The 72,089-nt window shown below is 46.2% G+C and overlaps 1 protein-coding gene across 2 annotated transcripts; it reads right to left on the bottom strand.

Annotated features, from left to right (window-relative positions):
- Positions 1-7,350: 7,350 nt before the first annotated feature.
- TICAM2 (TIR domain containing adaptor molecule 2) lies at positions 7,351-52,603 on the bottom strand. 2 transcript variants are annotated; one of them, XM_073553079.1, is made up of 2 exons: positions 52,488-52,603; positions 7,351-8,638 (listed from the first exon to the last, which is right to left on the bottom strand). In XM_073553079.1, exon 2 carries the CDS (start codon positions 8,610-8,612, stop codon positions 7,965-7,967), a length of 648 nt encoding a protein of 215 aa, XP_073409180.1. In that variant the 5' UTR covers positions 8,613-8,638; positions 52,488-52,603; the 3' UTR covers positions 7,351-7,964. The 2 variants fall into 2 exon arrangements, with proteins under 2 accessions (XP_073409180.1, XP_073409112.1); XM_073553011.1 differs by lacking the exon at positions 52,488-52,603 and adding an exon at positions 35,666-35,800.
- Positions 52,604-72,089: the final 19,486 nt, after the last annotated feature.

The raw sequence follows: 72,089 nt of genomic DNA on the forward strand, positions 1-72,089 counted from the left end.
TGCTGAGATTGATCTGTCTGGACATTAAGTCTTGAGCGACTGCTCTGTCTACTAGGAGCCAGTGCTTAGAGCCTCTGGTGTCGGTCCCGATGCCTTTCTGAGCTGGATTCATGTACTGGTTCATATGGTTCTGTAGCTTGGTGGCTATGATGCCTGAAAGGAGTTTCCATGTTGTTGTAAGGCAGGTTATTGAGCGGTAGTTGGATGGAACTCTTCCTTTGTGAGGATCCTTCATGATCAGCACTGTTCTTCCTTGTGATAGCCAGGCTGGGTGGTGGCCTGCTTCTAGCAGTTGGGTCATCGTCGACGTTGCCATGTGTTCATGTACTGCTGTTAATTTCTTTAGCCAGTAGATGTGGATCATGTCTGGTCCAGGTGCTGTCCAGCTCTTCATATTCTTGACCCGCTGTTGGATGTCTAATGAACTGATCTATGCTACTGCCTCAGCAATCATGGAAATATACAGTATATATATATATATATATATACAGTGGGGAAAAAAAGTATTTAGTCAGTCAGCAATAGTGCAAGTTCCACCACTTAAAAAGATGAGAGGCGTCTGTAATTTACATCATAGGTAGACCTCAACTATGGGAGACAAACTGAGAAAAAAAATTCCAGAAAATCACATTGTCTGTTTTTTTTTCATTTTATTTGCATATTATGGTGGAAAATAAGTATTTGGTCAGAAACAAAATTTCATCTCAATACTTTGTGATATATCCTTTGTTGGCAATGACAGAGGTCAAACGTTTTCTGTAAGTCTTCACAAGGTTGCCACACACTGTTGTTGGTATGTTGGCCCATTCCTCCATGCAGATCTCCTCTAGAGCAGTGATGTTTTTGGCTTTTCACTTGGCAACACGGACTTTCAACTCCCTCCAAAGGTTTTCTATAGGGTTGAGATCTGGAGACTGGCTAGGCCACTCCAGGACCTTGAAATGCTTCTCACGAAGCCACTCCTTCGTTGCCCTGGCGGTGTGCTTTGGATCATTGTCATGTTGAAAGACCCAGCCACGTTTCATCTTCAATGCCCTTGCTGATGGAAGGAGGTTTGCACTCAAAATCTCACGATACATGGCCCCATTCATTCTTTCATGTACCCGGATCAGTCGTCCTGGCCCCTTTGCAGAGAAACAGCCCCAAAGCATGATGTTTCCACCACCATGCTTTACAGTAGGTATGGTGTTTGATGGATGCAACTCAGTATTCTTTTTCCTCCAAACACGACAAGTTGTGTTTCTACCAAACAGTTCCAGTTTGGTTTCATCAGACCATAGGACATTCTCCCAAAACTCCTCTGGATCATCCAAATGCTCTCTAGCAAACTTCAGACGGGCCCGGACATGTACAGGCTTAAGCAGTGGGACACGTCTGGCACTGCAGGATCTGAGTCCATGGTGGCGTAGTGTGTTACTTATGGTAGGCCTTGTTACATTGGTCCCAGCTCTCTGCAGTTCATTCACTAGGTCCCCCCGCGTGGTTCTGGGATTTTTGCTCACCGTTCTTGTGATCATTCTGACCCCACAGGGTGGGATTTTGCGTGGAGCACCAGATCGAGGGAGATTATCAGTGGTCTTGTATGTCTTCCATTTTCTAATTATTGCTCCCACAGTTGATTTCTTCACTCCAAGCTGGTTGGCTATTGCAGATTCAGTCTTCCCAGCCTGGTGCAGGGCTACAATTTTGTTTCTGGTGTCCTTTGACAGCTCTTTGGTCTTCACCATAGTGGAGTTTGGAGTCAGACTGTTTGAGGGTGTGCACAGGTGTCTTTTTATACTGATAACAAGTTTAAACAGGTGCCATTACTACAGGTAATGAGTAGAGGAAAGAGGAGACTCTTAAAGAAGAAGTTACAGGTCTGTGAGAGCCAGAAATCTTGATTGCTTGTTTCTGACCAAATACTTATTTTCCACCATAATATGCAAATAAAATGAAAAAAAAACAGACAATGTGATTTTCTGGATTTTTTTTTCTCAGTTTGTCTCCCATAGTTGAGGTCTACCTATGATGTAAATTACAGACGCCTCTCATCTTTTTAAGTGGTGGAACTTGCACTATTGCTGACTGACTAAATACTTTTTTTCCCACTGTATACTGTATATATATATATCATAGCTCCCAAGCATCCTGGATAGGGCAGGACAGTCCCGTTATTGACTGCCTGTCCCACTGTCCCGAGCGGGACTCTTTTTTTCCCGCACTGCACTGAGCCGCCACGCCCCCCCAAGCACCGACCCCATACTCACCCTCCCAGAGACCCCCCGCAGCGCCCCCCACAGCAAGCGATGACTTGCTAGGCTGTTGCTTCTGTGTGCACAGGACCTGTGATGAGGTCACAGGAGGGGAGGAGTCAGGGGTCACATGATCAGGGGATCGGTGTGTGCAGGACTCTGCTGTGCTGGTTGTCATGATGCTGGTGAGGGGAAGTTTCTGTGTTTCTGTGTGGGGTCAGGAGGGGTTTACAGGGTGGATGTAGTAGACCCGTATGTGTGTATGGGGTATGCAGAGCGGAGTCATGTGTGTACAGGGTGTACGGAGCGGAGCAGTCTGTGTACGAGGTGTACGGAGCGGAGCCATGTGTGTATGGAACGCAGCCATGTGTGTGTACAAGGTATACGGAGCGGAGCCTTGTGTGTACGAGGTGTACAGAGTGGAGCCACGTGTGCATGGAGCAAATACATGTGTGTGTGCGGGGTATACGGAGCAGAGCCATGTGTGTATGAGGTGTACGGGGCGGAGCCGTGTGTGTGTATGAGGTGTATGGAGCGGAGCCGCGTGTGTACGAGGTGTATAGAGCAGAGCGTGTGTGTATGAGGTGTACGGAGCGGAGCCACGTGTGTATGGAGCGGAGCCATGTGTGTGTACGAGGTATACGGAGCGCAGCCGTGTGTGTGTATGAGGTGTACGGAGCCGTGTGTACGAGGTGTACGGAGCGGAGTCACCTGTGTACGGAGCAGAGCCACGTGTGTATGAGGTGTATGGAGCGGAGCCATGTGTGTACGAGGTGTATGGAGCAGAGCTGTGTGTGTACGAGGTGTATGGAGCAGAGCTGTGTGTGTGTACGAGGTGTATGGAGCTGAACTGTGCATGTACGAGGTGTACGGAGCGGAGCCGTGTGTGTACGAGGTGTACAGAGTGGAGATGTGTGTGTACGAGGAGTTCGGAGAGGAGCCACGTGTGTATGAGGTGTGCAGAGCGGAGATGTGTACAGATCGGAGCTGTGTGTGTGTGTACGATGTGTGCGGAGCGGAGCCGTGTGTGTACAAGGTGTATGGAACGGAGCCACATGTGTATGGAGCGGAGCCATGTTTGTGTACGAGGTATACGTGTGTACAAGGTTTACAGAGTGGGGCCATGTGTGTACAAGGTGCACAGAGTGTGGCCGCATGTCTACAAGGTTTACGGAGTGGAGCCATGTGTGTACTGAGTGGAGCCGTGTGTGTACAAGGTGTAAGGAGCGGAGCCGTGTGTGTACGAGGCATACAAAGCGGAACGTATGTGTATAAGGTGTGCGGAGCCATGCATGTACAAGGTGTATGGCGGGAAGCATTCATACCTCCCAACCATCCCGGATCCAGCGGGACAGTCCCAATTTTGAGAGAGTCTGTCCCGGCTGGGAGCTTACTTTTCCTGTGGACACAGGAGTACACAGTGGAGCCCCAAGGAGCACTTTAAAATTCGCATGTGACATTCCACCGGAAGTGACGTGCTAGAAGCTGACTGGAAATGAGGTAATTTCGGGAGGAGATTGTGACGGAACCATGGAGGCACTTCAGGGAATGCTTCAGATCCATCACCGTGTCCTCCTCCAACAGCGCGGACCTCGGGATTGCCTTGGAATTGGGGATGCCGGCCATGTGAGCGGATCATAATATGTCCTGCATCGGGAGGCTCAGGTGGGCATTACAATGGGAGCCAGGCTTCTATAGTATCTTTATAGAATCTTTCTTTCTTTCATTCTCTATTTGTTTCTTTCTCTCTCTCTGTTCATTCTTTCTTTCTTTCTCTCGCTCTCTAATCTTTCTTTTTTCTCTCTCTCTATGTTCTTTCTTTCCTCTCTTTCTTTCTCTCTCTTCTTTCTTTCTTTCCCCTCTTCCTTTCTTTCTCGCTGTGTTCTTTCTTTATTTCTCTCTTTCTTTCTCTCTCTGTTCTTTCTTTCTCTCTCTCTGTTCTTTCTTTCTCTCTCTTCTTTCTTTCCCATCTTTCTTTCTTTCCCAACTTTCTTTCTCTTTCTGTTTTCTTCTCCTCTTTCTTTCTTTCTCTCTCTGTTCTTTATTTCTTTCCCCTCTTTCTTTCTCTCTCCCTCTCTGTTCTTTCTTTCCCCGCTTTGTTTTCTTCTCTCTCTCTCTCTGTTCTTTTTTTTCTGTCCACTCTTTCTTTCTCTCTGTTCTTTTTCCCTCTTTCTTTCTCTCTCTGTTCTTTTTCCCTCTTTCATTCTTTCCCCTCTTTCTCTCTTATTTCTTTCTCTCTGTTCTTTCTTAATTTCCCATCGTTCTTTCTCTCTGTTCTTTCTTTCTTTCTCTCTGTTCTTTCTTTCACTCTGTTCTTTCTTTCTCTTTCTTTCTCTCTCTAATCTTTCTTTCTTTCTTGATCTCTGTTCTTTCTTTCCCCTCTTTCATTCTTTCTCTCTGTTCTCTTTCTTTCCCCTCTTTCTCTCTCTGTTCTCTCTCTCTCTCTGTTCTTTCTTTCCCATCTTTCTTTCTCTCTATCTCTTTGTTCTTTCTTTCTTTTTTTAAGTTTGCCCCTGGTGGTGGTTAGCGTCATTGAACGCTTGTTTCTTTAGTTAAGTGCACATGATTATAATGCAGGTGTGATTGCTGGCTCTGCAATAAAAGAGTCACAGGTGTTGCAGTCAGTGTTGGTGATAGTGTTCATTTCAACCATCCTTGGTGGAGGAAGGAGCTGGAGAGCATTCCTTGCAGCACTGTCTTAGCCCTGGTGTGGAAGGAGTCATAGGGGATTTCCTTGCAGCTCTGACAGAGCTTGGTGGCAGCGATTCAGGAGAGCTGCATGCTGGTGGTGGACTCTGTTGCCAGGAGCAAGTGCCACAGAGTAAAGCTAAGTTGTGTTTCCGTTTGTGATTTTCCTTAGTGAGTATTAATACAGCAGTGGGGCCAGTGCCTGCGTCACCCAGCTCCCTAGCAAGGGATAGGTGTAGGGTGTGCTAGGGCGACAGGTTCGTGATCGGCGCCCGGTGCGGAACCGGCATAGGGAACGTTAGGAGCGTTAGGGACACTTACGCAGGGAAGTGCAGGTCTCCACGTCCCCTGTCCCTATCACAGGGCCCACCGTTGTAACTGTTTCCCTACCCCTTGTCTTGTTGTTTTAGTTAACGGCCTGCGAGCCGTGTCACACAGGACAGTATCACGTGTCGCGTCTTGTTACCGGCCTGCTGGTCGCGTCACACAGGATGGGTCCACGTGACATTATCACCATCCATACATTTTTTCTGCTGAGCCATGGACCCAGTTCAGCCCTGTGCCCAATTGCTGCAGACCCTTACTAATGAGATTTGGGGGCTGCGCGGAGCGTTGGTGCGGCAGCTGCGACTGTTGGTGGGCTCTGGGGGCTTGGTTCAGGAACAGGCTCAGCCAGAACCTAAGATATCCCTCCCTGACAGATTTTCTGGAGGGAGAGATCAATTCTTGGCGTTTCAACAAGCCTGTAAATTATATTTCAGGCTGCGCCCTTGTTCATCAGGGAGTGAAGAGCAATGGGTGGGATTCATTATGTCCCTTCTTAAAGGGGATCCCCAATCCTGGGCCTTCTCCCTACCAGACGATTCTCCATCTATAGAGTCCGTGGACGAGTTCTTTGCGGCTTTGGAGCTTGTGTATGGGGATCCTGATGGCATCGCCCTGGCGGAATCCCGAATCCGTAGGTGTAAACAGGGAGCCCGGGTCGCTGAGGAGTACTGCTCAGAGTTTAGGAGTTTGGCCACTAATACTCAGTGGAATGACCCTGCACTTAGGAGTCAATTTGTGCAGGGTTTGTCTCCAAAGTTGCAGGATACTCTGGTGCAGTACGCCGCCCCCAGGTCGCTGGAGGCCGCCATGTCCCTTGCCATCCGGGTGGATAGACGCCTTAGGGAAAGACATATACAAAAAGTGCCCCCTGATGTCCTCGCTACCTTTATATAAGTCACTAGTGCGACCACACTTAGAATACTGTGTACAGTTCTGGTCTCCGGTGTATAAGAAAGACATAGCTGAACTGGAGCGGGTGCAGAGAAGTGCGACCAAGGTTATTAGGAAACTGGGGGGGTCTGCAATACCAAGATAGGTTATTACACTTGGGGTTATTTAGTTTTGAAAATCGAAGGCTTAGGAGTGATCTTATTACAATGTATAAATATATGCAGGGACAATACAAAGGCCTTTCTGGCCTTTCTAATGATCTTTTTATTCTTAGACCTGTGACGGGGACAAGGGGCATCCTCTATGTCTGGAGGAAAGAAGGTTTAAGCATAATCACAGACGCGGATTCTTTACTGTAAGAGCAGTGAGACTATGGAACTCTCTGCCATATCTTATTGTAATGAGTGACTCTCTACTAAAATTTAAGAAGGGTCTGGATGCCTTTATTGAAAAATATAATGTTACAGGTTATATATACTAGATTCCTTGATAGGGCGTTGATCCAAGGAACTAGTCTGATTGCCTTAAGTGGAGTCGGGAAGGAATTTTTTTCCCCAATGTGAAGCTTAGTGTTGCCGCATGGGTTTTTTTTAGCCTTCCTCTGGATCAATATGTTAGGCTATGGGTCGAACTAGATGGACTTAAAGTCTGACTTCAACCTTAAATACTATGGTACTATGTTACCAAGTTATATAATTTTAATTTTTTGAGACCAACCCTTTATTACAAGACTGCTTTAAGTGCCATGTCTCTAAACAAAAGTTTAGTTTAAAAGGGTTGTCCAACTTTTGGGACAATTTTTTTTTTTTACTTAAATGTGACATAAAATAATTTTTGTAGTTGGGTTTCGTTAAAACCGTTATATGCTTTTCTTCTATATCATCTTTGTTGCACTGTCTATTGCTGCAGTATTAAAGTAGAATGTGCAGGAAACAAAGAGCCTGGAATTGCCAGTGCAACATTTGTAATAAATCCCAATTGCAAAAATTATTTTTAATTTAAGTAAAACAAAAATGTCCTCAACAGTGGACAATCGCTTTAATTCCTGATCTTCCTTTTTATATATGACAAAATTATTAATTTTTCCACATGAGGGAAGGACCACCTCTTCTTTGGGGTTAACCAGCTATTGTCCAATCCCAGATATAGTTTATTTTTAACTGAATGATCTGTTTTCTATTGTATCCATTAACTTATAAATGGATCTGCGAAGTTTCCATTTTTTACTCAATATAATAGTGCACAAAGCAAGAAAAACCTGACAAAAGTATGAACAAAACCTCATTACAGCTTGTTGATGCAAATACTCAGTTTCTTGACACTGAGGCTCATTCAGATTTCCGTTTTTCTTGTACGAGTTCTATCCGTTTTTTTCACAGATAGAACTCGTACCTAATAGAGTCCATGGCGCTGTCCACATGTTCTGCATTTTTGCTGACTGAGTGGACCATAAAAAATCATTGAAAATGGTCTGATTTTAATCTGGGTCTCCGATCTATATCACTGGTGCAAGTCTATGTGGTCAGTGAAAAAAATTTGACTGCATTTGGATGCCATCTCTTGCGTTGTCCATTTTTCTTGCTATATTTGTTATGAGAATGTTATGAAATTTCCATCAGTATTTTTTTTTATTTAAGAAAAATTGATGAACCAAATTCTGGTGGTAAAAAACTGACACTGACAAAACTTTGATGACATTTTAAAAATATCTCAACTGGTGAACTAATGCAAGACCATCATTTGGGTCTCCAGAAGCACTTAGACTAACTTGTAGAAGACCGTGGTAATAATCCCATCATATAGAACCATTGAGTCCGACACTATTTATTGGCTTGGATGTTCCATATCTTCCTTCTCAGCCTTCCATATGTCATACTGTTTCTTGTACAGGCTATCCCGGAAGGTTTTCTCTACTTGCTTTGGGAATTCAGGGTTCCCTTCTTCTAATGCATTAATGAGTTTCAGCGCAAATGGTGTCTTCTCTCTTGGAAGGTAATTGTCTCTTGGCCTCACAGGAATCACAGAGTTATATTTATGGTGCATGTGAATAGAATTGATTAACGTGGCATGAGACTGAAATTCACACCAGGTTTCTCTCAGGAAGTTTACAGTTAGCAATAAAATAGTCCAAGCGGATCCGTTCACTGCATTGTCAAGGTTTGTGAGGATTTGTTGTCCTGCAGGCATTTCTGAAAATATGATTCCCGGCCTGATGTTATATTTGTCTTGTAGGATGTTCTTCAGTCGTATTGCCTCCGATTCATCAGTCTCTGCATGTAAGATGACAAACTTATAAAAGATAACCCCATCTATTGCATTATTGATGGAGTTAGTGGAGGCTGACATCTCCTGTGGACGGCTCTTACTAAATGAATGTGAGGGATGATACTCTTCTGGGATATTTTGCTTTTCCTCATTCTCAATATCTGGTCTCCGATTCCCACAGTTACTTTTTCCTGCCGTGGCGTTCATTTTTGGTGTCAATATCAAGTGTAATTCTGAATGAAAAACAGAATAATTTACAGTATTGGCAAATGGTTTTAGTATTAAATAGATAGCAACAACTTTGTATATAATAGTGCTGATTTTGAAAATGTTTGTATTTAATGTATTTAACAGGGGTTTCCAGTTTCAGAAAAATCCTGTCCCCGAGGTGCAGTTTGTTTGTGCTTGTGTTACTCTCCCCAGTAACTGTTTCCAGTGTGTGATATGGTCTGCAGGGCTGATGTTATGTCATCTGTGCTGCAGACAATCACCGAAGTCAGCGGCTGGTGCTGTCTATTCCGGCAGAGCCGCTGAGCTCACCTATTGGCTGCAGCTCTGGCAATGTGACGTGAGTGCAGCAGAACATTGGTGGAGACCCAGCGCTGGACCTAGGAAGGTCAACTAGCACAATTTATTTTTTAAACAAACTATGCAACAGGCTTTTTGAAACTGGAAAACTCCTTCAAAGGGAACCTGTCACCAGTTAACCAAATAACCACCACCTCTCAGCCCCATATGACAGCATTCCAGTCCGATAGGCGTCGCTGGTCTTGGTCAGGTGCCTCCTCTCTTCTTCTGACGTCGTCCTCCTTCTGTGCTTCGTGAGGATGATACATCCGGACCGGACAGCTCCGTAGGTTAGCATAATAAAAGTATTATTTTTTGTCTTGCAGGGCGTATTGTAGTTATATGCCCAGCATTTTAGAATTCCAACACATGGGGCTGAAGGGTGGCGGCCTTAGGTAATAACGTAAAAAATGTATCATTTATAGCTCATGGACATATAATGGTAATGTTTATGAAAAAACAACAGATTCATTTTTCTGATCCTGCAAACCCTTTTTATTGGTTATCCAACTAGTGAAAAGTTGTTTATTTTTCATCTAGAATGTTCTAAAATAAGAAAAGAAAAAGTTCTCACTGCATTTAACCCGCTTGCTCCGATTCTGCCTTTTAAATCTCCTGCTTGTCTCTATTTCTGTTTTTAGGGAACTCTATCAAGTCTTAAGGGCCCAAAGTTCTTGAGGATTGGTATCTTAAAGGGGTTGTCCACTACTTTGACAACCCGATCTTTAAATGCCAGAGTCCCCCCAAATAAAATAAAAAAAGCTTACACTCCCCTCCCACACTGGCTCTGTTCCAGCAATGATGGAGCCGGGTCTTCAGGCTCTTGTGTGACATCGGTATGTCATGTGAGCATTGCAGCCAATCAGAGGCTACTGATCGTTTGCTGTGCAACAATATTTCATAAATGTGGACTTCTGCTCTGACATGAAAGTAAAGACAGCAGCCAGCTACTGGTCTCTCGTCAGTCCTCCGCCTGTATCTATTTCTACTGCTGTAAGAGGAAGAATGAGATCAGGGGTAACTGAGAGGGACTGTCCCTTACATGTGACTGAGGTAGGCGGGGCAGAGTTAAAAAGCGTTGCGTGTGGGAAGAGAGTCAGAGTGCAGGTGGGTAACCGAGGCAGGCAGTCGGGTGCAGTGATGGCCGTGAAGGCAGAACTCCACATGAGCGCAGGCCGACGTGACGGTTTACCTGCACACAGGTCCGTTGCAATTAGTCTATGGACAGCCTGTTCCCCGCTATCCTCTGAGCTGGGATGTGACTCACGGACGAGACCAGAGACTGTAACGCTCTCACCCCACTCCAAGCAACAAGTGACTAGGCCAGAGCCCTTCAGCCAAGTTCCCCATACACCACAGTGTGAAGCCTCACACTAGCGGTTACCTGTACTGGAATAGCACAGCGTGTGGAGTTCCTGTGTACGGCAGCTTCCCGCACCCTTCAGAGACTGATCTTCTGCTCTGTGGATTGGAACCCGATTCTCTACAGACACCTCCGAGACGTCACGTGCCGGTGTTGCCGGTGCTACCATTGGAGAACCGAGACGCTGCAATCAAGAATACTACAGACTGATAAGTTTTTTCCCTTTTCCTTCTGAACTATCGTTCGTCCCTGTCCTGCCCCATTCAAACTCCCTTTCCTGTCCATTGTCCTATTATACCCCTCCGTGCCCTGCCACTCCCTGAGTGAAGTGTATTTGTTGTTAATAAAATCCTGTTAACTCTTGATCTGTCTCCTGTCCGTGGCGACATCTCAAGTTCCTGCAGGTTCTACATTGCAGCCAATAACACGTCACTGCAGTGACCCACTACAGCCAATGATTGGCTGCAAAAGTCGTATTTCCCAGCAGCAGAAAATAGAGGCTGATGGGGCTCCAGAAGCATTGGAACCAGATCAAGATGGAATCAGTGAAGCGAGGTTGGATATTTTTGTTATTTTAGAACATTCTGAGATGTGGTAAATTTAATTTCTACTGGGTGGATAACCCCTTTAAAACACAGCTCAGCCAACAATGTCTCTTTCCTTTGATCTCTTTAACCTTTTAACCCCTTAATAACTGACGATATGCTTTTTAACAGCACTGAAAATAAGTGTCAGAATTTCTCCAGGGTCTTGGCTATCGGGGGTAGCTGGGACCCCAGAGAATGTGATTCGGGACAGTTTTTACCAACCCAAGTGTTGCGATCACCGTTATAAACGGAAAAATGGCAAGCGCAAAAAAAAGTCAGATTTCAAATTTAATTTTTCTCTTCTCTGATGTGATCGCACATCAGAGGAGGGAGAAATGGGCTCCCCCGATCCCCCCAGTACCACCGGTGTCCCTGCATCCACCCGTGAATTTCCCATGCTGGTGGCGTCTTCTTCTGGGAAGAAAATGGTGGGCGCCATTACTATTGGTTAATTTTGATCATTGTGACAAACCCTATCACAGTGATCAAAGTAAAAAAAAAGTAAATGACCCCCTTTTATCACTCCCTTAGTTAGGTAAAAATAATAAAATAAAAAAATGCATTTATTTCCATTTTTCCATTAGGGTTAGGGTTGGGCTAAAGTTAGGGCTGTGGTTATGGTTGGGATTATGGTTAGGGTTGGAATTAGGGTTAGGGGTGTGTTAGGGTTAGGTTTGTGGTTAGTGTTAGGGTTGGGATTAGTTAGGGGTATGTTAGGGTTAGGGTTGTAGTTAGGGTTAGGGTTGGGATTAGGGTTAGGGGGTGTGTTGGGGTTAGGGTTGGAGTTAGAATTGGGGGGTTCCACTGTTTAGGTACATCAGGGGGTTTCCAAATTCGACATGGCGCCACAATTGATTCCAGTCAGTTTTGCAGTCAAAAAGTCAAACGGTGCTCCCTACCTTCTGAGCCCTACCATTCGCCCAAACAGTGGCTTTCCCCCATATACGGGGTATTGGCGTACTCAGGAGAAATTGCACAGCAAATTTTCTTGTCCATTTTCTCCTGATACCCTTGTGAAATTTAAAAAAATGGTACCAAAGTAAATTTTTTGTGAAAAAAGTAAAATGTTAATTTTTCATTCCACATTGCTTTAGTTCTTGTGAAGCACCTGAAGGGTTAATAAACTTCTTGAATGTGGATTTGTGCACCTTGAGGGGTGCAGTTTTTAGAATGGTGTCACTTTTGGGTATTTTCTGTTATACAGTATTGACCCAACAAAGTCACTTCAAATGTGAGGTGGTCCGTAAAAAAAATGGTTTAGTAAATTTTGTTGGAAAAATGAGAAATCGCGGGTCAACTTTTAACCCTTATAACATCCTAACTAAAAAAAATTTATTTCCAAGATTATGCTGCTGTAAAGTTGACAACTGTTTTGTGTGACACCAGTCTCTGATTTAAGGGTGCAAAATTAAAAGTTTGAAAATTGCTAAATTTTCAAAATTTTTGCCAAATTTCCATTTTTTCATAAATAAACACAAGCTATATTGAAGAAATTTTACCACTAACATGAAGTACAATATGTCATGAAAAAAATATTCTCAGAATCAGTGGGATCCGTTGAAGCGTTCTAGAGCTATAACTTCATAAAGTGACAGTGGTCAGAATTGTAAAAATTGGCTTGGTCTTTAAGTACCAAATTGGCTGTCACTAAGGATGCAGCCAATTTCGGCCTTCCACATTCACAAAGCTATAACTATGCTAACAACAGAAAAAATACAGGGAAAAACGGAATGCCTCACCATGTCAATGTGCCTGGTAGCCTTGAATTTGCCAGCAGCGATCCAAAAAATTCCGTCTGATCGTCGGATCACAATGAGAGGAAGAAAAAAAGTTGTCGGATCACACAGCTGAATAATCAAAAACAATTCTTCTTTATTTCACACCATCATAATTTTCTTAGTCATACATTCAGAAACGCATAAGAATGTTACTCTGTTTTTATCTATTTGTGGATATATCTACACGTTTTTATGATGGTGTGAAATAAAGAATTGTTTTTGAGTATTCAGCTGTGTGATCCGACAACTTTTTTCTTCCTCTCCTATAACTATTCTACTTGTACATCTATATATATAATTGCCTTAAATTGTCTGACATCCACTTCCGTCTGGATGTCCCCGAATCCCATAATCCACCGCGCCGACCGGAAGTACGCCGACCACCATATTGAAATACCCAAGTGAATTAGTATTTCAATATGGCACCCGCTGGTGGTACCAAGCCCTTCCACAGTACCACCAGCGGGACACCGCCGGAACCCCTACCGCCGCCGGACCCGCCGCCGATGGACCCCCCCACGCCGGACACGCCGCTGCCGGCCCACCCACCTCCGTCACAGCCGGCAGGAAAGACCGCGGCTTGCGGCCTGTGCCGGGCACACCTCTAGTTACCATATAAGTAGCTCTTGGTCGCTTCGTGGACAGAGTAGCTGGAAAAAAATATCAGAGTACTTCACAGGAGATAAATTTCAATTTGGATTTGTGAAATTAATATATTCATTGAATGATGATTTTGCTTGCCTAACGTACCTACCTGACCTGACTTCATTGAGATGATGAACCACGTGCATTCGCAGAGTAAGGACAAGGCAAATAATTCTTAAACAAAATGTTAAGTGTAAGAATTGATTCCCAGAAATCTTTTTGAAATGGATCGTCAAAATATACTGATATTGCTAAATTTTCTGAATTACGTTCTATTTAACAATTTTCCATACTGTTATTCATAAGTCTGCATTCACACAGAGTGACTGCGGACTTTTTGATTTAGACCAGACAACCCCTTCAACACCATCCATGAATTTATCTTAAGCAGCAGGATTTTCGGGTTTGAAATGTGATATCAACCTTAACCATGAATCTGACAAACTCCTGTGTGGTGTGTTTAGGATTGTGAAAGTATGCTAAAAAATATGGGGGGGGGGTCATATTATTTCAATAGGAGGTTGGGAGCATATGATATAAATTAAAATTTTGTCCTACTTCCATCTCTCCGTGCAGACAATTAGCCATCCTCTTCTCATCTGACCAGGAGGAGGGACAAGGGATGTGAATGAGACCCTTTATAGTATCTAATCCAGAAAAACCATAGGAGGAACAATGTCTATTGCAGTTCTGTTAAAACTTTCAGTGGCATCGCCTCTGTAAAGAAGCGATCATTGATCTAAGACATAAGAGATTTTGTTACAATTCCTCCACTCAGTGTGACATGGACGCAGTGAGTGACAGCTCAGTTGTTCAATCTAGTGCAGAGGTGTGCTGGGCTGTTGGCATTTTGATAGACCACTCATCCATCCAAACTAAAGCCCCCTTTACATTTAGCGATGCACCAGCGATCTCGACCACGATATGACCCGGTCAGGATCGCTAGTGCATCGCTAAATGGTCGCTAGTGAGCTGCCAAACAGGCAGACTCACCAGTGATGTAGTGACGCAGCAGCGGTCATTACTTATCTTTCAGACGCGGAGATGATGAGGTTCTCCCGCTCGCGTCCATGCGTCGCTCGTCGGCGCCAGCAGGAAGCCCAGCAGGAAGCAGCCAACGAGAAATGATCCTGGACGATCTCACGCGATCAGCGATAGCCAGCGGGGGGAGCCGGTCGGAGGTAAGTATCACATGTAGCGATATCGCTAGCAATATCGCTGCTGCGTCACAAAATCGGTGACGCTTTAGCGATATTGCTAGCAATATCGCTATGTGTAAAGCCCCCTTAAGATTGGGAGGTGTTGAGCTTCCTTCAGGTGCTCTCTGATCTAAGTGGTTACCCAGCTACTTAGCTAAGCTATCAGCCTCAGATCTCTGCCATTCATAGAATTTGCTCAGTGATGTTTGTTTGCCTTTTATTCTTGTGTTCTGTTTGTTGATCTATTGCTACCTGACATTGGATGTCGTTCTGACATCCAATTTCCTTGTCACTTTGCCCTGATCTGCTCTCTAGTATTTTGACCTCGGACCACAACATGCCTACACCTTTGTCTTTGACCCTTTAATATTCGACGTGCTCTCTTAGTATCTGACCCTGAAACCTATGACTACCCTGCCTCAAGCTTTGTCAATGGGTAGTGACTAGCATCACAGGTTTCTTTGTTTATCCTTTTTTATTACATGCTATTTGCTTTTATGTATGTCTTTTTGTTATTTTATTCTTTGCAACATTGAAAGCACTGTACTCATTTTGTATATTAACTAAAATGTAATAAGTTTGTTCTTTTAGCTTAAAACATACCCACAACCCCGAAGTGGGAAAGTATAGCTGGTAGTGTAACACTGTGTTTGCCACAGTGCAAGTTAAGTACCTATTAGGTGCTTGGGAAAATTAGTTGTGTCACCCCGGGAAGGCGTCTCGCTAGCCTATCAAAATGGTGAGTGGTAGCAGAAAGATGTGATGTGTGGATGTGTGAACTGGCTGAGCTCATTGTCAACATATTGCGATAGGTGAGTGGATGAGTGAGTGTAAGAAGTGGAGTCCCCTTTTACAGTCACATCTGAGTCATATGCACCGCGGGTGGGCGCCGTTCGTGACACACCCCTTTTGAAAAAGGAACGCCGAAACGCGCGTCAGGGGATACGTGGTGGGTCCCGACACAGCATCACAAGTACTCTAACATGTCTTGCATATAATGGTGGCTTATTTTTCCAATAAGGAAAAACCCTGCATTATTTAGTTTCTGCTCTTATTGAGATACAAGTCCATCTTTTGTTTGCACATAGACATTTTATGGCAAGCAGCGGTCAGGCGTCATGATGCATTTTTTATAATGCATTACATGTATTGATTTACTGATCAAGCTGCTCTCAAATATTTATAAATTTGTGCAACTTTATTAGGCGTAGGAGCATTCGTGGATATATGAGTTTTATGTTCCACCTAGCATTTTACATATAATTAATTTTGTGACCTGGCTGTTTGTGTTCACTCCCACCCTTTTTGATTGATACATGGGCACCTATATTATGTAATCTTTGAATGTTGCTTAATAAATTATATTTTTAAAAAAAATTATCTTCAAACATTCCTGGTGTCATGATCCAGGCTGGATCTGACAAGTTAAATGGATAAGTGAACTTTTTTCCTTTGGCTAGGTGCCAAAGTGATGTGATTGCCCCCAGTGGCCATTAGAATTATCCCACGCGGTGTCGTTCATTCTGAGTTGTCCCGGTGGTGGTGAGCGGTAGTGCACTTTAGTTTCTTTGGTTTAATGTGCACTTAATTACAAATCAGGTGTTAGGCTCTATAAAAGAGTGCCAGGTGTGTGCAATCATTGTTGGTCATATTGATTGTGTGTTCATTTGGCAAGTAAGCCTGGGGTGAGGAAGGAACATGAGTCCTGCGCAGCCCAGCCAGAGGGGACGAGTGGCAGCTAGGTGGTCTGCAAGAAGGGCTGGCATGGCGTGGTGGAGTCACAGTTTATGGTGTCAGCAGGAAGTGCTTGCGTGGCTTGGTGGAGTGGTGGCTATTGAGAGAGTTGCACTCAGCATGCGGGACTTGGTTGCTGAGAGCTGGACTCAAGCATGCTTGACTTTTTGGGCAGGAGCTGAACTCATCTTTGGGACTCTGTTACTGGACTTCTGCAATTGGTGGTGGACTCTGCTCCAAGGCTGCACTATGGTGAAGGATCCAGTTATGGTGATGGATCCGGGTGGAGAAAACACACGCAGGTGTGGGCTCTGTTGCTAGGAGCGTACGCAACAGAGCAAAGCTAAGTGGTGTTTCCCCTGTTTTGTCATCTTTCCTCATGTGTGTTTTAGTGCAGTGGTGGGATTAGTTTCCGCACCGACCAATTCCCTAGTGAGGGTTTAGGTCGGGGCGAGCTAGGGTTTTAAGGTTCCTGTGTGTGCCCGGTGCGGAACCGGCATAGGGAACGTTAGGAGTGCAGGGACACTGGCTCAGGGGAGCTCAGGAGGTCTCCACTTCCCTATTCCCTATCGCAGGGCCCACCGTTGTTAATGTTTCCCAGGTTTCCCTTATTGTTTAAATGGAGGCGGGGTTTCCAGACTTGTATATACTTGTAATGTCTAAATTCGCCAGATGGAGGCGGTGTATCCAGCTGCACGTGTTTATTATTTAAATTCACCCACTGGAGGCGGTGTATCCAGGGTCACGTGTGTCATATGGGTTCGCCTTGCGGTACTCGCTGCGTCCAGACACACGTGACCGTGACACCTGGTATCCGTGTATGGTATGGTGGTTTTGATGTTCGTGACACAAGCCTATTTAGAATAATTAAGGTTGTGATTCATCACACCAGTTGTGTTATGATTGAGTCACCGTAGGAGGCAAAAACAGAAATGCTAGCTAAGTCCTGAAAACCAGAGAAGTTGGCAACTATCAGATTGCAGACCCCTGAACCTATCAACACAACTAGCAGTAGCCGTGGGGGGTTCCTACGATGACCTAGACCCCTCGATCACAGCCGGAGAGATACATAGGCCTAAAGAAGGAAAGGGGAAATCTAACTGCCCCAGAGCAGACCCCAAAGCAATAGGCAGCCCCCCACATATAATGACGGTGAAGCAAGATGAAAACACTTACACAGACAGAAAGACAGGCTGAGCAAAGACGGGACCCAAAAACTACCTAGATAGGAACGGATAGGAAGGCTACTGTCTGCAATCTGCCAAAACCCTATCAGAGACAAAAGCCAACAAGCTGATATAAAAAATGGCCCTGAAGCAACTAAGCTTCAAAAACTAAATCAGCACTCAGGTACCTTCAGAAGACAGAGCTCACGGAACACTGCACACTCCAGCAGGGAGTGGCAGAATCCAAAAAGCAAGAAAAACAAAAACAAATCTTAGATGCAAAAAGGCAAAACAGAAAACTTAGCTTTAGGAGAGCAGGAATCAGACTTGTGTCCAAGAGTCCACAGAGAAATCATCCGCAGGGCAGAAAGGGCGTGGGCTGCCTTAAATCCAGTCAGCGACTCCACTCAGCCAATCGTCTTCATTAGTCCCAGGTGTCTGATAATCAGGCTCACTACCTTCCTTCACTAGAATAGGGAGTTCACCAGGCCTCAGTGACGGAGGGAAAAATGAACTCACAACAGTACCCCCCCCTTGAGGAGGGGTCACCGAACCCTCAACAACGCTACTAGGGCGATCAGGGTGAGCCCGATGAAAGGCACGCACCAATCTTTTGGCATGACTATCAGAGGCAGAGACCCAGGAATTATCCTCCTGACCATAACCCTTCCACTTAACCAAATACTGGAGTCTCCGTCTAGCCAGACGGGAATCCAGAATTTTCTCTACCTCATATTCCAAGTTACCTTCAACCAATACAGTGTCCGGAGGTGCCACCTCAGGCACAACTGGCTCAACAAACCTCTTCAACAAGGACTTATGGAACACATTATGGATCTTAAATGTGACAGGAAGAGCCAAACGAAAAGAGACCGGATTAATAATCTCCAAAATCTTGTAAGGTCCAATAAATCTAGGCTTAAACTTAGGAGAAGCCACCTTCATAGCAATATTTTTTGAAGATAACCACACCATATCACCAATCTTAAACTGGGGACCAATGGTCCTATGTCGATTGGAAAACCGCTGGGCCTTTTCCTGGGAGAGAGATAACTTATCCACCACTTGGTCCCAGATCTGGTGCATTCTCTCCACCACAGTGTCAACACCTGGGCAGGCAGAGGGCTCCACCTGCCCTGAAGAAAATCGAGGATGAAACCCAAAGTTACAAAAAAAAGGTGACATCAAAGTGGCAGAACTAGCTCTATTATTTAAAGCAAATTTGGCAAAGGGCAAAAATGAAACCCAATCATCCTGATCAGCGGAAATAAAACATCTCAAATACGACTCCAAGGTCTGGTTTGTTCTCTCTGTCTGCCCATTGGTCTGAGGGTGAAAAGCAGAGGAGAAGGACAACTGAATTCCCAACTTGGAACAGAACGTCTCCAAAATTTAGACACAAATTGAACTCCTCTGTCAGATACAATGTTCTCAGGAATCCCGTGCAAGCGAACCACCTGTTGCAAAAACAGAGGCACCAACTCAGAGGAAGATGGCAACTTAGGGAGTGGTACAAGATGAACCATCTTAGAGAACCTATCACAAATCACCCAAATAACAGTCATTCTTTGAGAGACCGGCATATCAGAGATGAAATCCATTGAAATATGGGTCCATGGCCTCCTGGGGACCGGCAAAGGCATCAACAACCCACTAGAGCGAGAACAAGATTTAGACCGGGAGCAAGTCCCACAGGACTGCACAAAATTCCTGACATCATGAGACAAGGTGGGCCACCAAAAAGAGCGACTCACCAGATCTCTAGTACCAAAAATACCTGGATGACCAGCCAATGCAGAGCAATGAACTTCAGACATCACTCTCTTCTTCCACTGGTCAGGAACATACAACTTTCCACTGGGGCAACACTCAGGTTTGTCCTCCTGGAACTCTTGCAGAGCAAGTCTCAAATCGGGCGAGATGGCAGAAAGAACTACCCCTTCGCCTAAGATGGTGGCAGGCTTGGTCACCACAGGAGAATCAGCAAAGAAACTCCTAGAGAGGGCGTCTGCCTTGACATTCTTAGTTCCAGGAAGGAAAGAGACCACAAAATCAAAACGTGTAAAAAACAAGGCCCACCTAGCCTGTCTAGGGTTCAAGCGTTTAGCCGACTCTAGGTAAATCAAATTTTTGTGGTCAGTGAGGACCACAACTTGATGTTTGGCTCCCTCCAACCAATGTCTCCACTCCTCAAATGCCCATTTCATGGCCAACAGTTCCCGATTCCCCACATCATAGTTACGTTCAGATGAAGAGAACTTACGGGAAAAGAAAGCACAGGGATTCATTTTAGATGTTACCGGATCCTTTTGGGACAACACCGCTCCTGCACCAATCTCAGAAGCATCCACCTCTACCTGGAATGGGAGTGAGACATCAGGTTGCAGCAGAACCGGGGCGGAGGTAAATCTACGCTTCAGCTCCTGAAAGGAAGCAACCGCCTCCGGAGACCAATTCAACACATCCGCACCCTTCCTGGTCAGGTCAGTCAATGGTTTGGCAATACTAGAAAATTTTGCTATAAATTTCCGATAAAAATTAGCAAAACCCAAAAACTTCTGGAGGGCCTTCAAAGAAGTGGGCTGAACCCAATCATAAATGGCCTGTACCTTGGCCGGGTCCATTTCAATAGTTGACGGAGACAAAATAAATCCCAAAAAAGAAATTCTCTGTACTCCAAAAAGGCATTTTGATCCTTTGACATACAGAGAATTCTCTCTCAAGATCCGGAACACAGTCCGAACATGTTCCACATGAGAATCCCAATCCTTGGAGAAGATCAAAATATCATCCAGATAGATAATCAAAAATTTATCGACAAAGTCTCGGAAAATATCGTTCATGAAGCACTGGAAGACAGAAGGGGCATTAGTGAGCCCAAAAGGCATCACCAGGTACTCAAAATGTCCCTCCGGAGTATTAAACGCCGTCTTCCATTCATCCCCCTGCTTAATGCGTATAAGATTATACGCCCCCCTGAGGTCAAGCTTGGTAAACCAGCAAGCACCTCTGACTCTAGAGAATAGATCCGAAATCAGGGGTAACGGATACTGATATTTAATAGTAATTTTATTGAGGGCACGATAATCAATACAAGGCCTTAAAGAACCATCCTTCTTGGCCACAAAAAAAAAACCGGCACCTAAGGGTGAAGAGGATGGTCTAATATGACCCTTCTCCAACGCCTCCTTAATATAGGACCGCATAGCCTCGTGCTCGGGTACAGATAAATTGAAGAGCCGACCCTTAGGAAATTTACACCCCGGGTTTAGTTCAATTGCACAGTCATAACTCCTATGAGGAGGCAAGGACGCAGACTCATTCTCACTAAATACATCATAGTAGTCCGCCAAATAGTCAGGAACCTCATGCGACTGAGGAGAGGTGGAAAAAACCGGAGTCTCACTAAAGGTACACCGGCAACCCCAACTCACCACAGACACAGACTTCCAATCCAAAACTGGATTATGAATCTGCAACCAGGGAAACCCCAGAACAACGGCATCATGCAGACCATGCAACACCAAAAATCTGCAATTTTCTTGGTGGTCTGGGGCGACCCGCATGACCAACTGGGTCCAAAACTGAGGTTTATTTTTAGCCAGAGGGGTAGCATCAATCCCCCTCAAAGGGATAGGCGTCTGCAGAGGTGTCAACGGAAATCCACAACGTTTAGCAAAATCCAAGTCCATTAGGTTTAGCGCTGCTCCCGAATCCACAAAAGCCTTGGCGGAAAATGTGGACAGGGAACAGATCAGAGTAATCGCCAAAAGAAACTTAGGCTGAACCCCACCAACAGAAAACGTGTGTGCAAAGCGTTTCTCACGTTTAGGACAAACAGAAATAACATGTGAGGCATCTCCACAGAAAAAACACAGCTTATTACGCCTTCTGAATTCCTGACGTTGCGCCTTAGACAAAACTCTATCACATTGCGTAGGTTCAGACGTCTGTTCAACCGGTGGCAACACCTCTCGTGTAATCCTGCGTTCACATAAACACCGATCAACCTGAATGGCTAAAGACATAGAATCGTCCAGACCAGAGGGAACAGGAAATCCCACCATAGTATCTTTAACGGCTTCTGACAAACCCTTCCGAAAGAGAGCAGCCAAGGAACTATCATTCCAGGTAGTAAGGACCGCCCACTTTCGGAACTTTTGACAGTACAACTCTGCAGATTCTCGACCCTGGTTCAATGCTAACAGGGTCTTTTCAGCCTGATCAATAGCATTAGGTTCATCGTACAGCAACCCCAAGGCTTGAAAAAATGCGTTCACATTAGTCAGAATAGGGTCATCTGGTTTCAAAGAAAACGCCCAATCCTGAGGATCGCCGCGCAGCAAAGAGATGACAATTTTAACCTGCTGCGCGGGGCTCCCTGACGAGTTAGGCTTCAAAGCAAAAAATAATTTACAATTATTTTTGAAACTCAAAAATTTAGATCGATCCCCAAAAAATACATCAGGTGTGGGGATCTTTGGTTCAACAGCATGTGAATGAGCAAGATAGGCGGAAATTCCTCGCACTTCAGCAGCGAGCTGCTCCACACGATCAGACACTTGCTTTATCTCCATTGAGAGAAAAAAATATCCCCCTACGGCCTCAGAGATATAGAGGAAAGAATATACACACACCTTTTTTTTTTTTTTTTTTTAAACACAATTCTTTCCTGCTATTGAGTACCCCAGGATCTGCGGTTTGGCGGGTGATTCTGTTATGATTGAGTCACCGTAGGAGGCAAAAACAGAAATGCTAGCTAAGTCCTGAAAACCAGAGAAGTTGGCAACTATCAGATTGCAGACCCCTGAACCTATCAACACAACTAGCAGTAGCCGTGGGGGGTTCCTACGATGACCTAGACCCCTCGATCACAGCCGGAGAGATACATAGGCCTAAAGAAGGAAAGGGGAAATCTAACTGCCCCAGAGCAGACCCCAAAGCAATAGGCAGCCCCCCACATATAATGACGGTGATGCAAGATGAAAACACTTACACAGACAGAAAGACAGGCTGAGCAAAGACGGGGCCCAAAAACTACCTAGATAGGAACGGATAGGAAGGCTGCTGTCTGCAATCTGCCAAAACCCTATCAGAGACAAAAGCCAACAAGCTGATATAAAAAATGGCCCTGAAGCAACTAAGCTTCAAAAACTAAATCAGCACTCAGGTACCTTCAGAAGACAGAGCTCACGGAACACTGCACACTCCAGCAGGGAGTGGCAGAATCCAAAAAGCAAGAAAAACAAAAACAAATCTTAGATGCAAAAAGGGAAAACAGAAAACTTAGCTTTAGGAGAGCAGGAATCAGACTTGTGTCCAAGAGTCCACAGAGAAATCACCCGCAGGGCAGAAAGGGCGTGGGCTGCCTTAAATCCAGTCAGTGACTCCACTCAGCCAATCGTCATTAGTCCCAGGTGTCTGATAATCAGGCTCACTACCTTCCTTCACTAGAATAGGGAGTTCACCAGGCCTCAGTGACGGAGGGGAAAATGAACTCACAACACAGTTGTAAGGATCCCGGACTTTCATTTGTGCCTATTTGCCCTGATCCAAGATGGAGTCTCGTATCTCGCCCTGTCATGGAACTTCCTGTCTGTCCTGATAATTTAAGTCCAGGTCATGTGCTCCTCCGTGCCTGAGTATTTCGTTGCTGTTGGCTCCAGAGCTCCTGCCTGTCTGCTGGTGGTCTCCCTGCGGCTCGGTGGTCTGCCTTTCCACATTATGCTGCCTACAGTCCTCTGTGCATCTCCCTGATGCTGTCTGTGCCCCTGGAACTGATGTGGCTAGTAAGCAGTCCTGACATCTCCATCTCCTCTAGGCCTGTGTTTGTTTGGGCTGTGTTGCTGGATTTGTGTGGGAATTTCAGCCCTAAAGGTACATATAGTGACCTTCTCCTGTTTATGCCGCTCCTGTATCACACTGGACATCTACGTTTAAGTACCGTGTGCATTTCCACCCTTATGATTTCTGGACTTCTACACTTTAGTTTTGTGTGCGTCCTCATTCATTACATCGCAGGACTGCCTCATTAAATGCGGTGTGCTGACTTTCATACTTACTGCTGGACTCCCACGTTTAGTGCCCTGTGCACACCTGCGTCATATTACTGCTGGACTGGTTCATATTTGCACAGGGGCGGACACAGACTGCAGTGGGCCCCTGTGCAAGAAATTTTTCGGGCCCCCCCAACCCTTCATAAGGCAACAAAGTTATTTGTTATTTATTGTTATCTAATATTGAGGCTATGCAGGGCTGGATATAATATCTGTATAGAACATAATGTAACCCTCCCCATAGAATATAATGCAGTCCCCCCATATAGTATAATGCAGCCCCTCCATAGAATATATGGCAACCCCCTCATAGGATATAATGCAGCCTCTTAAATAGTATAAAGTAGCCCCTCCATAGAATACAATGTAGCCCTCCTCATATAGTATAATGCAGCCCCCATAGAATATAATAAATATAATACAGCCCCCCTATAGAATATAATGTAGCCCCAAATAGAATATAATACGGCCCACCTCCCCATAGAATATAATGTAGCCCCCCTTATTATATAACACAGCCTCCCCTTATAGAATATAATCTAAAATGTACCCCCATGGTATATAACAACTGCATAGTATATAGCCCAGCACCACATGGTATACAGCCCAGCCCACCATGGTATACAGCCCACCATGGTATAATACAGCCCAGCATGGTATATAGCCCCCCAGAATGGTATAATACAGGCCAGCATGGTATATAGCCCCCCCAGCATGGTATAATACAGCCCAGGATGGTATATAGCCCCCCAGCATGGTATAATACAGCCCAGCATGGTATAATACAGCCTAGCATGGTATATAGCCCCCCCAGCATGATATAATACAGCCCAGCATGGTATGTAGCCCCCCAGCATGGTATATAGCCCCCCCAGCATGGTATAATACAGCCCAGCATGGTATATAGCCCCCCCAGCATGGTATAATACAGCCCAGCATGGTATATAGCCCCCCCAGCATGGTATGATACAGCCCAGCATGATATATAGCCCCCCCAGCATGGTATGATAAAGCCCAGCATGGTATGATACAGCCCAGCATGGTATATAGCCCCTCCCAGCATGGTATGATACAGTCCAGCATGGTATATAGCCCCCCCAGCATGGTATGATACTGTTAGGTGTCGGGTTCCTGCGCCTTCCAGAGCCTTGCATCCAGCAGTCTCCCATTCTTCTTCGGCCGCAGTGGAGCCTGCTCAGCAGATTCGTCGGTCCTGGCGCTCTGCCCAGGCCAACTCCGTGGGTTTGCTAGCTGCTGCCACCTCTGATACAGCTATGACTATGCATGCTGCTCTGCAGCAAGATTCTCCAGGGACTAAGTCCTCATGTTGGGCCACTGAGCATGCCGTGGAGTGATCTCCCATTGGAGATCGTAGGTCACGTGCTCAGGTCCTGCTCCTGTTCGGATTGGCCCATCCGAGAAGCCAGGAAGGTCCCAGACGCTCCCGGCTATAAAAGGTTCGCATGGCTGCTCGGCCATGCGCTAGGATAAGACTGTATTTACAGACTATGTGGAGTGAGTGATGTTTGCACGCATGAATGTCTCTGGTGAATGGCTCATTAAGAAACCCCAACCCTTGGTACGCATGTGTTGTGCAGCCTAGCCTGCTAGCGCCCAGGCTTAGATGTAGGTAGGACAGAGGTTGAGTCAGGCATCAGTCCTGACCAGGGACTCGGCACGCCTCAGTGCACGTGCTCCATAGCCAGCATCTATAGCGGCGTTCGCGGCAATGACGCCGCGCATTCAGTGGGCCTAGAAGGACTCTAGCCCCGTGTCCTTGGGGTAGAGTTCTGTGGCCGTACACTGTGCGCTCTTTTGGCCGGGCTCTGTGAGCTTAACAGGCTCCAGCATCTACGTTCAGCGGTTGTGCGGCTCTTTGCATTAACAGAGTTCGCCCCTGTTCACATTGGGTGACGTAACCCACGTGTGACTGGTTCACACCGCTTAATTCTTCCGCCATTACTTAGCAGCAGTGTACCACCTCTGCACGGTGGACCCCGGGCTGCGAACGCATCTACTATTATTTTATAATTTGGTGCGTTCCGCCAGCCCTAACAGATACAGCCCAGCATGGTATATAGCCCCCCCAGCATGGTATAATACAGCCCAACATGGTATATAGCCCCCCCACAGTCACATTGACCTGCGGCTGAACTGCAGCCACCGTCTGGTCGGCGCCACAGTCAGGGCCGGCAGTGTGACAGTCTGACAGTCTTCCGTCCTCTCCTCCCCCAAGGCACTGACGCTGGGCTGCTGGCTGATTGCTGATGATCTCTCACCTCAGCCCGGCTCAGCCCTCAGGGCTGGCTCCTCTGCACTGGGCCACGCTAGCACGCAGCCTCAGGAGGAGTCAGACCCCTCCCGTTGCCTCCTGCAGGGGGGCTGCTCTCCTCTCCTCCTTGCTGGTTCTGCAGTGCTTGATCCACAAGTCCACATGGCTAATTTGCATGCATAATTAGCCATGCGGTGCTGGAGGGGCCCCCTCTCCCCTGGGGCCCCATGCAATGAACCGGCTGCACAGGCGGTAGGTCCGCCCCTGTATTTGCAGTCGTGCCCAGCTATTCAGTTTTTCTGCATCATTTTATATAGTGCTGTGTTTTTGTTACTAATGCAAGAAGTGCTATGCTAGTTTTACTTTACTCGCATCATTCTATGTTGTGCTGTGTTTTTGTTACCATTGCAGGAAGAACTGTTAGTTAAGGGCATGTCACACTAAGCGATATCGCTAGCAATATCGTTATAACTTGTGACGTTATAGCGATATTGCTAGCGATATCGCTGTGTCTGATACTTACCTACGACCGGCTCCCCCGCTGGTTATCGCTGATCGCGCGAGAACGTCCAGGACTGTTTCTCGTCGTCAGCTTCCTGCGGCGCTTCCTGCTGTGACGATGAGCGACGCGTGAAGCTGGGCGGGACGACACAGGATCGCCTGGTGTGACAGGTAAGTAGCGACCCCCATCCCCAGCGATGTCGCTAGTGAGATCTGCCTGTGTGGCAGCTCACTAGCAACCACTTAGCGATGTACCAGCGATCCTGACCGCGTCATATCGCTGGTCGGGATCGCTGGTACATCGCTAAGTGTGACAGTACCTTTACCCTTGTTAAATATACTTATTTGCATCAACTTTGGTCTCAGTCTCGTATTATCCCACGCAATTAGATTCCGTAGTACCCGTAAAGTTGTTACACCAGTCTTGGTGAGGGAGGGTGATGGAGGCCCTGTCCAGCTCAAGGTCCGCCCATTGCGGTGAAAACACTTTTTTACGCCATTTATTGCCCTGATAAATCGGAGCCTATGTTCTTAGCAAAGCATTGATGTGTTTGGCTATATCATTTTTCATATACTTTTGCTTACGGGGTAAAAAAATACATTCAAGCCATAGATGCAGTTAGCTAGTGATTTGATTTCATTGTAAATGTATGGTTGTGATGAGGCATGCTGCAGATGTGAACAGGCGTCGCTAACATATGTGTTTAGGGCTGAACCAGTGACCTCAGGCTAAGAGGTCACTCTTGACTTCAGTAGCGAGATCTAAACTTTCCCACAGGGAATGCTCACGTTGCTACTTGCAGAGTAGTATCTGTTACCAACAGCTAGCATGCAGCTGAACTTAAGACTTAAAATTGTGCTGCGACTATGGCAAGCTGAATTTGTTTAGCAGGGCAAGGGTTTGACAAGAACAAATACATTTTGTTGCTTGACAGTGATGCGCTTGGGGTGTCCACTGGCCCTTTAAGAAGAAGAAATTTGTGCAGGCATTTGACCTGCAGAGTAGCAGAATAGCAGTGACCTGATGAAAAACAGGCAAGCGGTATGGTATTTTTTAGGGAGAATCTGACTCATGGTGTTTTGGGACAGCGGGGTTGGTGTTAGGCGAGGGGTCAAATTTGTCAATTGCCAGAGACAAGTGATGAGCAAACCATGCTTGGATAAGGTGTTATCGAGCACACTCGAATAATATGTTTGAGTCCCCGCGCGTGCATGTCTCGCGGCTGTTCGACAGCCGCAACACATGCAAGGATTGCCTAACATCCGTGAGACATGCAGCCGGAGGGACTCAAACGTATTTTTCCAGCACGCCAAAGACAGTTAGCACCCTTGCATGCTTGAATAACACCTTATCTGAGCACGTTTTCTCATCACTACCAGGGACCCTACCTATAAAGGGGCCCTCTGTAAAATTTTATCCTACTGCAGGTTCAGTGGGCTGGTTAGTCCATGGGCAGCCTGCCTTAAAAAATCAGAAACTGCAGTGATAATGCCAGTTCTGCATTATTAGAAACGTTTCTGTGCTTAGAAAAGGGTACAAGAGGATATCATGATAACATGACAGGACCTCCTCCCTATGGAAGCCTGTAGGAACTGAAAATGAAAAGACAGACTGCTAAGCTATTCTGTCCCTGTGACTGTAGTAGACTCTGTGTATATACTATGAACTGTGTGTATAAAATATTTTGTGTATATAGCACAGACTAAGTATATATAGCATATATCATGTGTATAATACAGAATAGACTGTGTGTGTATACCGTATATGTATATATTGTAGACTGTATGTATAGTATAAGCTGTGCTGCCATTCTCCTTGCGGTATAGCATGGATTTTGTGTATATTGTATGGATTTCCTTTATATAGTACAGATTATGTGTGTTTATATGATAGACTGTAAATAACAGATTGTATATAGCAGGGGTGTCAAACTCATCTAGGTATACGGGCCACACATAGAAAAACTTTTTTAATTTGAAGGGACACATTCATTGCAGGATGAGATCACATTTTTAGTAATGGCATTTTTTTTTCTATACACCCATTTCAGCATTTTTTAAAAAAAACATTTTTGGCATGGTTTTTAATTGTTTTAAATGGCATTAACTGTATGGGTTATAATACAGTTTTATAGCTTGGGTAAATGTGGATGTGGCAATAACAAATGTGCAAAAAGGTAAAGATTAGTGATGAGCGAGTATACTCATTGCTCGGGTTTTCCTGAGCATGCTCGGGTGTCCACCGAGTATTTTGGCGTGCTCGGAGATTTAGATTTCATCATCTCATCTGCATGATATGCGACTGCTAGACAGCTTGAATACATGTGTGGAATGCCTGTTTGTTAGGGAATTCCCACATGTATTCAGCCTGTCTACAAGTCACAAATCACGCAGATTAGACGATGAAAACTAAATCTTCCGCCGATTGTGTCGCTATCCCACAATCCACCGTGGCCGAAAGCTGTGACAAAAACGGTACCGCTATTCCGTCAGGAGATCAGTGGTCAGCGGCGACACAGCTGGGAGATGAGCGGCGCCAGCCGATCGGAACTATGCCGACTGCCATATTGGAACACCCAAGTTATGGTTATTCCGATATGGCGGTCGGGATTCATATCCCCCCGCCAAGCCGTGCAGCACCAGGGGCGCTCAGCCAATGAGTGGCGCGGGATTCAAATCCCCCGCCGGCTGAGCCAATGAGCGTTGCCGCGTGGGATTTGAATCCCCCGCCAAGCCGCGCGGCACCGCTCATTGGCTGAACGCCCCTTACATACTTACCTCACCGGGATGAGCGTTGCCACGGAACTTCTCTTCTTCCAGAGACTGGGGCAGGAGTGCGCGTGAGAATCGTGCATGTGCATAACGCCATCCGGGGCCATTTTGCTGAAGACACATTTGCAGTGGGCATGCGTGTACTCTGGCGCCACACTCCTCCCCCAGCCTCCGACACAACGGGACAGCGCTGGAACCCAGGAAAGAAGGGTGAGTATAAATGTTTTTTTTGTATGTGTGCAGTTTAATAGGGGTAAGGGGGACCATGCATTCCAGGATAGGGGAGTGAGAGGTAGCATGCATACCAGGAAAGGGGGGTGAGGGGACCATGCATACCAGGAAAGGGGGTTGAGGGGACCATGCATTCCAGGAAAGGGGGGTGAGGGGACCATGCATACCAGGAAAGGGAGGTGAGGGGGACCATGCATACTAGGAAAGGGGGGTGAGGGGGACCATGTATACCCGGATTGGGGGGTGAGAGGACCATACATATCAGGATAGGGCTTGAGGGGTAGTATACATACCAGGATTGAGGGGTGAGAGGACCATGCATACCTGGATTAGGGGGTGAGGGGACCATGTATACCAGGATTGGGGGGTGAGAGGACCATACATATCAGGATAGGGGGTGAGGGGTAGTATACATACCAGAATTGGGGGGTGAGGGGACCATGTATACCAGGATTGGGGGATGAGGGGGACCATACATACCAGGATAGGGGAGTGAGAGGTAGCATGCATACCAGGAAAGGGGGGTGAGGGGACCATGCATACCAGGAAAGGGGGGTGAGAGGACCATGCATACCAGGATTGGGGGTTGAGGGGTACCATGCATACCAGGATAGGGGGGTGAGGGGACCATGCATACCAGGATAGGGGGGTGAGGGGACCATGCAAACCAGGAAAGGGGGGTGAGGGGGACCATGTGTACCAGGCTTGGGGGTAAGAGGACCATGCATACCAGAGCAGTGCCGCGCGGGATTTGAATCCCCAGCCACTAAGGATATACAGATATTCATTTCACCACCCTCCCGATGCAATAGCATCGGGCCTATTTCTAGTATAATAATATTGTCTTACAGTTAGTACCATATAGTAATACTAGCCATCATCTTGTAATAATGTATCACATCCTGGTCCCCATATTGCAGTTATGTCCCTATCCTATAGTAATGTCCTCCATCCTGGCCCATATATTGCAGTAATGTCCCTATCCTGTAGTAATGTTCTCCATCCTGGACCCCATATTGCAGTAATGTCCATCATCCTGGTCCCTATCCTGTAGTAATGTCTCCATCCTGGTTCCCACATTGTAGTTATGTTCCTATCTTATAGTAATGTCCTCCATCCTGGTCCATATATTTCAGTAATAGCCCTCATCCTGGTCCCTATCCTGTAGTAATGTTCTCTATCCTGGTCCCCATATTGCAGTAATGTCCCCATCCTGGTCCCCATATTGTAGTTATGTCCCAGTCCTATAGTTATGTCCTCCATCTTGGTCCATACATTGAAATAATGTCCCTCATCCTGATCCCTATCCTGTAGTAATTCCCCCCCCATGGTCCCTATATTGCAGTAATGTCCCCCATCCTGGTCCCTACAGTATATTAAACAATGAAGGAAACCGAAGGAATGTCCAATGATATTAAGTTTATTGAATTAATATAAAATAATATAAGATAAAAAAGGGGGGAAAGGCCAATGCCATGGATAAGGCACAACCGGGGACAATAATAAGTCCTATGCTGTATTATTGATATGAATTTATACAATTCAATGCAAGAGGTAGACACAGTAAATAAAGTGCTGATGCTAATATAACATTAATGTGCAAACAACCATATAGAACTTATTCATAATAAGATATAAAGTGCAGATGCATATAGGTCAGTGCAGCAAACAGTTAACACACTTAAAAAATAGAAAAATTCTGATCAATAAAGTGCAGTGCAATCTTAATTGTCCGATTTGTCCTCTAATTCTTCCATGTGTGCAATAATTTTACTGTTATGAGGTGATTTTATACTGCACTTTTCCTTGAGTTTTTATTTAATTCCCTACAGTATATTGCAGTAATGTCCCCCATCCTGTAGCAATGTCCCTTATCCTGGTCCTGATATTACAGTAATGTCCCCCATCCTAGTCCCGATATTGCAGTAATGTCCCCCATGCTGGTCCTGATATTGCAGTAATGTCCCCCTTCCTGGTCCCTATCCTGTACTGTAGTAATGTCCCTCATCCTGGTCCCGATATTATAGTAATGTCCCCCATCCTAGTCCCGATATTGCAGTAATGTCCCCCATACTGGTCCCCATATTGTAGTTATGTCCCTATCCTATAGTTATGTCCTCCATCTTGGTCCATATATTGAAATAATATCCCTCATCCTGATCCTTATCCTTAAAAATTCCCCCCCATGGTCCCTATATTGCAGTAATGTCCCCCATCCTGGTCCCTATATTGCAGTAATGTCCCCCATCCTAGTCCCGATATTGCAGTAATGTCCCCCATGCTGGTCCCTATCCTGTAGCAATGTCCCTCATCCTGGTGCCGATATTACAGTAATGTCCCCCATGCTAGTCCCGATATTGCAGTAATATCCCCCATACTGGTCCCCATATTGTAGTTATGTCCCTATCCTATAGTTATGTCCTCCATCTTGGTCCATATATTGAAATAATGTCCCTCATCCTGATCCCTATCCTTAGTTATTCCCCCCCCATGGTCCCTATATTGCAGTAATGTCCCCCATCCTGGTACCTATATTGCAGTAATGTCCCCCATCCTGGTCCCTATATTGCAGTAATGTCCCCCATGCTGGTCCTGATATTGCAGTAATGTCCCCCATCCTGATCCCTATCCTGTAGTAATGTCCCTCATCCTGGTCCCGATATTGCAGTAATGTCCCCCATACTGGTACCAATACTGTATTAATGTCCCCATATTGCAGTAATTTCCCCCATGCTGGTCCTGATATTGCTGTAATGTCCCCCATACTGGTACCAATACTGTATTAATGTCCCCAATATTGCAGTAATGTCCCCCATCCTGGTCCCAGTATTGCAGTAATGTCCCCCATCCTGGTCCCAGTATTGCAGTAATGTCCCCCATACTGGTACCAATACTGTATTAATGTCCCCATATTGCAGTAATGTCCCCCATCCTGGTCCCAGTATTGCAGTAATGTCCTCCATCCTGGTCCCCATGTAACAGCCATGATCTCCTTTGTGCCACTCTTCACATTACAAATAAAAAAGAAAATCCTTCTCACCTGGACATTTCTCCCTCAGTGAACAACGTCCTCTTCTTCCACAGCCGGGACAGTGCCGTGGCGACAGCGATGTCATACATTGCCGGCACACCGACACAGGGCCGGCCCGAACGTATAGGCGAACTAGGCGGCCGCCTAGGGCGCCGACCCAAAGGGGGCGCCGACCCAAAGGGGGCGCCAGAGAAAAAATAGAAAAAATTATAAAAAATCTTTTCAAAAGGCAAAAAGTTTTAGGGATGGAAAGAAAAGTGTACATATTTAAGGGCAAATATGACGCAAGAGAGGTTGGTTGGGTTGGCAACAATTTCGATAGAATCTGAAGTTGCTAAACAAAGTAATCTCGGTGACTTAGTGTCATCCTTTTAAAAAAAAAAGGCAAGGAAACAAAAATTTTAATTACTTATGGTCGTTTTTGTTTTGTGTTATTGATTACTTTGTATATATTTGTCCTATACAACTTCTCAGAAGATTAAAGAGTTAGGAGAGAGTTAATTAATCATTGCTGTTGTGGTTTATTTTGCTCCTATATTTATATCCCAAGTTTTCATCTACTGCCAAGAATAGTAGGGGCGCAACAAAATAGTTTTGCCTAGGGCGCCGTAATCTCTCGGGCCGGCCCTGCACCGACATTAGCTGTTGGCCTCTTATTGGCCGGTGGCTGCTATTGGTATTGCCACGATACATTTCAAATGAATGTGCACCTGAGCACGCACATTCAGATGAAGAGAAGTGCTGGTGTCTGTGGCCCCCTGGGCCGAAACACATAATTACGGGAGTTCAAGTGCCTGCGGGCCGCATTAAAACAGCCTGGGGGCCGCATGCTGCCCGTGTGTTTAAGACCCCTGGTATATAGCATAGGTTTTGTTTATGCAGCACATAATGGTATCCTATATATAATCTATAGTAGCAAAACGTTTGTTTGTTGGGTGATTGAATTGTTTATGCTTGCAGAAATATTACTGATGTCTGCAGGGTATTACCCTGTTAAACAGGTGATATGTAGCTGAAAATATGATACTGTACATGGGAACAGAGTGAGCGTGTTAGCCGTCACTCTGTCCACGTCATTGTTCGTCCGCCTGTGTACACAGTCGAGTAAATGAGCAATGAGCGACTTGTATATTACCAATTAGAGAACGTTTAACTGTCTGAAATCAGCAGTGTAAATGCACCCGAAATGTTTATCTGTGATGGTTTTACCAAAGGCCACACTGTGTCAAAAACCTGGCATGTTAATGGAAACCTGACACGTAGGGTTAATCTGCAGGATGATGGCGTTAGGAAGGTTCCCGGCCACCGTACACACAAGTGCTGCTGCAGGGAGAAGATGAACTTTATTCCTCCATTGAGCCACCGACGTGGCTACAGTCACCGCTCTGAGGAGTGCTGTGAGCGGTGGCTGGAGGCACTCCCCGGTGTTTTCACTGTAGTCGGCTCTGCACTGATGAACCGCTGCTTACAGTCGCTGCTTGGTGACTGTATCTCCGCCGGCACACCTTTATGACGGAAAATCGGGAAGAATAAAGTTCATTTTCTCCCATGAGACGCGCTCTGAGCACTGTGGCCAACCACTTGCTTAACGCTATTAACCCTATATCTGCCGGTAAAAAGAATTGTCTGACGTGTCAGGTTCTCTTTAGTAGAACGTACTTTCTACATCTTATTTTCTAAGGCTGGTTTCACACTTGCGTTTTTTTTCGCGGTATTTTAGCGCTAAATAGCGCATGCGGGTTTTTTTCCTATACTTTGCATGGGATGCGCTTATGTGCGCATACACATGCGTTTGTACACGTTTTTCCGCGCATGCGTTTTTTTGCGGTATGCGCTCGGGCGCACAAAATGCAACCTGTTGCATTTTTTGGGCGTCCGACTTGCCTCAAAAAAACGCATGCGCGCGCAATGCGTTTTTTTACAGCAAGACACCCATTATAAGTCTATGGTGAGCATATGTGCGCATTGGCATGCTTATGTATGCGTTTTTTTGCACATGCGTTTTTTTTTTACCATTAGTTTAGACAATGGAATTTAGGGGTTTGGGTTAGAGTTAGGGTTAGTTAAGGGGGTTTAGGGTTAGAGTTAGGGTCAGGGTTAGGATCAGGGTATGGTTTGGTTAAGGGTTAGGGTCAGGGTCAGGGTTAGGGTTAGGGTCAGGGTCAGGGTTAGGGTCAGGGTCAGGGTTAGGGTTAGGATCAGGGTATGGTTTGGTTAAGGGTTAGGGTCAGGGTCAGGGTTAGGGTCAGGGTTAGGGTTAGGATCAGGGTATGGTTTGGTTAAGGGTTAGGGTTAGGGTCAGGGTTAGGGTCAGGGTTAGGGTCAGGGTTAGGGTCAGGGTTAGGGTTAGGGTCAGGGTATGGTTTGGTTAAGGGTTAGGGTTAGGGTTAGTAAAGTCATGGTTTGGGTTAGTGTGAGGGGCCACCTAATGTTGGAAAAACCCGCAAACGCGGTAAAAACGCACTAAAAACGCATACAAACGCATAAAAACGCTGCGTTTTTTTCATGCATGCTCATAAAAATGCTTGAAAAAAACGCAGCATCTGTATGCGTTTGTATGCGTTTTTTCAATGCGTTTTTTTGCGGGAAAAACGCGCTGCAAAAAAAAGCAAGTGTGAAACTAGCCTTACATTATCCCAAAGATTAATCACTTTCTAATTGTTTTTTTTTGTAAACAAATGAATTGTAATATTTCTTTCTAATACATGTCAAATATGAAGACGTCCTCTGACCTTCATGCCAACTGTTTTCCTGATAGTGAATACACTGGTTACGTAACGGCCTATAAATGTAAAGAATATTTCCAATCCTCATGCATAATCTGTACTTTATATTCTAATTAGTATGTTCCCTTGACTCACGCTGCATGATCAGCTGCACCCTCTTGTAAACCTTACCTTTATGTAATTTTAAGATTGCATAATGTGCTAGGAAAACAGAGTTGATGTTTTTGGCAATTATAGAGTACATTCCCACAGTATCTACTTATCTGTTATACAATAATCGCAATTATAATATTCTACATTGTGCACAAAGTCCTATATAATTGTCAATGCAAATGGTGGATCACAGGTGACATACTTATTTATATTAAGCAGCGCTGTACAGTAGAAGTTTGTACTTTATGCTAAAATAAAACAATCAAAAAATACATAAACCTTTGTAGATTTCGAATGTCACGGTCCTATACTATACACAGCGTCCCTGGTGATACAACGACTAGAAACAAATAGTGAAATAATGCAATATATATATATATCAGGACAAAACTAATTCTGCGAGTCCTTTCTGTGTCATCTGTTATGTAATCCTGCCATGAAAACTGCATATAATTATACCTCTGTCATTCTTCACTCACCTATACTTATGCAGCGGTCTGACAAAAAGTAATTTAGCTTGCTGTTAGACAGAGTGGCCTGTTTTCCTCCTACACATCACACACTCATAAGGAGCAGGAAGAATAGACTGCACACATGTAAGGAAGTAGATGTAGAGAGACGTCATGTGACCACAAAGAGGAAATCCCATTGTTACAATGTAAAGTTAGCAAAGTTATCAGAAGTTCTAAATACTTTCCATTGTAGCTACTTTTCTGATTCCAGCATCTGTTTGACTCTGCTTTGCCACAGATTATTGTCTCACTGCCGTTATCGATATACAATAACTATTATTCCCAGATCTGTGACTTGACAATAACTCTGTTGGAAACTAATAAATAGTTTAAGACTTCTCAATTCAATATAGAGGAAAAATAAAGGTGAAAAATAGACAATTAAAATACAGTCATGGCTGAAAGTGTTGGCACCCTTGAAATTGTTCCAGAAAATGCAGTATTTCTCCCAAAAACATAATAATTGCAATGACACATTTTGTTATTTACGTTTATTTCCTTTGTGTGTATTGGAATAACACAAAAAAAACACAGGAAAAAAAGGCAAATTGGACATAATTTCATATAAAATCCCAAAAATGGGCAGGACAAAATACCGTATATACTCGAGTATAAGCCGAGACCCCCTAATTTTGACACAAAAAAAAAAAAAAAAACTGGGAAAACTTACTGATGACTCGAGTATAAGCCGAGGGTGGTGCTGCACAAGGGTTAATGGTGGTCCAAAAAGATGCTCCATAGATAAATACCCCCATAAAAATGCTGCGCAAGGGTTAATGGTGGCCCAAGAAGATGCTCCATAGATAAAATACCCCCCATAAAGTGCTACACAAGGGTTAATGGTGGCTCAAGAAGATGCTCCATAGATAAATGCCCCCCCATAAAATGCTGCACAAGGGTTAATGGTGGCCCAAGAAGATGCTCCATAGATTAATACCTCCCATAAAATGCTGCACAAGGGTTAATGGTGGCCCAAGAAGATGCTCCATAGATAAATACCCCCATAAAATGCTGCACAAGGGTAAATGGTGGGCCAAGAAGATGCTCCATAGATTAATACCTCCCATAAAATGCTGCACAAGGGTTAATGGTGGCCCAAGAAAATGCTCCATAAATAAATACCCCCATAAAATGCTGCACTAGGGTTAATGGTGGCCCAAGAAGATGCTGTACAGATAAATACGGCCCATATATTGATGCTGCTGCAATTAAAAAAATAAAACAATTACATACTCACCTCTCGTCACTGGGGGCCAGGTGCTGGTATCCTGAGCAGGCGGGGACACCAGCGCGCTATGTGGGCCAGGTGCCAGTGTCGCCGCTGGCTCAGGGCCCCGTTACTGGCAATATTCACCTGTCCCCACTCCATCGCCGGGCGCCGCTCTGTCTCCCGGGTCTCTGCAGTGACGTTCAGCAGAGGGCGCGCACTGACTATGTCATCGCGCCCTCTGACCTGAACGTCACAGTCAGAGGATGTGGAGGACAAAGCGGTGGGCTGTGATGGAACAGGGACAGGTGAATATTGCACTGCTCCCCGTTCTCCCAACATCATACTCACCCCCTCCTGGTGCACGGTCTCTGCAGCCCCCCTGCTTCTTCCATGGTCCAGGTTTCAGTGGTCATGTGGTACCGCTCATTAAAGTCATGAATATGCGCATATTCATGACTTTAATGAGCGGTACCACATGACCGCTGAACGCAGGAATAGCTGGGGCGCCGAGACCATGGAAGAAGCAGGGGCGCTGCAGAGACCGTGCCAGGAGGGGGTGAGTATGATCTCTGAAACCTGCACTACCCCTCCCCCACCGACTCCCGGTATAAGCCGAGAGGGGCACTTTCAGCCTTAAAAAATGGGCTGAAAATCTCAGCTTATACTCGAGTATATACAGTAGTTGACACACTCAACTTAATATTTGGTTGCACACTCCTTGGAATAAATAACTGCAATCAATCGCTTCCTATAACCATCAACAAGCTTCTTACACCTTTCAACTGGAACTTTGGACCACTCTTCTTTTGAAAACTGTTCCAGGTTTCACATATCTGAAGGGTGCCTTCTCCCAACAGCAATTTTAAGATCTCTCCACAGATGTTCAATGGGATTTAGATCCAGACTCATTGCTGGCAACTTCAGATCTCTCCAGCACTTTGTTTCCATCCATTTCTGGGGGCTTCTTGAAGTATGTTTGGGTCATAGTCCTGCAGGAAGACCTATGGAACAAATCCAGCTATCTCACATTGGGCACTACATTGCGACTCATAATCCTATGGTAATCTTCAGATGTCATGATGCCTTGCACACAATGAAGGCACCCAGTGACAGACGGAAACAACCCCAAAACATCTTTGAATTTCTAACATATTTGACCGTAGGTACTGTGTTGTTTTCTTTGTTCATTCTGTTTTTGGAAAACAGTAGAATGATGTGTTTTACCAAAAAGCTCTATCTTTGTATCATCTGCTCAAAAACACTTTCCCAGAAGGAATTTGGCTTATTCATGTACATTTTCACAAACTGCAGTCTAGCTTCTTTATGTCTCTGTATCAGCAGTGGGGTCTGTCTGTGTCTCCTGCCATAGCATTTCATTTCATTAAAATGTTGAAGGATAGTTAGCACTGACAGTTAGGCACCCTGAGCCTGCAGGACAACTTGAATTTCTTTGGAATTTGATTGGGTCTACTTATCCACCATTCAGATTATCCTGCTTTGCAACCTTTCATCAATGTTTTGTTTTTATGTCCAGGTCCAGGGAGATTAGCTACAATGTCACACCTGTTAGAGTTGAGTTTGAATAAACATCACATGCTTGAAACAAATTTGTTTACCCACAATTTTGGAAAGGTGCCAACAATTTTGTTCCACCAAATAATGGGGTTTTGTATGAAATTACATCCAATTTGCTTTTTTTCTCTGTTTTTTTTTTCTGTGTTGTTCCAATTCACACAAAGGAAATAAACATGTGTATAACAAAACATGTATTTGCAATAATTTTCTGTGAGAAATACTTAATTTACTGGAATAATTTCAAGGTTGCCAACACTTTTGGACATGACTGTGTAAAGTAGGTCCTTGCATATAAAAAGTAGGAAGCTGGGAAATAATTTCTATGAGGGGGACATGGTATTTAAAGAGGATGATTACTTCATGTTAAAGGGATCATTTTCATTACCTGGTGGAAATTCCTGCACCTGGTGTTCTTTTTTTTTGTTTCTGCACCTCTCAATTCCTGAGTAATTCTCTCTTTTCCTTGTACAGTGGCATACAAAATATAAAAGAAGCGGGCGGCACCGCTGTTACCGTGCTTGGATCCGTGGCTTGCAGCAGGCAGTGAGCTCACATCCAGGGTTCTTGGGTGCTTGACCTCGTAGCAATCAACTAGTATTTTCAAAATAGAAAAGGGTCGCACTCTGCGGGATAGTTGTGAATATTTATTGACACATAATTACATGTCACGTCGGGGATGTGATCGTGAGAGTGTCAAAAGGCTAACCGCCTTTTGACACTCTCACTATCACATCCCCGACGTGACATGTAATTATGTGTCAATAAATATTCACAACTATCCCGCAGAGTGCGACCCTTTTCTATTTTGAAAATACTAGTGGCATACAAAAGTTTAGGCACCCCTGGTCAAAATTACTGTTATTGTGAACAGTTAAGCAAGTTGAAGATAAAATGGTCTCTAAAAGGCCTAAAGTTAAAGATGACACATTTGTTTTGTATTTTAGGCTAAAAAGTAATACACATTGTCATTTTTTCACATTTTAAAAATTACAAAAAGAAAAATGGTCCGATGCTAAAGTTTGGGCACCTTTGGAGATTTATGTGCTCAGATAACTTTGACCAAGGTTTCAGACCTTAATTAGCCTGTAAGGGATATGGCTTGTTCACCCTCAGCTGATGCAGATTCCACAGGTTTAGAAACACATAGCCTCCTCTAACCTTGTGCGAAAAAACAGCCACCATGGGTTCTTTTAAGCAGCTGCCTAGCACTCTGAAAATGAAAATGGTGGAGGCCCACAAAGCAGGAGAAGGCTATAAGAAGATAGCAAAGCGTTTTCAAGTTGTCCTTTCCTCAGTTCAATATGTAATTCAGAAATAGCAGTTTACAGGAACAGTGGAGGTCAAGATAAGGTCTGGAAGGCCAAGCAAAATTTCAGAGAGCTGCTTGTAGGATTGCTAGAAAGGCATATCAGAACCCCCACTTGACTGCAAAAGGCCTTCAGAAAGATTTAGCAGATTCTGGAGTTGTGGTAATTGTTCTACTGTTCAGAGACACCTTATCAAATATGGCCTTCATGGAAGAGTCATCAGAAGAAAACCTCTCCTGCACCCTCACCATAAAATTCAGCATCAGAGGTATGCAAAAGAACATCTAAACAAGCCCAATGCATTTTAGAAACAAGTCCTGTGAATCATTGACGTTAAAATAAAACTCTTTGGTCGCAATGATCAAAGGTATGTGCAGAGAAAAAATTGCATAGAATTTCAGGAAAAGCACATCTCTCCAACCATTAAGCATGGGGATGGATCAATCATGCTTTGGAGTTGTGTTGCAGACAATGGCACAGGGAACATTTCACAGGTAGAGGGAAGAATGGAGTCAATGAAATTTCAACAAATTCTTGATGCAAACATAGCACCATGTGTAAAAAATGCTGAATTTGAAAACAGGATAGCTTCTACAAATGGATAATGATCACACACATCAAAATCCACAATAGACTACCTCAAAAGGCGATAGCTAGAGGTTTTTCAATTGCCCTCACAGTCCCCCGATTCGATCATCATTGAAAATCTGTGGCAAGTCCTCAAAATAGCAGTGCATGCAAGACGACCCAGGAATCTCACAGAAATAGAAGAATTTTCCAAGGAAGAAAGGATGAAAATCCATCAAACAAGAATTGAAAGACTCTTGGCTGGCTACTAAAAGCGTTTACAAGCTGTGATATTTTTAAAAGGGAGTGCTACTAGGTACTAACTATGTAGGATGCCCAAACTTTTGCATTGGCCTATTTTCCTTATTGTATTTTTTAAAATGTAAAAAATGACAATATATAATTTTTTTGGCCTAAAATACAGAGAAAATGTGTCATCTTTAACTTTAGCCCTTTTAGAGATCATTCCATCTTCAACTTACTTAACTGGTCACAATAACAATAATTTTGACCAGGGGTGCCTAAACTTTTACATGCCACTGTATATACAGTGGGTATGGAAAGTATTCAGACCCCTTTAAATTTTCACTCTTTTTTCTCGCCGATGTACACTCTGCAACCCATCTTGACTGAAAAAAACAGAAATGTAGAAATTTTTGCAAATTTATTAAAAAAGAAAAACTGAAATATCACATGGTCATAAGTATGTAGTACCATGGCCGCCAGGGGGTAGCTTGTGCGGCCGCTCCAGTACTCACTGTACTAGAGGCTGTTTCATCACCCATATGCTGTTCACTTTGGGGACCCAATTGACTGCAGACAGAGGCTGGAAACAACTTCAACAACTCAGCTTTATTCTCTTCAGGGCACAGCACATCCAATACAGCAACAGGACTCTTTACTTGATAACAGCAATACATCTTCATCTACAGCAGTACGTCACTTCTTCCTTCACTTCACACATATGCACCACACAGGCAAGCTGACACGTCACACGGAGCACGATTAACACGGAGCACTTCCCTTCTTCCAGAGCCCGACTTCAGCCCACGAAGGTACCCGACTTTTCCGTTAAAGCTCAGCCCCTAAAGGCACTGTTGCTCCTGTTCGTGTCCTAGTTTCACAGCTCACTGAACTCTCCACAAAGCTCCCGTACTCCAGCTGCTACTCCCACAGGGACTCTTCCACAGACCTCCCTGGCTTGCAATTCTCCAGACACGGGCTGGACTCAATAGACTGGCTTGGGTTGTCACTTCAGCTCTTCCTTGCTAGCTGACTTGACCGACGAGACTCCTTCTTCTGTAGTCCCCAGTTTCTGACTGCAAGGCCTCCAGCACCACTACGTGCTGGCTACTGCTGTAGGCACTCCACTGTTCTGCACTCTTGTCCTGTCCTGTTCGCTACCCCCAGCTCAACTAACTCTTGCAGGGAAATCTATCTTCTTTCCCCCTGTCTAGCCACTCCTCTAAGTTAACCCTTAAGCAGTCTTCTCACTAGTTGAGCTCAGTGCCCCCATCTAGTGGCCCTTTTCTAATATAACATCTAACTCTAAGTATTGTCATGCAGACACACACACATGACATATATACTCTATACAGACATGTAAGGAACACAGTTAATATGCAGTAACAATATTTACAGGGCTATGCCCTCGCCTTCTTACAAGTATTCAGACCCTTTGCTGAGACACTCATATTTAAGTCACATGCTGTCTATTTCCTTGTGATCCTCCTTGAGATGGTTCTACTCCTTCATTGGAGTCCAGCTGTGTTTAATTAAACTGATAGGACTTGATTTGTAAAGGTACACACCTATCTATATAAGACAGTGCATGTCAGACCAAATGAGAATCATAAGGTCAAAGGAACTGGCCAAGGAGCTCAGAGAAAGAACTGTGGCAAGGCACAGATCTGGCCAAGGTTACAAAAGAATTTCTGCAGTACTCAACGTTCCTAAGAGCCCAATGGCCTCCATAATCCTTAAATGGAAGAAATTTGGGACCATCAGAAGTCTTCCTAGAACTGGCTGTCAAGCTAAACTGAGCAATTGTGGGAGAAGAGCCTTGGTGAGAGACGTAAAGAAGAACCCCAAGATCACTGTGCCTGAGCTCCACAGATGCAGTAGGGCAGTGGGAGAAAGTTCCACAAAGTCAACTATCACTGCAGCCCTCCAACAGTCGGGCCTTTATGGCAGAGTGGCCCGACAGAAGCCTCTCCTCAGTGCCAGACATATGAAAGCCCACATAGAGTTTGCTAAAAAACACATGAAGGACTCCCAGACTATGAGAAATAAGATTCTCTGGTCTGATGAGATGAAGATAGAAATTTTTGGTGATAATTCTAAGCAGTATGTGAGGAGGAAACAAGGCACTGCATATCACCCGCATATACAAACCCAACATGAAACATGGTGGTGGCAGCATCATGCTATGGGGGTGTTTTTCAGCTGCAGGGACGGGACAACTGGTTGCAATTAAAGGAAACATGAATGCAGCCAAGTACATAGATATCCTGGATGAAAACCTCTCCCAGAGTGCTCTGGCCTCAGACTTGGCCACAGGTTCACCCTCCAACAAGACAATGACCCTAAGCACACAGCTAAAATAACAAAGGTGTGGCTTCAGAACAACTTTGTGACCATTCTTAACTGGTGCAGCCAGAGCCCTGACCTAAACCCAATTGAGCATCTCTGGAGAGACTTGAAAATGGCTGCCCACCAACGTTCACCATCCAACCTGACAGAACTGGAGAGGATCTGCAAGGAAGAATGGCAGAGGATCCCCAAATCCAGGTGTGAAAAACTTGTTGCATCATTCCCAAGAAGACTCATGGCTGTACTAGTTCAAAAGGATGCTTCTACTCAATACCAATCAAAGGGTCTGAATACTTATGATCATGTGATATTTCAGTTTTTCTTTTTAATAAATTTGCAAAAATTTCTACATTTCTGTTTTTCTTCCAGTCAAGATGTGATGCAGAGGGTACATTAATGAGAAAAAAAAATGAATTTTTTTGAATTTACCATATGGCTGCAATGCAACAAACAGAGAAATATGTGAATACTTTCTGTACCCCCTGTAAATCTGGTATTTTAGCCAACTAACCTTGCCCTACAAGAAGACCCCACAAAGAGAAGTTGAGAACCATGCCCACTTGGCTAAAAAGACTAGATTTACATACAGGGAACAATGTGCCATATTTCAGGAATGGAAAGGCACAGGAACAGAACATAAACTGCACCAGATTCAGAACAGTGGCACTCACACCAGATAAAAAATGTACATATTTGTGACAAGTGATTGGCTTTCTTTAGTATGCTAGAAAGATGCAAATATTCAGCTGACTCGTATATCCTTTGTGGAAGTACGGTCCAGTTCTCTGCACTAGCAAAGCTCTGCCTCCTGTTATGCTAGCTTAGGCCTCTTTCACACATCAGTTTTTTGCCTTCAGGCGCGATCCGGCTTTTTTTTGTAAAACCGGATCTGGCAAAATGCAATGCCGGATCCAGTTTTTCCCCATTGACTTGCATTAGCGCCGGATCGTGCCGGATGGCATTGCGTTTCATCCGTTTTTTGCCGGATCCGGCAACTTGTCTCATTCCGGCGTCTGGAAAAAACGGCTACTGTAACGTTTTTTGTCTCCGGCGAAAAAGCCGGAAGCGCCGGATCCGGCGCTTCCAGCTTTTTGCTACAATGAAAGTCTATGGGCGCCGGAATGCGCCGGTTCCAGAAAAAGACGGATCCAGCCACCTGATCCGTTTTTTTTAAGTCTGCACATGCTCAGATCCAATTGGCCAGCCCCCAGGAACAGATATAACCTGCTAGATGGATCCAGCAAAAAAACGGATCCGTTTCTACAGTTCTCCAAAATTTATGCCGGATCCGTTTTTTCTAAAAATAGCCGGATCCTGTCTGACGGCAAAAAACTGATGTGTGAAAGTAGCCTTAGAATGACCCATCCAAAAGATGGCTGCTGATGGATAGGAATGTGACCAGACTCATCACTCAGCCACCTCCATAGTAACACATTCCGCATAAGAAAAATCAACACCGGCTCAGTGACGGGGGTAAAGTGACATGTCTAGTCATATGCCCATCCACCGGCAGCCACCTTGATGAGAGTGCAGATTGGTCCTAAAAACATTATGTACAAAGAGAGGACTCTACTAATTTAGAAAAAGATACACACCTTCAACAAAGGTTATATCAGGGAGTTAAATACATATATCTGTACAACACATTTCTCAGTTAGTTATGAAGTATGTAAAGTGCTGTGGAATTAATGGCGCTATATAAATAAGTAAAATAAATAAGTAGCCAAATATTTTACGGACAAAGCCACTGGGTCTATTGAACTGAAGATGGCGAATATGTATGATGGGTATATGGGCATGGGACTATGAGATGGAGGATATGTGTGATGGGTATATGGGCATGGGACTATGGGATGGAGGATATGTATGATGGGTATATGAGCACGGGTCTATGGGATGGAGGATGTGTGATGGGTATATGGGCACGGGACTATGGGATGGCGGATATGTATATGGGCACGGGACTATGGGATGGAGGATGTGTGATGGGTATATGGGCACTGGACTATGGGATGGAGGATATGTATGACGGGTATATGGGCACGGGACTATGGGATGGCGGATATGTATGATGGGTATATGGGCACGGGACTATGGGATGGAGGATATGTATGATGGGTATATGGGCATGGGACTATGAGATGAAGGATGTGTGATGGGTATATGGGCGCTCGACTATGGGATGGCGAATATGTATGATGGGTATATGGGCATGGGACTATGGGATGGAGGATATGTATGATGGGTATATGGGCGCTCGACTATGGGATGGAGGATATGTATGATGGGTATATGGGCATGGGACTATGGGATGGAGGATATATATGATGGGTATATGGTCATGGGACTATGGGATGGAGGATATGTATGATGGGTATATGGGCACGGGACTATGGGATGGAGGATGTGTGATGGGTATATGGGCACGGGACTATGGGATGGCGGATATGTATATGGGCACGGGACTATGGGATGGAGGATGTGTGATGGGTATATGGGCACGGGACTATGGGATGGAGGATATGTATGATGGGTATATGGGCATGGGACTATGGGATGGAGGATATGTATGATGGGTATATGGGCATGGGACTATGGGATGGAGGATATGTATGATGGGTATATGGGCATGGGACAATGGGATGGAGGATATGTATGATGGGTATATGGGCATGGGACTATGGGATGGAGGATATGTATGATGGGTATATGGGCACGGGCCTATGGGATGGAGGATGTGTGATGGGTATATGGGCACGGGACTATGGGATGGCGGATATATGGGCACGGGACTATGGGATGGATGATGTGTGATGGGCATATGGGCATGGGACTATGGGATGGAGGATATGTATGATGGGTATATGGACACGGGACTATGGGATGGCGGATATGTATATGGGCACAGGACTATGGGATGGAGGATGTGTGATGGGTATATGGGCTCTGGACTATGGGATGGAGGATATGTATGATGGGTATATGGGCACGGGACTATGGGATGGCGGATATGTATGATGGGTATATGGGCACGGGACTATGGGATGGAGGATATGTACAGTTGTGGCCAAAAGTATTGACACCCCTGCAATTCTGTCAGAAAATACTCAGTTTCTTCCTGAAAATGATTGCAAACACAAATTCTTTGGTATTATTATCTTCATTTAATTTGTCTTAAATGAAAAACACAAAAGAGAATGAAGCAAAAAAGAAAACATTGATCATTTCACACAAAACTCCAAAAATGGGCCAGACAAAAGTATTGGCACCCTCAGCCTAATACTTGGTTGCACAACCTTTAGCCAAAATAACTGCGACCAACCGATTCCGGTAACCATCAATGAGTTTCTTACAATGCTCTGCTGGAATTTTAGACCATTCTTCTTCGGCAAACTGCTCCAGGTCCCTGATATTTGAAGGGTGCCTTCTCCAAACTGCCATTTTTAGATCTCTCCACAGGTGTTCTATGGGATTCAGGTCTGGACTCATTGCTGGCCACCTTAGAAGTCTCCAGTGCTTTCTCTCATGTTGATGCCTTTGCTCAAAAAGCTCTACTTTTGTCTCATCTGACCAGAGAACATTCTTCAAAAACGTTTTAGGCTTTTTCAGGTAAGTTTTGGCAAACTCCAGCCTGGCTTTTTTATGTCTCGGGGTAAGAAGCGGGGTATTCCTGGGTCTCCTACCATACAGTCCCTTTTCATTCAGACGCCGACGGATAGTACGGGTTGACACTGTTGTACCCTCAGACTGCAGGGCAGCTTGAACTTGTTTGGATGTTAGTCGAGGTTCTTTATCCATCATCCGCACAATCTTGCATTGAAATCTCTTGTCAATTTTTCTTTTCCGTCCACATCTAGGGAGGTTAGCCACAGTGCCATGGGCTTTAAACTTCTTGATGACACTGCGCACGGTAGACACAGGAACATTCAGGTCTTTGGAGATGGACTTGTAGCCTTGAGATTGCTCATGCTTCCTCACAATTTGGTTTCTCAAGTCCTCAGACAGTTCTTTGGTCTTCTTTTCTCCATGCTCAATGTGGTACACACAAGGACACAGGACAGAGGTTGAGTCAACTTTAATCCATGTCAACTGGCTGCAAGTGTGATTTAGTTATTGCCAACACCTGTTAGGTGCCACAGGTAAGTTACAGGTGCTGTTAATTACACAAATTAGAGAAGCATCACATGATTTTTCGAACAGTGCCAATACTTTTGTCCACCCTCTTTTTTATGTTTGGTGTGGAATTATATCCAATTTGGCTTTAGGACAATTCTTTTTGTGTTTTTTCATTTAAGACAAATTAAATGAAGATAATAATACCAAAGAATTTGTGTTTGCAATAATTTTCAGGAAGAAACTGAGTATTATCTGACAGAATTGCAGGGGTGTCAATACTTTTGGCCACAACTGTATGATGGGTATATGGGCATGGGACTATGAGATGAAGGACGTGTAATGGGTGTATGGGCACTCGACTATGGGATGGAGGATATGTATGATGGGTATATGGGCATGGGACTATGGGATGGAGGATATGTATGATGGGTATATGGGCACGGGCCTATGGGATGGAGGATGTATGATGGGTAGAGTTGAGGATTCCGATACCGCAAGTATCGGGTATCGGCCGATACTTGCTGTATCGGAATTCCGATACCGACATCCGATATTTTTTCAATATCGGGCATCGGAATCGGAAGTTCAAAGTTGATTGACAGCCGAAATGACGTCATCATGATGCGCGGTGTGTGCGCATCATGATGCGCCGTCATTTCGGGCCTTCCGGGAGTCTCTGCCGGCCTGCCGGGGGGCTGTGCCGGCCTGCCGGGGGGATGTGTGGACTGCCCGGGGTCTGTACCGGCCTGCCGGGGGGCTGTGCCGGCCTGCCGGTGGTCTGTGCACCCTGTGGGGGTCTGTACCGGCCTGCCGGGGGGCTGTGCCGGCCTGCCGGGGGGCTGTGCTGATGTCCAGGGGTCTGTGCAGGCATCGTCCGATGGGACTACAAGTCCCATCGGGCGATGCCTGCTACCATGACAGTGATTGACACATTAGCCAATGATGGGACCGTAGTAGTCCCATCATCCGGCTAATGTGTTAAATGTTAAAAAAAAAAAAAAAAAAATACTACATACATACTACATACATACTACATACATACCACATATATACTATATGCATGCTACATACATACTACATGCTACATACATACTACATATATACTACATGCATGCTACATACATACCACATATATACTACATGCATACTACATGCTACATACATACTACATATATACTACATGCATGCTACATACATACTACATGCAACATGCATGCTACATACATACTACATGCTACATACATACTACATACATACTACATGGATGCTACATACACTCACTGGCCACTTTATTAGGTACACCTGTCCAACTGTGTGTTAAGACTTAATTTCTAATCAGCCAATCACATGGCGGCAACTCAGTGCATTTAGGCATGTAGACATGGTCAAGACAATCTCCTGCAGTTCAAACCGAGCATCAGTATGGGGAAGAAAGGTGATTTGAGTGCCTTTGAACGTGGCATGATTGTTGGTGCCAGAAGGGCTGGTCTGAGTATTTCAGAAACTGCTGATCTGCTGGGATTTTCACGCACAACCATCTCTAGGGTTTACAGAGAATGGTCCGAAAAAGAAAAAAAATCCAGTGAGCGGCAGTTCTGTGGCCGGAAATGCCTTGTTGATGCCAGAGGTCAGAGGAGAATGGGCAGACTGGTTCGAGCTGATAGAAAGGCAACAGTGACTCAAATTGCCACCCGTTACAACCAAGGTAGGCAGAAGAGCATCTCTGAACGCACAGTGCGTCGAACTTTGAGGCAGATGGGCTACAGCAGCAGAAGACCACACTGGGTACCACTCCTCTCAGCTAAGAACAGGAAACTGAGGCTACAATTTGCACAAGCTCATCGAAATTGGACAGTAGAAGATTGGAAAAACGTTGCCTGGTCTGAGGAGTCTCGATTTCTGCTGCGACATTCGGATGGTAGGGTCAGAATTTGGCGTAAACAACATGAAAGCATGGATCCATCCTGCCTTGTATCAACGGTTCAGGCTGGTGGTGGTGGTGTCATGGTGTGGGGAATTTTTTCTTGGCACTCTTTGGGCCCCTTGGTACCAATTGAGCATCGTTGCAACGCCACAGCCTACCTGAGTATTGTTGCTGACCATGTCCATCCCTTTATGACCACAATGTACCCAACATCTGATGGCTACTTTCAGCAGGATAATGCGCCATGTCATAAAGCTCGAATCATCTCAGATTGGTTTCTTGAACATGACAATGAGTTCACTGTACTCAAATGGCCTCCTCAGTCACCAGATCTCAATCCAATAGAGCATCTTTGGGATGTGGTGGAACGGGAGATTCGCATCAGGGATGTGCAGCCGACAAATCTGCGCCAACTGTGTGATGCCATCATGTCAATATGGTCCAAAATCTCTGAGGAATGCTTCCAGCACCTTGTTGAATCTCTGCCACGAAGAATTGAGGCAGTTCTGAAGGCAAAAGGGGGTCCAACCCCTTACTAGCATGGTGTACCTAATAAAGTGGCCAGTGAGTGTACATACTACATGCTACATACATACCACATATATACTACATGCATGCTACATACATACTACATGCTACATGCATGCTACATACATACTACATGCTACATACATACTACATACATACTACATGCATGCTACATACATACTACATGCTACATACATACTACATATATACTACATGCATGTTACATACATACTACATGCTACATACATACTATATATATACTACATGCATGCTACATACATACTACATGCTACATGCATGCTACATACATACTACATGCTACATACATACTACATACATACTACATGCATGCTACATACATACCACATATATACTACATGCATGCTACATACATACTACATACATACTACATACATACTACATGCATGCTACATACATACTACATGCTACATACATACTACATATATACTACATGCATGCTACATACATACTACATGCTACATATATACTACATACATACTACATACATACTACATGCATGCTACATACATACTACATGCTACATACATACTACATACATACTACATACATGCTACATACATACTACATACATGCTACATACATACTACATACATACTACATGCATGCCACATACAGTACATTCATACAATACATACATAGACATACAGTACATATAACAGAGTAACATACTTACCAATACTTGTCACATTGTTCCCCGAAGCCATTGTCTTTTACGGAATAAATATTAACATAACAAACCACAAAAATACTCACCCATGATCCGAAGCAGTCCACGAGTGTGTCCCACGACGATCTTGGGTAGAGAACTGCAGCATCAGCTGATGCTGCCGCTCTCTACGGGCTGCAGGAATCCAATGACGGAAGGTAGGTATCCTTCCGCACTGTATTCCTCCGCCACTTAAAAAAAAAAAAAGTCCCTAGTCTCACTTTATGGTAAAAGCTGTGTGGGAAACTTGTAGTCCCATCGGACGATGCCTGCACAGACTCCCGGACATCAGCACAGCCCCCCGGCAGGCCGGCACAGCCCCCCGGCAGGCCGGTACAGACCCCCACAGGGTGCACAGCCCCCCGGCAGGCCGGTACAGACCCCGGGCAGTCCGCACAGCCCACCGGCAGGCCGGCACAGCCCCCCGGCAGGCCGGTACAGACCCCGGGCAGTCCGCACAGCCCACCGGCAGGCCGGCACAGCCCCCCGGCAGGCCGGCAGAGACCCCCGGAAGGCCCGTACAGACCCCCGAGAGGCTGTACAAGGGCAGGAAAGGGTTTTTCCAATTCCGATACCGGAAGTCTCATAGACTTGAATGGGACTTCCGGTATCGGCATCGGCGATACCGATACTTTTTTTCAAGATCGGCCGATCCATTCCGATCCGATATTTTGAAGTATCGGATGGTATCACTCAACTCTAATGATGGGTATATGGGCACGGGACTATGGGATGGCGGATATGTATATGGGCACGGGACTATGGGATGGAGGATGTGTGATGGGTATATGGGCACTGGACTATGGGATGGAGGATATGTATGATGGGTATATGGGCACGGGACTATGGGATGGCGGATATGTATGATGGGTATATGGGCACGGGACTATGGGATGGAGGATATGTATGATGGGTATATGGGCATGGGACTATGAGATGAAAGATGTGTGATGGGTATATGGGCGCTCGACTATGGGATGGCGAATATGTATGATGGGTATATGGGCATGGGACTATGGGATGGAGAATATGTATGATGGGTATATGGGCACGGGCCTATGGGATGGAGGATGTATGATGGGTATATGGGCACGGGACTATGGGATGGCGGATATGTATATGGGCACGTGACTATGGGATGGAGGATGTGTGATGGGTATATGGGCACTGGACTATGGGATGGAGGATATGTATGATGGGTATATGGGCATGGGACTATGAGATGAAGGATGTGTGATGGGTATATGGGCGCTCGACTATGGGATGGCGAATATGTATGATGGGTATATGGGCATGGGACTATGGGATGGAGAATATGTATGATGGGTATATGGGCATGGGACTATGGGATGGAGAATATGTATGATGGGTATATGGGCATGGGACTATGGGATGGAGGATATGTATGATGGGTATATGGGCACGGGACTATGGGATGGAGGATAATTATAATTTGCTATAACTAACCACAGTTAGTTACTATGCCCGGGCAGCGCCGGGCTCTTCAGCGTGTATATATATATATATATATGGGAACTGGGGCCATCCTACTCTATATATGGCGGAACTGGGGCCATCATACTGTATACAGGGATGAAAATGGGGCCATCTTACTATATATATGGGGGAACTGGGGACATCTAACTATATATATGGTGAAACTGGGGGCATCATACTATATACGGGGGGGTCTGGGGCTATCATACTATATACACGGGGGAACTGGGGCCATCATACTATACTCTCTGTAGTAAGGTTGGTTCTGCTCCCATATCTCTGTAGTAAGCTCCGTTCTGCTCCTTTATCTCTGTAGTAAGCTTGGTTCTGCTCCCATATCTTTGTAGTAAGCTCAGTTCTGCTCCCATATCTTTGTAGTTGTCATGTCCGCTATGTCTGCTATGCTGCAAGATCCCTGAAGCAGTGTGCACGCGCACCTCATGTCTGCTATGCTGCAAGATCCTTGGAGCAGTGTGCATGCGCACCTCATATCTGCTATGCTGCAAGATCCTTGGAGCAGTGTGCACGCGCACCTCATGTCTGCTATGCTGCAAGATCCTTGGAGCAGTGTGCACGCGCACCTCATGTCTGCTATGCTGCAAGATTCCCGGAGTAGTGCGCACATGCACCTCATGTCTGCTATGCTGCAAGATCCCTGGAGCAGTGTGCACCTCATGACTGCTGTGCTGCGTGACTCTTGGAGCAGTGTGTAGGCGCATGCGTACCTCATGGCTGCACGCCATTGCTGTGTGCGCGCCCGTCTCTGCTCTGCCTGCTGTGGTTGTCTCTGTTGTCCTGCCCCTGATCATGTGACCTTTCCTATGTTCCAGCACTGTCTGACCCAGCTAACCTCTCTGTGTTTCTGGAGCCCCTGATCATGTGACCTTCTTTATGGTCCAGCCCAGTCTGATCTAGCAATGCTCTCTATGATCCTGGAGGATCTGAACCGGAAGTCCTTCCCTGGTCTGACCCGGAAGTGCAGGTGCTATGGTGCTATATCAGACCACCCCTTCCTATGGTCGGGGCCTGAGTATCATGTTGCTTCCCTGCATGGCTGCTTGGTCGCTCCCCGTATTCTGTGCCCCTGCACTATGCCCTGTCGTGCGTCTCTGCACACGCTCTGTGCTTGTACTCTGCCTCTTGTCCTGTGCCATGTCTTGTGTTGTCCTTTGTGCCATGTTTTGTCTTTGTCATGCTTGGATTTGTAGTCCTTCCTATGTTCTCTGCCTTTGCCTTCTTTGCCATGTTTTGTCTATGCTATGCTTTCCTTGTACTGCTTTCGCTTCCCTGTTTCTGCCTGGTCTTCCTTGTTCTGACCTAAGGTGCTCTGTTGTGCTTCCTGCAACACGCACCATTCCTCCTCTCTTACCTATGGTGCTCTGTTGTGCCTCCTGGCACATGCACCATTCCTCTGCTCTCTGACCTGGGGTGCTCTGTTGTGCCTCCTGGCACGCACCATTCCTCCTCTCTTACCTATGGTGCTCTGTTGTGCCTCCTGGCACACGCACCATTCCTCTGCTCTCTGACCTATGGTGCTTCTCAAGCACATTTCCAGACTAGCCTCAAGGTTCTTCCTTGACCCGGCTCTGGGCTTCGGCTTACGCTCCGCTGCTAGCCCTGTTCTCTGCCTGGTGCTCTTGTGCCTCCTAGCACTCGCACCATCTCTGCTCTCTGACCTATGGTGCTCTCTTGCACATTTCCAGGCTAGTCTCAAGGCTCTGCCTTGACCCGGCTCTGGGCTTCGGCCTACGCTCTGCTGCAAGTTCCATGTCTCTGTACCCGACTCTGGGCTCTAGCATATGCTCCGCTTTTCTTCTCTTGTACCCGGCTCTGTGCTACTGCCTACGTTCCGTTCCTTGCCTTGTTTCTTCGCATGCCCTTTGCACGCGCCTGGCCTTCCTAGCCTTCTGTCTGTATCTCAGCCGTGCCGCCCTAGCCGTGCCCGCCTGCTTGTGCCTCAGCCATGCTCGTCGGCCAGTGAAAGCTATGTCGCCTGTTATGCCTCAGCCGGGTTCGCCTCAGTCTTGCCCGTCTGTGCTGCAGCCCGACCAGCTAGCCAGTGCCCCAGCCGTGCTCTCTGTGCTTCCTTGCACCCATGCTGTCTGTGCACTGCGCATTGCGTGCTCTCTAAAGCACGCGCAGGCCCTAGCCTGCTTCTTGGCATACCTCCCCGTGCTTCTCTAAAGTACGCGCAGGTCTTGCCATGTACCCTGTCGTGTCCTCTTGCACGCACAGGCCTAGCCTGTACCCTGGCATGCCTCCTAGCCCGCACCCTGCCAGATTCCCATAACCTGCCGACCGCTGCCAGAGGTCCGGAACCAAATGACTGCGGCCTGATGTCCGGAGCTGATTTCCGCAGCCTGATGCCTGGATCCTGTCGGTCGTTGCCAGTAGTCCGGAGTCCGATGCCATCGTACCCTGCCTTGGACCCTGGCGTGTCTCCTAGCACGCACCCTGCCTTGGAGCCTGGCATGTCTCCTAGCACGCACCCTGTCTTGGACCTTGGCGTGTCTCCTAGCATGCATCCTCTCTTGAACTCTGGCGTGTCTTCTGGCGTGCATCCTCTCTTGAACTCTGGCGTGTCTCCTAGCAGGCCTCCTGCCTTGAAACCCTGGTGTGTCTCCTAGTATGTACCCTGCCTAGGTCCCTGGTATGTTTTCTAGCACGTGTTATGCCTTGAACATTTGGCGCGCCCCTGCATGCACTTTGCTGTGTTTCACTGTTTATGCCTTGCACCTGATTAAAGCTTGAAGCAACGTTTATTGAAGAAACCCAGTGGCCTCGCTTTATGTTTTGCATCCTGTTCGTCCTGCTGCCAGACACTCAATAGTGTCTCCCTGAGCCGTCCGTCTGGTCCCAGCAGTCGTGGTGGCTCACCCCCTTGGTCTTGCCCCTGACGCTCCCTGTATAGGGGGTGTTTCCTCACTAGATCAGTTCGCCCTAGGTGGGTGGGTGCCATGGCCCAGAGGGTCCACTCAAAAAATCGGCTCAACAGAAGCTGAGTCCGTCACAGTAGTAAGCTCAGTTCTGCTCCCACAGCTCGATATTAAGCTCCGTTCTGCTGCCATATCTCTCTAGTAGGCTCAGTTCTGCTCCCATATCTCTGTAGTAAGCTTGGTTCTGCTCCCATATCTGTAGTAAGCTCCGTTCTGCTCCTATACTTCTGTAGTAAGCTCGGTTCTGCTCCCATATCTCTGTAGTAAGCTCAGTTCTGCTCCCATATATTTGTAGTAGGCTCCGTTCTGTTCCCATATCTTTGTAGTAGGCTCAGTTCTGCTCCCATATCTCTGCAGTAAGCTGTGTTCTGCTCCCATATCTCTGTAGTAAGCTCACTTCTGCTCCCATATCTCTGTAGTAAGCTCGCTTCTGCTCCCATATCTCTGTAGTAAGCTCGCTTCTGCTCCCATATCTCTGCAGTAAGCTCAGTTCTGCTCCCTTATCTCTGTAGTAAGCTTGGTCCTGTTCCATTATTTCTGTAGTAAGCTCTGTTCTGCTCCCATATCTCTGTAGTAAGCTCTGTTCTGCTCTCTTATATCTGTAGTAAGCTCAGTTCTGTTCCCATATCTTTGTAGTAGGCTCAGTTCTGCTCCCATATCTCTGCAGTAAGCTGTGTTCTGCTCCCATATCTCTGTAGTAAGCTCACTTCTGCTCCCATATCTCTGTAGTAAGCTCGCTTCTGCTCCCATATCTCTGTAGTAAGCTCGCTTCTGCTCCCATATCTCTGCAGTAAGCTCAGTTCTGCTCCCTTATCTCTGTAGTAAGCTTGGTCCTGTTCCATTATTTCTGTAGTAAGCTCTGTTCTGCTCCCATATCTCTGTAGTAAGCTCTGTTCTGCTCTCTTATATCTGTAGTAAGCTCAGTTCTGCTCCCATATCTTTGTAGTAGGCTCAGTTCTGCTCCCATATCTCTGCAGTAAGCTGTGTTCTGCTCCCATATCTCTAGAGTAAGCTCGCTTCTGCTCCCATATCTCTGTAGTAAGCTCGGTTCTGCTCCCAACTATCTGTAGTAAACTCTAGTCAGCAATCTTGGTTCCGGTCTCGTGTCTATGTAGTCAGCTTGCTTCTGTTACATTATATATGTAGGCAGTAAGCTTGGTTCTGCGTCCATATATATGTAGCTAGCTCCGTTCTGTTCCCATATTTACAGTATGTACCACCCTGTTTTTAAAGCCTGTTATCTATGCTTCTTTAATGCAGCGGCCAGAGACAAACAGGGCAAAAGCACTGCAATTGGAGGGCCACTGCCTTGTGATTGCCCCACAGGCTGAAAAGTGCCAGCCAGCCCCTGTGTGCTAGCACAGATGATTCATCTGCGCTAGCGGGTATAGCATAACACGATATGCTATACCGTTAACCCAGCCCGTCAACGCTATGCGTTGAATGGGTTGCTTAACGTAATGTGAACCTAGTCTAAGCTTTTTTCCCATTGTTTATGGGCGGATGTTTTACTGATGCTAGTGGCTTCTTTGGAAATCTAAAGCGGTTAAAAAATACTACAAATACTGAACAAATGAACCGCAAGTCCTTTTTACAGATAAATGAGTGTGATGGTACTTTTGAGCATTTTTTTATTCTTTTGAGTATTTATTTATCACTTTTCAGGTGGTTTTTCTGAGGGGAATTCACCTGAAAAAGAGGTCTCGTATACATATCACAAGTATATTTTTGTTTGGGCAGCATGAACCAGACAGATTTGTTTTAACCCCTTTCTGACATCAGACGTAACATTCCGTCGATGTGACCTGGGCCAATTTGACCATGGACAGAATATTACGTCATCGCAGTCAGCTCACGGGGGGTGCACGGCCGATTGCCACTAGATGTCAGCTGATTCTGACAGCTGACACCTGGCACTAGATGCCAGTAGTGCGGGAGCAGTCACAGACCACTCCCGGCACTTTAACCCCTGAAATACTGCGATCAAAGAAGATTTCAGCATTCCGGAAGCCGACACAGGGCTAACAGCCCCTCTGCCTTTTGATCGAAGAACACACGTGGGGTCCTAATCGTTGCCATGGTGAGCAGATGCCGTCGTGACGACATCCAGGTCATCAGAGCTAGGAAACTTGTTGATCATGTGCAGTGCATGATCAGCAAATCTCACTGTCAGTGCGGCGCTGACAGTTTCTATGACATGCAGATGCTGCTTCATATGCATGCTATAGAAGCGATCAGCCTACAAAAAAAATGATTGTCCCATAGTGGGACAAAGTAAAAAAGTTAAGAAAAGGTAAAAAAAAAAATTAAATAATTCTAAACACATTTAAAAACAAAATCAATAATAATAATAATAATAAAAAAATATATGTTCTATCACTAAATAAATATTTGAATGGAAAAAAATCTAAACAATAAAAGTACACATATTTGGTATTACTGCATCTGCAATGACTTGACCTATTAAACTGTCCCACTAGTTAACCCCTGTAGTGAAATCATTAAAAAAAGAAAAAAAACAAGGCAAAAACAATGCTTTATCATTATACCGCCGAATAAAAAGTGGAATAACTCACGATTAAAAAGATGGATGCCAAGATGCGACCGTCCCGGCAGAAAACCACTGGTGAATGAGCTGCTGGGAATGCAGCGTCAGTGACCGGGGATGACATCATAGAGGTTACCTCCGGTCACTGGGCTCGGTTCCCAGCAGGGCTGAGCTGTGATCAGATCGCCGCTAACACAGTTAGCGCTCATGGCTCACGGTGCTAGCCGCAATCTCACAAATGTCACCACAGCTCAGCCCGGCTGGGAACGGAGTCCAGTAACCGGAGGTTACCATTATGATGTCACCCTCGGTTACTGAAGCTGCGTTCCCAGCCGGACTAAGCTGCGGTGACTTCAGTGAGATCCCTGCTAGCACCGTGAGCCGAAAGTGCTCACAGTGCTAGCGGGGATCTCACCGGATCTCATTGCAGCTCAGCCTGGCTGGGAACGGAGCCCAGTGACTGAAGGTAACCTCTATGACCTCTATGACTGCATTACCAGCAGCTCATTCACCAGTGGATGGTCACATTTTGGCACTGTCCAGGTTGAAAACTAATTATCTCCCAGACATGGATTACTGTGTGGGACAGAACGATGGACATGTATGGTATATTGTTGTTTTTTTATTTTATTTTTATTGCAGGCGATCAAGGGCTTCGCTGGGATTAGGTGAGGTTGTAAGTATGGTTTAATTGAGATTAATAAAGGAGTCTGTGTCATTTTGTTCAAATAAAAGACATTATTCTGGCTGTGTCTTTTTTTACAATACAACTATAGGATTAGTAATGGTTAGGTGTCTTATAGACGCCTCCCCATTACTAAGCTGTGAGCTTGATGTCACCTGACATTACAAAGGTGACATCAACCCCACAAATATTACCCCACTTGCCACCGCTAAAGGGTAAGTGGGAAGAGCCGGGCAAAGTGCCAGAATTGGCGCATCTAATGATAGTTGTGCCTTTTCTGGGCAGGTGCGGGCTGCTATTTCTAGGCTGGGGGGGTCAATATCCATGGCCCCTTACCAGCCTAAGAATATCAGCCCCCAGCTGTGAGCTTTAGCAAGGCTGGTTGTCAAAAATGGGGGGACCCCATGCCCATTTTTAAAATGATTTATTTAAATAATTAAAAAAACTGGGGACCCCTCTGTTCTTGATAACCAGCCTTGCTGAAGCTGACACCTGAAGGTTGCAGTCCCCAGCTGTGAGTTTTGTCTGGCTGGTTATCAAAAATAGGGGTAATCCCACGCCTTTTTTTTTTAAATTACCGTATTTATTTACAGCGCAGGAGCGGCAGATGAATATTCCCATCCGCCGCTCCTGCTGTCACTGTCATTAGCAGCAGCAGGGATAGGCTGATGGGAGTAATAGTCCCATCAGCCGCCGCCTGCTGTCTCTTTTATTACTTAAATGTAACTCTCATTCTCCCCTGCTCGTGACAATCGCCGGCAGAGCAGGGGGCAGGGGAGAATGTTGAGAGCTGTGTTCAGCACCCGGAGACGGGGAACAGTGCTTACTGTAACGCTTCTTCCTCGGCGCCGATGAGTGTCACATGGATGACATCAATGTGTATTATGTGTATGCACTTGTGCGGGACATTTTATGGCCTATGCTGACATTAAAAAATGGACATGTCAGCGTGTTTTGCCCACGGACACATGGTCCATGGAAACACACTGACATGTGCACAGACCCATTCACTTGAAAAGGCAAATAGCGCTCCGCTCCTCCTGAGTCTCTCCGCATGGCTAAGTAGCACTGTACAGCCACATATTGGGTATTGCCACGTTCAGTAGAAATTGTGGGACAAATTTTGTTGCCGTTTTTACCCACTTCTTGTGTGAAACTGTAAAATCTTTGGTGGTAAAAATGTAGTTATTTTGTCCTCACTACCCAATGGTATAAAATTCTGTGACACACCCATGATGTCAATATGATCACTGAATCCCTAGATGAATTCATTGAGTGGTGTAGTTCGTTAAATGGTGTCACTTATGGGGGGTTCTACTGTTTCGCCACCTCATGGGCTCTCTCAGTGAGTCATGGCATCTGCAAACCATAATAGTAAAATTTGGCGCTCCTTCCCTTCTGAGCTCTGCCATGTGCCCAAACAGTGGTTTACCCCCACATATGGAGTATCAGCGTACTCAGGACAATATGCCCAATCTCTTTTGGGGTCCAATCTCTTCTGTTACCCTTGGGAAATCCCCCGGCGTTATCAACTTCTGTGAAGCCCTTGGGGGTTCAAAGTGCTCACCACACATCTAGATAAGTTCCTTAGGGGGTCTAGTTTCCAAAATGGGGTCATTTGTGGGTGGTTTCCACTGTTTAGGCACATCAGGAGCTCTCCAAATGCGACATGGTGTCCGATCTTAATTTCAGCCAATTCTGTGTTGAAAAAGTAAAATGGCACTCCATCCCTTCCAAGATCTTCCATGCACCTAAACAGGTGATATGGGGTATCAGCATACTCAGGACAAATTGCACAACAACTCTTGGGGTGCAATTTCTCCTGTAACCCAAGGGAAAATAAAAAATTGGGGGCAAAAAGAACATTTTTGTGAAAAAAAATTTGATTTTTTATTTTTACAGCTCTACGCTATAAACTTCTGTGAAACACTTGGGGGGTCAAAGTTATCACCACACATCTAGATAAGTTCCTTAGGGGGTCAGGTTTCTAAAATGGTGTCATTTGTGGGGGGTTTCCACTGTTTAGGCACATCAGGGGCTCTCCAAATGTGACATGGCGCCCGATCTTAATTCCAGACAATTTTACGTTGAAAAGTCAAACGGCCCTCCTTCCCTTCCAAGCTTTGCCATGCACACAAACAGTGGTTTACCTGCACATATGGGGTATCAGCATACTCAGGACAAATTGCACAACTCTTTGAGTCCAGTTTCTCTTGAGTGAATAAAAAAAATGGATCTGATGTAATTTTTTTGTGAAAAATTTAAATGCTCATTTTTTTAAAAACATTCAAAAAATCCTGTGAACCACCTGAAGGGTTAATAATTGTGTGGTTTTGAGCACCTTCAGGGGTGCAGTTTTTAGAATGGTGTCACTTTTGGCTATTTTCTTTCATATAGAATGTGACTTCAAATGTGATGTGGTCCAAAAAAAAATGGTGCTGTAAAATTGAGAAATCGCTGTTAAATTTTTAACCCTCATATCTTGCTAACAAATAAAAAAATTGGTTCCAAAATTGTGCTAATGTAAAGTAGACATGTGGTAAATGTTACTTATTAAGTATTTTATGTGACATATCTCTGTGATTTAAGGGCATGAAAATTCAAAGTTGGAAAATTGCAAAATTTTCAAAATTTTGGCCAAATTTCCATTTTTTTCACAATTAAACACAAATCATATCAAAGAAATGTTACCACTATCATGAAGTGCAATATATCTTGAGGAAACCTTCTCAGAATCACCGGGATCCATGGAAGCGTTCCAGAGTTATTACCTCATAAAGGGACAGTTGTCAGAATTGTAAAAATTGGCCTGGTCATTAACATGCAAACCACCCTCGGGGCGTAAAGGGGTTAAATGTAGCAATAAATACAATACTGGAGTATGCATTTACACAGATTCCCTTGATCTAATATTACACTTTTTGTATTATGTGAGACTAAAACAATTCCAATATTTCAAGGCAATTTTATAATCTTTCTTCACACCTTCAGTACATCTTTTGCCTTCTATCTGAGCCTCAGGTACACAGCTTTATAGTTAACTGTATGTCTTGTTCTACAAAACCCAGCAATTAGTCACACTGCTGTTTGTGATACTGTCAGTACTACAGGCATGGAAACTATCACTTGTCACAGCAAGCCTGAACACTTCCCTTTCTGTTGGGTTAGGCCGGTTTCAGACAGCGGTAACAACGCATTATTATGTCAGTATTATAGATGTAACACCTGGACTGCTCACCTAATATGGGCTAAATTTACCTACCAGTACTACTAAAAATGCTTCATAGTTTTCTTATCTAATTTGCACCATGTTATAATAAAACAAGCATAAAGGGGTCGATTCATTATTGAATTTGTCAAATTTTTAGTTATTTGCCTTTTTATTTGTGCCATAGTCATCTTTACATTTGGGCCTTTTTAAAGTCTATTTTATGTGTTTGTCTGTTTTTGGGGGGGTTTCCCACAATGAGTGGAGTTTATGGTTTGCAAATGTTTTTGTGTGATTCAAATAGTTACATACAGTAGGTTGAAAAAAAAAAGACCTAGGGCCATCAAATTCAACCTTTCTCCACCAACTGTACATTTTGTCACTAAATTATCTATAACCCGCAATGTTATGTGTATTGAAGAAATCATCCAGCCCTTTTTTAAAAGCTGTTATAGTGTCTGCCATTACTACCTCTTGTAGTCGGCATTCCACAGTCTGGCTGATCTAACTGTAAAGAACCCTTTCCTGTTTAGCTGCCGGAATTGCCTTTCTTCCACCCATAATAAGTGCGCCATGGTCCTAAGTATGGTCCTTGGAAGCAATAAGTCATGTGTCAGTCCTCTGTATTGATCACACATATATTTATACATGTAAATGAGATCCCCCTGAGGCATCTTTCTTTCTAAGGTAAACAAGCCCAACTTTCCAATCTCTCATCATATAAGAGGCCTGCCATCCCCTGTAATAATCTAGTTGCCCACCTTTGAACTGACTCTAATTTCTGAAAATCCATTTTTAAATGTGGGGCCCAAAACTGGATCCCGTTTTCTAGATATGGCCTCACCAGTGATTTATAAAGGGGTAACAATATGTTGGGATCAGAGGATTTTATCTTTCTTTTTATACACCCTAATATCTTGTTTGCTTTTGCGGCTGCTGCTTGACATTGAGTACTGATGCTCAACTTACTTGTAACCAGAGTACCCCATTCCTTCTCCTGTTCTGTAGTCCTGAATACACTTCCAGTATAGCTTCCATTTTTTGTAGCAGTTAAAAAGATGAAAACTAATCTATGATTGGTAGCTATTTGCAACATAGCCAGATTTTCTCATAGACAGTTTGGAGAACAGAGACATAAGTCACTCAGAGTATGTTATAATCAGAAGCTACAAAGCAAATTTAACCAGAACCCAAATAGATTAGGAGTAAATCTGGTTAAAGAAGATATGTCACCAGGTCAATAGTGGCAAGTTTTTTCCTTTAAAAATTATTCTTGCTGCTCTGCTGACTATTCCTTTAAAAAAAAAAAAGTCAACTATTTGGTTCCACAGAACTGGATCTTTTCACTTATAGTCTTTACAAGGGGCAGGTCCGCCATCAGGGAAGTAATGCCCTTACTGCAGTATGGGGCCCAGTGAGCAGCAGTACAGAGGGGGCCCGCAGGTCCGGGGCCCTGCTGTCGTGCTTCTGCTCATGAACCCCATCGTGCACTGAAGTGTTGTGTGCTGCAGTGCACACGTCAGTGCTGGGGCTCGGGAGCTTTCTTAAAGCTGTGCACGGCTGTCTAACCTTGACGGCTGTGCAGTTCCTGCCCCTACATCTTCTCTGTACTTCTGGTCAGGTGACAGCGTGTTCGCACAGACATGTACCGGATGCTAGAAGCAGAGCTGCGCCTGCAGGGGATCATTAGGGCAGTAAGTATGTAAAATGGTTTTGTTTTCTCTATAAAATGAATTAAATAGGGGAGGAGGAGGGGGATTGCAAATGATGAATTGGGGGGTGAGGGTGACTGCACATGATGAAGTGGGGGGTGAGGGTGACTGCACATGATGAAATGGGGGAGGGGGACTGCACATGATGAAGTGGAGGAGGGGGACTGCACATGATGAAATGGGGGGGAGAGGGACTGTACATGATGAAGTGGGAGAGTGAGACCGCACATGATGAAGTGGGGAAGATTGAGACTCCACATAATGAAGTGGGGGGCTGAGGGTGACTGCACATGATGAAATGGGGGACGGCGCAAGATGAAGTGGGAGGAGTTAGACTGCACATGATGAAGTGGGGGGAGTGAGACTGCACATGATGAAGTGTGGGAGAGTGAGACTGTACATGATGAAGTGGGGGGTGAGGGTGACTGCACATGATGAAGTGAGGGGAGGGGGAATGCACATGATGAAGTGGGGGGAGTGAGACTGCACATGATGAAGTGGAGGGAGGGGGACTGCAGATGATGAAGTGTGTCTCAGGGGGACAACAAATGAAGTGAGAGGGAGATGGGTGCTGCAAATGATGAAGTTAGGGGGACTGCAGATGAGGTGAGAGGGGATAGGGGACTGTAAATGATTAACTAAGGGGGACTGCAAATTAAAGTGGGGGAAGGGGATGGGGGACTGCACATGATGAAGTGGTGGAAAGGGGTACTGCACATGATGAAGTGGGGGGAGTGTGACTGCACATGATGAAGTGGGGGGAGTGAGACTGCACATGATGAAGTGGGGGGTGAGGATGACTGCACATGAAGATGTGGGGGAAGGGGACTGCACATGATGAAGTGGGGGAGAGTCAGACTACACTGTGGGGGAGAGCGTTACTACACATTATGAAGTGGGGGAAGGGGACTGCACATGAGGTAGGGGAGGGGGACTGCACATGATGAAATGGGGGAGTGAGACTGCACATGATGAAGTGTGTCTGAGGGGGGGACTACAAATGATAAAGTGAGAGGGATAGGGGGCTGCAAATGATGAAGTAAGGGGGACTTCAGATGAGGTGAGGGGGATAGGGGACTGCAAATGATGAAGTAAGAGGGACTGCAAATTAAAGTGGAGGAAGGGGACATGGAACTCATTGTTGCAAGGTTGAAACAGAGATGGGGGTCCTTTCTCCAATGTATTTGTTAGCATACTTGTCACAGAAGATGGGGCATGCATATGTCCCAAGCATACGTTTCCTATTATGACCCATCCTAGGTCTAGCTTTTGGGCATAGGGAGCATTGTGAAGTCCATTGATATGACTTCTTACTTTATGAACCTGTAGGATATCTCTTCCCAAAGGTAGTATTATCTGTGCCTGATGGTCGAGTTCTGGTATAAGGTGTGCTATACGTTTCAAGTGAGCGTGATGGATTGCCACATCTGGCGTAGGTATTTCAGATCTATTGTCTGGGATCTGGTTACACTCGATCCTTGTAGGTAGTGATAGGCAGAATTGTCCATCTAAGGACTCAATTTGGTAGTCAGCAGCTTTCCTACCTGCTGTTGTCACAGTATCTGCACACATCTTTAATGAGTAGGGAGTGCTTGGCCCTTTGATGTTGAATAGGTCAAAGAATGTTGATCTAGCCAAGGATCCATTACTTTGATCATCCAAGATAGCATACAGTCTTAAGGTCCTGTCACACTAAGAGATTTCGCTAGCAATATCGCTATAACTAGTGACGTTATAGCGATATTGCTAGCGATATCTCTGTGTCTGATACTTACCTACGACCGGCTCCCCCGCTGGTTATCGCTGATCGCGCGAGAACGTTCAGGACCGCTTCTCGTCGTCAGCTTCCTGCGGCGCTTCCTGTGGAGAGACGAGCGACGCGTGGAGCCGGGCGGGAGGATGCAGGATCGCCTGGTGTGACAGGTAAGTAGCGACCCCCGTCCCCAGCGATGTCGCTAGTGAGATCTGCCTGTGTGGCAGCTCACTAGCGACCACTTAGCGATGTACCAGCGATCCTGACTGCGTCATATCGCTGGTCGGGATCGCTGGTACATCACTAAGTGTGACAGTACCTTTACAGCTTTGTCTCTATGACCCTTTGGGTAGACTCTGACGAGGCATATTTTTGAACAAGACCTACTGTCTATTGTCCCTTTACCGACTTCAGTACATTGTGAAGTTATCTCTGGCGTAGCTGCATCAGTGTTCCTTTCCTCCCCGCCATGTTTTGTGCATTCCATGGAGCTGGGCCAGGGTGTAGAGCAGTGTTATGATCTGTGGTGCCACACTCTGAGCATTTTACACTGACCTTGCAATCCTTGGCGAGACGAGTGGTGGATGAGCAGCACTTGTATCAGATACCGTTCTCTTTCAGGAAACTTCTGCGATCTGGCATAGATTTTCCCCTGAAGGCTCTGCATTTCAGGAGAGGATGAGGCTTCTGATGGAGCAGGTGTGGGAAGGAGGGCCCCCATATAGTGTTCGGGCCGGAACTAGGGGGACCGCCATCAGGGTTATTGAAGGAATCACATCAGGAGGATTACAAAGGGAGACAAGCGACTGAAGTTGTCAGGGCGACAGGGGGCGGGGCTAGGGTAAAAGGAGCAGGGGACGTGCGGCAGTGGCAGTTGGGAGAGAGCGAGAGTAAAGGCAGGACGCAGGGTGACTTGCAGGGGCACCGAGAGGAGCCTGTGAGGAGAAAGCTGTTGACTTACCAACGAGAGAGACGTGAGAGACTGTTCCGAGAGACTGCTCCCTGCCCCCGTTCTGAGAATCATCCCTGCTGCCCCCCGCCTTGGTGAGAGAGGAGCTTTACCTCAGGTTGTGGCCGTGACTACCCGTTACCCGGCCACAGAGGCCTGGGCACTTCCCCCCAGCCTTCCCCCATCACGCCGACCCGGCCGTCACCGACCTGAAGAAACGCCACCTCGTCTCAGGCGAGATAAAAGGCCCGCTACCCCGACTTTGGGAGAGACTCCTTGATAAAGGACGGCTACAGGTCATCTGGAAAACTGCGTGCCACCTTCATCGCTTTCTTCAGGGCCTGTTGCGCCCCAGCGGCATCGCTTTCTTCAGGGCCTGTTGCGCCCCAAAGGCATCGCTTTCTTCAGGGCCTGTTGCGCCCCAATGGCATCGCTTTCTTCAGGGCCTGTTGCGCCCCAACGGCATCGCTTTCTTCAGGGCCTGTTGCGCCCCAACGGCATCGCTTTCTTCAGGGCCTGTTGCGCCCCAACGGCATCGCTTTCTTCAGGGCCTGTTGCGCCCCAACGGCATGGCTTTCTTCAGGGCCTGTTGCGCCCCAACGGCATGGCTTTCTTCAGGGCCTGTTGCGCCCCAACAGCATCCCTGTCTTCAGGGCTTGTTGCGCCCCAACAGCATCGCTTTCTTCAGGGCCTGTTGAGCCCCATTCCTACCCGGGGTAGCGAGACTTCAGGACAGCCGCCCCAGCGACCTCTACGCGGCCACGCTACCGAAACCATCAGTCCCTGGAAGGCTAAGTGGCATTATATTTGGTTAAGATTGTTGAGTCCCTGCGTGGACTGTTTGTGTTGTTCTTAATTCTTGTTTTGGTCAGCCAAGCCCAGCGGCTAAAGTTATATAAAAGTAATTTCGTAAACAACCATTCATCTAGTGTCTCGTCACTGCATCCTGCGAACCTGCTCAACCCTACACTTGGCGTAGTCGGCAGGATGCAGTCTCCGAGCGTGGACGGTTTTGGCCCAGGTCAGGGGGAAGCTGTAAACTCCGTAAATAATGAGGGCCCCCGTACTAGCATTTCATTGGGGGCCATGCTGAACAACCTGCCTAGATTCTCCGGCTCCAATACTAAGCTATGGAGCTGGACAGAGCAAATGTGGGGGCTCTTTCGGATGCACCCAATGACCCCTGACCTGGAAGCTGAAGTGGCACTCATGGCTCTAGACGGGGAGGTGCGGAGGTCAGTGATGTTGAAACCTCCAGGGCACTGTAACACTTTTGAAAAGGTGTTGCAGATAGTGGAACAGACCCACGGGGATCCCACTAATGAGGGAGAGTTAAAGACCCGTCTGTATAGTCGGATGCAGGCAGAGGGGGAGACGATTACTCAGTATATGAATGTACTCCAAGAATTACATACTGCTATTGAAAGAAAAGACGGGGTAGGGGTAGGACCTGTTGACATTACCCTACGTGACCTACTGGTGACTGGACTGCGAGATCCACTGATAAAGCAGGCATTACGGGAACAGATCAGAATGAATCCCCAAACAGACTTTTTAGAAGTGGGAAGTCAGGCACGGGTACGGGAGCAAGAGCAAGGGATGGCGGTCCCCGTGGGGAAGGTCCGAGGTGTGGAGGCCTCCTCGAACACCGTTGAGGAACCTCAGTGGGTGGAGGAGATGAAGCGAGAATTGAAAAACATTAAGAGCGAGTTGGCTGAAGTAAAGAAAAGAACAGAACCGGAGACTGGACGACCTAGCATTAATCCCGTCCCTGGGGGTCACGTTCCCCGTGGGGTGGTCAGTCTATACCCGCCCGGTGTTATGAGTGTGGAGAACCAGGCCACTTCACCCGAGAGTGTCCGCGGCGTGGGAGATACCCACCCCGGCGGCCATTAAACTAAAAGGGCTCCGGGCTGGGGGGACGCCGCTTGGAGCCAAAAACCACAACTAGGGGTGGTGGAAGTCCTGAAGATTTGGTAGCAAAGTGTCTGGTAGTTTGGGCAGAAGTAGAGGGCCGGGCCGTCCGGTGTCTGGTGGACACGGGGTCACAAGTAACCACTATGCCTGCATCGTACTTTCAACAAAACTTTCCGGAGACAGCAAGGCCTCAGTGGGGGTCCATGATTAGACTAGTAGCCGCCAACCAACTGCCGGTCCCGGTTGCCGGGGTAGTGTGGGTGCAGGTGACGTTGTGCGGTAAACCCCTTGGCCGCAGAGGGGTGGTGCTGACTCAAGGAGAAGCTGATCGACGACACCCCGTCACCCTAGGCATGAATATTTTAAAAGAGTTTGGTAACCTGTTGCTTAATGATCTCACACAAAGGACACTGAAGCAGTGGGGTTCTCGCACAGCTCAGGGACAGGTATTCCAGCAGCTGGTGCGAGGTGCGCGGGTGCATCGGGACTGCCAGGAGGGTGAGGCTCTGGGCAAGGTCTTCGCGTCAGCGGCACCCCTGCTTGTGCTGCCTCCAGGACAGACAGTGGTGGCCCTACCAATTTGGGCCCTGATACCTTTGGAGGGCGTGGAGGTGCAGGTGGAGCCGTGTCACTCTGAGCACTTGCCTCCTGGCATACTGGTGGCCCATTCCCTTGCTACGGTGCAAAAAGGAACCGTCCTGGTACGCTGCGTTAACCTTGAAGACCGAGATACCATTCTGAAAGCACGGACTGTACTGGCTAAACTAGTAAAGCCTTTAGAAGAAGTGCTGCCCGCTCCTGCGGTTCAATTATGAGTAAACCCCAAGGATCCTTGGGAGGTAACAATACGAACCTTACAGGCCCACGAAGTCTCGACACAAGAGAAGGGCCGAAATATCTTGGAGCAGATGCGGGCCGAGCTTTCTGGAGTAACTGCAGCCCAACTTTCACAAGTAAAAGCATTGCTGGGACAGTACCATGAAGTATTTGCTAGCCATGAGGACGACTTTGGGTGTACCACCGCCATCACTCATGAGATCCCCACAGCAGGAGCGGCCCCTATCCGAGAACGATATCGACAGATTCCGCCACAACTCTATCAAGAGGTGAAAACTTTGCTGGCTCAAATGCTGCAAAAAGGGGTGATACGGGAAAGTCAAAGCCCCTGGGCGGCCCCCATCGTGTTGGTCCGGAAGAAAGATGGTACACTACGATTCTGTGTGGATTATCGCAAACTGAATGCTTGCACTATTAAAGACTCATACCCATTGCCCCGCGTAGAAGAGTCTCTGTCTGCATTGGGCAAGGCAACATATTTTTCGACCCTGGACTTGGCCAGTGGGTACTGGCAGGTGCCCATGTCAGAAGAGGACAGAGCTAAGACGGCGTTCATAATGCCCATGGGACTGTTTGAGTTTAATCGGATGCCATTCGGGCTGGCCATCGCCCCCGGGACCTTTCAGCGATTGATGGAGCGATGTCTAGGGGATCTTAATTTTGAGGCCACGTTGATCTACCTGGACGACATCATTGTCTATGCCGCCTCCTTCGAGGACCACCTGAAGCGGTTGGGACAGGTACTCAGCCGGCTGCAAAAGTACAGGTTGAAGGTGAAGCCTCAGAAATGCCATCTATTTCGCTCTCAGATTGAGTATCTGGGTCATGTCGTTTCGGCAGAGGGTGTGAGGCCATCCCGGGAGAAGATTGCTGCTATCCAGGAATGGCCTATCCCCGAGACGGTGAAAGACGTGCAGGCTTTTCTGTGGTTAGGTGGATATTACCGTAGCTTCGTAAAGAATTTTGCATGTCGAGCTCGAGCCCTGCATGACCTGCTGAAGGGGGCTCCCGCTGGGGCCAATGGGCGAAAAATCCAGTGGCAACACCCTCAAGAAGAGGCCTTCCGAGACCTCAAGGCTGCACTTTCGGATGCCCAAGTGTTGGCTTATGCGGATTTCTCTCAGCCGTTCATCCTGCACACTGACGGGAGTCTTCACGGGCTGGGGGCTGTGATGTCACAGGTTCAGGATGGCCGGGAGAGAGTGATCGCATATGGAAGTCGCTCACTCCATGACTCCGAGCGTAACCCTGACAATTACAGCTCTTTTAAGCTCGAGCTCCTCGCAGTGGTCTGGGCTATGATGGAGAGATTCGCAGAGTACCTAGCGGGCTCCGAGGTGGTAGTGCGAACTGACAACAACCCACTGGCACATCTGGAAAACGCCAAGTTGGGGGCTTTGGAGCAGAAATGGGTGGCCCGGATGGCGAAGTATAAGATTATCTACAAAAGAGGGGCCGAGAATGTCCATGCAGATGCCCTCTCCAGGATTCGACATACAACTCCAGGACAGAATCGAGACGAAGAATTAGAAGGAGAAGAAATACCGTTCGCTCTCACCGCTGCCGTGCTCACCAATGTTGATTCAAAAGTATGTTCCCCAGAGGCCCACAGGGGCATCCTGGAACAATCTCAGGATAAGTGGATACAACAACAACAAGAAGATGAAGAAATTGGACTTCTCTGGACATGGGTCGCCGCTGGTCAATTACCCACTGGTACTCAACGGCAAACTTTGACCCAAGACCTGGCGCTAATGCTGCGACAATGGGAGAGACTGATTATCCGAAAGGGACTACTGTACCGTAAATTCACGTCGCAAACAACCTCAACGACTGTGTGGCAGGTGGTTACGCCTGGAGCTCAACTACACGAACTGGTTCGAGAGGCTCACAAAAAAGGGGCCCACTTTGGAGTTAAAAAGACTTTGCAATGGCTACAACAGAAAGTTTATCACCCACGATTGTCGGCTGTTGTGGATGAAATTTGCCGTACCTGCCGCTTATGTGAATTGGCCAAACCGCCCGCTCAGAGAGCCGCAACACAGACTATTGTGACTTCAGCACCCCTTGAGCTTCTGATGGTGGATTATCTGACCATTGGTCCCGCATTCCAGGGATACGAACACTGCCTCGTTATGGTGGATCATTTCACCAAGTTCGCTGTGGTCACCCCTACTCGAGACCAGACCGCGGAGTCGGCCACCTCCGCAATTTGCAGAAACTTTATACGAGTGTATGGCTGTCCTCAACGTATACATTCCAACCAGGGAGCATGTTTTTTGGGGAAAGTTATGGAGGAACTACATCATCTCTATGGGATTGATAAGTCCCGGACCACACCGTATCACCTGCAAGGGAATGGGGCTTGTGAACGATTCAATCGGACATTGATTCAAATGCTGCGTACTCTGGAGAGTGACAAGAAAGCTTGTTGGCCTGAATATGTTTCTGAACTAGTATGGGTTTATAATAACCGGGTACATCGAGTTACGGGCTATACGCCTTATTCCCTGCTGTTTGGACGAGAGGGTAAAGGAATCACGGAGGTAGAGTTGGACCCCGAAGAGCCTCAGCCCTGGACCGGAGTGTCGTCCTGGGTCCGAAATCATCGCCACAGGCTGCAAACTCTTCACCGAATTGTACAGACCAAACTCCAAGACTGGGAATACCCAGGAAAGAATACAACTTCACCCCCTCATCTCCAAAGCGGAGACCGTGTGCTGGTACTGGATCAACGCCCTCAGAACAAACTGGAGCCACGTTGGGAAGAGTCCTTATCGGGTATTACGCCGTATCCACCCAGAAGGACCTGTGTACGAAATACGGCCCGAGCAGGATGAAACACTGCCCACTCATATTGTGCATCGTAATATGTTACGCCCGTGTATTTCCACTGACCTGAAACAACTGGAACCCATCTCGTTGACATCCGAACCGGAGTCCAGATGCTGGGACTCGGACGACGAGAATGTCCCTCCAAACCCCAAAGGCCCTCCACTCAATATTGAACTAGTTGACCCAACTAACCCACCTGCATCCTGCAGCCAATGTCCACCACCCCTGAAGATTTCACCCCAGTAGAACTTAGACGCTCCGAGCGGTCAACAGCCGGCAAACCCCCCGAACGGTATGAACAAGACCAGTTTGTATGGCAATGAATATCGACACCCTTACAGGCCAATCTCAATAGAATGACGCCCTCGCCCGAGGACTGGCGAGCTTACAGGGTGGGGGAATGTGGGAAGGAGGGCCCCCATATAGTGTTCGGGTCGGAACCAGGGGGACCGCCATCAGGGTTATTGAAGGAATCACATCAGGAGGATTACAAAGGGAGACATACGACTGAAGTTGTCAGGGCGACAGGGGGCGGGGCTATAGTAAAAGGAGCAGGGGACGCGCGGCAGTGGCAGTTGGGAGAGAGTGAGAGTAAAGGCAGGACGCAGGGTGACTTGCAGGGGCACCGAGAGGAGCCTGTGAGGAGAAAGCTTTTGACTTACCGACGAGAGAGACGTGAGAGACTGTTCCCTGCCCCCGTTCTGAGAGAATCATCCCTGCTGCCCCCCGCCTTGGTGAGAGAGGAGCTTTACCTCAGGTTGTGGCCATGACTACCCGTTACCCAGCCACAGAGGCCTGGGCACTTCCCCCCAGCCTTCCCCCATCACGCCGACCCGGCCGTCACCGGCCTGAAGAAACGCCACCTCGTCTCAGGCGAGATAAAAGGCCCGCTACCCCGACTTTGGGAGAGACTCCTTGATAAAGGACGGCTACAGGTCATCTGGAAA

This window comes from Dendrobates tinctorius, unplaced genomic scaffold, assembly GCF_039654945.1.
Source record: "Dendrobates tinctorius isolate UK_male_01 unplaced genomic scaffold, ASM3965494v1 ptg000003l, whole genome shotgun sequence".
NCBI classification, from domain to species: domain Eukaryota; kingdom Metazoa; phylum Chordata; class Amphibia; order Anura; family Dendrobatidae; genus Dendrobates; species Dendrobates tinctorius.

What these genes read in the sequence shown, in the direction of transcription:
- TICAM2 (XM_073553079.1), bottom strand. Translation starts at nt 8,612, where the DNA reads ATGAACGCCACGGCAGGAAAAAGTAACTGTGGGAATCGGAGACCAGAT.